The following is a 72,089-nucleotide window of genomic DNA, read 5'->3' as shown; positions in this document are numbered from 1 at the left end:
GTTAGAACGATCGGCCAATTGAATTATAACGCCATCTTGTTTTAACTCGCTAAGGTTCATTGATGCATAAATGGAATAAGGCATGACATTTATGGATGCACCTAAATCAAGCATGGCATGTTCAAAACGATTATGTCCAATCAAACAAGGAATCGTGAAACTACCGGGGTCTTTGCACTTGGTAGGTAGTTTACGTTGCAAAACAGCGGACACATTCTCGCTTACCTTCACTACCTCTTTGTTTGCCCTTCTTCTCTTTGTATTGCATAGGTCCTTGAGGAATTTAGCATACTTTGGAACCTGTTTGATTGCATCGAGAAGCGGTATGTTCACTTGCACCTTCCGGAACGTTTCAAGAATGTCCTTCTCGCTTTCTTCCTTTTTTTCTTGCATGAACCTGCGAGGAAAAGGTACATTGGGCAGATTAGGACGTGAAGTACATGAACTTGAACTTAAATTACCTGATTTGGCCGAGTTAGGGTGATTGGAGGCCTGCGGCATTGGGTTTTTCACTCTTTCTGTGGGTGAGCTAGACAATTCCTTAGGTTGTGTCGTCTCTTCATCTACTTCCTGGGCAGATTTGGAATTGTTTGGCTCGGTCCCAACTTCTTTTCCACTCCTTAGGGTGATGGCCTTGGCGGATTCGAATCCTCCCTTTGGATTGACTGTGGTTGAGCTTGGAAGCTTTCCTTTATCTCTAATCTGTCCAAGGAACTCAGAAATCTGCCCCATTTGTTTCTTCATATCCATCATCTCCTTCTCGTTATTTTCTATCCGGTTGTTTTGATTTTGCAACCCTTGCGAAATAGAGGTTAGTAATTGCATAGCTTGATTACTTTCCAAGGACGTACCTGAATGAGATGATGTCGAAGGTTGTTGGGATTGTTGGGGTGCATACGGCTTGGAATAAAAACCAGGGGGGTTTGGCCTAAATCCTCCTTGTTGGGCAGCTTGTTGTGGTTCCCTCCATTTGAAGTTTGGATGGTCCCTCCATCCGGCATTGTAAGTGTTCGAGTATGGGTTGTTGTGATTTTGTCCTTGGAAACCAATTGCATTGGCAGATTCCCACCCACCATTCTCGATTAGTTGAGGGCACTTGTCGGATGGATGCCCTTGAATTGAGCACACGCCACAAACTTGGTGTTCTTGTGCTTTTGGACCAATCACAACCTGAGAAACAAGAGAAGTAAGATTAGCAAGTTGTGATTGAATTTCAGAAATAGCACTCACCTCATTTACACTTTGTTGCCGTGGGGCTTCCCTTTGGCCCACTCCTTCATATTGTTGAGCGTTGAGCGCTCGGTTGGCTATGAGAATCTTTGCATCCCTTGGTGTTTTGTCCACCAATGCTCCTCCCGCTGATGCATCAAGCATTTGACGTTCGATAGGAAGGAGGCCCTCATAGAAATATTGAAGGAGAAGTTCCTCCTTCATTTGATGTTGAGGACATGAAGCTACAAGGCCCTTGAAGCGCTCATGATAAGCCGGGAATGTCTCACCATAATTCTGTTGAATACCACTAATTTTCTTCCGTAAGAGAATCACTCTTGAAGTAGGGAAGAATTTCTCCAAGAAAGCACGCTTCATACTCTCCCACGAAGTCACCGTTCCTGGGGCTAGTTCGTAGAGCCAATCCTTGGCCTTGTCCATAAGTGAAAATGGAAAGGCCTTCATCTTCAATATACTCCCATCCACAGTGACGGGGGTCATGCTCGAACAAACCACCTCGAACTCCTTCAAGTGTTTGTTGGGGTCTTCCATAGACAAGCCATGGAACTTCGGAATATGGTGTAACAAACTGGATTTGAGTTCAAACACCTCAGTCGTCCCCTCGGCAGCCGTGGGGTATTGGATACAAAGAGGCAATGCATTATCCAAACCCGAGGCCGAAAGCTCCTTGATGGTTCTATTATCTGCTGCCATGGCTTGTTCTTCTTCAAAAATTTGATCAGTGGGCTTTTCTTCTACACCTACTTCGTCCTCTTCAAGCCCAGGTTGTGGTGGAGGTTGTGGTGGCTCTTGTTGACTCCTCGTTCTCCTCAAAGTGCGTTCAAAATCACCGTCAAAGTCGGAGATGTTCTCTATAATAGGCCGAGAGCTACGAGTCATACACAGTACCTGAAAAACAAGAAAACAAACAAACTAAGAATCTGAAATAAGAATGCACGAAAAACAAAAAAATAAAAATAAAAATAAAGAAAAGGGACTAGCAAAGTTGCTAATCCCCGGCAACGGCGCCAAAATTTGATGCGAGAATTATACGCGCACAAATTAAACCCTCTTTTTGACAATTGTAGTATGGATGTAAGTAGGGATCGTTCTGGACCGGGGATTAGGAGGGCTTGCTAAAACCTTCTAAATTGACTTAAGAACGTAAAAACAATATAAAACACTCAACTAGACTCAAAGAATGCAAAACTAAAATTTAAAACATTAAGACAAACCAAAAGACTCAAAACTAATTTTGGACGAATTTAAGATTATGGCTTGATTCAGAATACTTTAAAACACAAACTAAACAGATTCGAAGCACTAAAGAACAAGAAAGTAAAAGGGGGGGAAAGTTTTGAAAATTGAAATAACAAAACAAGTTAATAAACTGAGCGGAATGTAAATATGAAATTGTGATGGAATGAATGGAATGAAGGCTAGCTAAGGGGTTCTTCTCCACACATGTTATACTTGCATACAAGATTGATTCTCAGTTGGTCTTTCGATAAATTATGAAACTCAACACTCCGGATTAATTAGGTCCGCTTAAATTAACCGTCAAGTTTTCCTTAAGTTAATGAATTGGATGGGTTTGCGCAACGCAATTCACAACATTCTCCAAAAGTCCTTTACGTGAACAGCACAATAAAGATACAATCAAAGATCATTAAGCATTATGAAAACTATAAGTGTTGACGAGGCATTCGTTACTATGATGAGCATGAAACTCGTGCCAAGAATATGTTTAACACGATTGTTTATAAGCAACCTCCACTACTTGTGAATATAAGTTCATAACGATTAGGTGAAATTCACTTATATTCTAGCGTCATATTTATGCATGAAAATTAAGCGCGCATTCTTAATAAACATTCATAAATAAGCTATCAATCAAACGGTTAAACAAATTGAATCCACAACTTATGAAATTCCAACGAAAGTTAATCAATTCATATTGCAAATATAAACATAGTTTCGAATCACCCCCTACCTAAAGGGGGTTTAGTTCCTCATAACTTTGAAATCAAAGAAACACCTAAACATTCCAACAACTCAAGACTTGAATTGTATGAACGTTTAAGCACTCTTCTCTTCCATACATACAAAACAAAGAGAATTAAAATGAAACTTTGAAATCAAAGAAACACCTAAACATTCCAACAACTCAAGCTTGAATTGTATGAACGTTTAAGCACTCTTCTCTTCCTCGTTGTAGCACAAGGTTTAAGGATAGGTTGTGTGATGGTATGAAGTGTTTTGGAGGGATGGGAAGTGGTTGGATAGTGGCTGCAATGGAGGAGAAAAACTGCACAGAAAATGGGAGGTTATGCACGGCAAGGGATGTGTGTTTGTGTTGTGTGTTGTATTGTGAATGGAATGGAAAATGAATGAATGAATGCAAGGGTATTTATAGGAGTAATGGAGGGAACATGACAGCTAGGAAGTGGGTGGAAATGTGGCTGAATGTTTGGTGAATGATTATGAATGAATGCATGTGACTTGGCTAGGTTGGAAAGCTGGAAATCTGAAAATGCAAATGGGAATCTGAAATGCAAAGGTGGCCACGGTTTTGAGTGTATTTTGTGTTGGAAATGCATGTGAATGCATGTGAATGTTGTTTGTGTGAAGTGTATGTGAAATAAAGGGTGAATGGTGGCTGAAATAATGATGGAAAACAGCTAGGAAAAGTATGGAATGCATGTGAATTGTAAAGGGAAAAGCTGGAATTGGCTAGGAAGTCACGGCATGGGATGTTTTGGTGCATTGTGGCTGATTTGTTTGTTGGTTAAAGATGCATGTGGATGAATTATATAATGGGAAAGTATGTGATTGACAACTAGGATGGATGGTGGCTGCAATGATGAAGTGTGATGGTTGAAAATGGCAAGGGAAATGCATGTGTTTGGACGGCAAGGATGGTGTTTTGTGCATGTGGCTGCAATGGTGTGTAATGATGGAGGAATAAGTGCATGTGGTTGAATTGGTGGTGAATGTGCATGACAAAGAATGGATTTGGCTGCAATGGTGTGTAATTAGGCTAGGGTTTAAGTGCATGAAATGGACCCAAATTGCTCCCCCTTGCATGGCAAGGAATGGTGTTTGTGTTAAGCCCATGGCAATGTGATTGTAATTGGGTTAGGGCCATTGTTTTGTGTCCTCAAGTGCATACAAGGCCTTTCAATTTCATCTAACACTTGGGCTCCAAGAATAAGCTATCCATCCTTAGCCCAATAGTGCTCCAAAAAGGCCCCAAAACATTCCACAATGCATCCTTTCGTCAAACACGTCTTATAATCCTGAAAACACACAAAAGAAGCATAAAGAACTAAAATAACTAAAGAAACATAACGTAAATGTACGAGAACAAGCTAAGTAAGTCGCCTAAATATGCTCCTATCACTATGATTAATTAATATGTTAATTAATCAAATGAATAAGTTCGTTTTAACTTTTGAGTAATTATTCGACCTCAAGGCCTATTGGGATTAGAACTGTCAAGCCCATTAACTTAAGTTGTATGACAACTTAATGACTAAAGACTCAAAAGTCCCAAATAGCCCAAAGCCTTTAGAAGGCCAGCCGTATTGTAAATAAATGGGTTTTGGTTCTTTTTGTCACTTAAGTGAAGTGACTATATAAAAGGCTTTATAGCCAAAAGTTCATTAGGGTTTTCTAGAGGGAAAATGTGAGAACACAAAGCTCTCTTAGGAGGCTGGCCACCCTAGAGGAAAATAGCTAGCAACCCTTTTTCCTCTAGGTCACTCATTTATTCCTCAATGCTCTCCTTGGTGTGGAGACTTAGAGGTTCCCTATTTTGGGAACTTGGAGAATCCATTCCTTCATCTATCCAAGAAGTCATGGAGCCAAGAAACAAAGTTCCTCCATCCACATGCATGGAGTCAAGGAGCAAGGAGACTAAGGAAATAAGGCCCTCACATGGGTAAATATCCTTTGCTAAGCATAGAGGTGCTTCAAAGGTATAAAAGTTTCTCAACTCTTTTCTTTAAGATTTGGGTTGAGTTTTGGTTCACCACAATTACTAGGCCTTGAATTTCATGGGTAAAGTTTTGTTTTTTTTAGTACATACAAGCATGATTCCGCCTTTTAATTATTAATTGTATGCATAGATGTTGCTCAAATGAACTAGTTTTCACAAATATTTCCTTCAAGTGCTATCAAAGCTTAGGTCTACTAGTTGGTGAATCCTTTCGGGTTTTGTAGTACATAGGCTTTGATTTGGATATTGTAATTGTTACAAGCTTTATTCTTACTTCTTTGAATGTAAATTTTGCTTGAAAATTTGCCAACTCAAATGTTGTAGATATAGTTCATATGAGCATGAATTTTGGAGCTAAAATTTGGTGCCATGTGTTATGGGGAAATTCGGCCAAATCTGAAGGGTGGATTTTTGGGTTCATGTTTGTCTTGTTAAAAGTGTTTTAAAGTGACTTTTGGAACCCAATAAGTACTCTAGGATGTTAACCCTTTTTTTGAGGAGTGAAAATTTGAGTTTTATTGAGTGAAAACATTCATGGAGCTCTTATGGGTTTTCATGGATGTTCTTCAATGTTCTTGCTTTGTTCTTGTTGTTCTTACCAAGAACAAAAAGTTTGTTGTTTTTGATTCAAAAAGGGTGTTTGGTTGTTTATTTTATTTTATTTTTTTTGTTAGTGATAGAGGGTATGATTTTTCAAACAATACCATACTCTTTTTACTATTCACACCATACCAATCACTTACAACCTTCAATCACCTTTCAAACATACAAATCAACTCACACACACCATCACTACTCACCATGACCGGCCACACTTATAATGGGGGTACTTTTGGAGCTTTTATGCAATTACATAAAGTTTTGATACTTTTGTGTATTTGCACTTTGACCAGAAAGTTTACGTTTTTACGTAAAGGCTTAAAATCACTAAATGACAAATTGTTTTGCTCCTTTAATGAAGGTTTTGCAATTGTTGGCATTTTTGGGTTCTAATTGTAATTACATGAAGTAGTGGACTTTTGTATTTTTACAAAGTGACCTCAAAAGTTTGTGTTTTGCAATATAGCCCAAAAGTTGAGGTTATTGTATTTTTGCCCAAATTAGTTGAGAACAAATTAGTTTTGTATCTTTAAATGAGAATTGGATTTTCATTTCATTTAGCTCCATCTAAATCAATTCTATGGATACAAAAACCAAATGACAATGTTGCATTCAAATTTAATTAGTTAAAGCGTTAATTAATTAAAGAAATGGTGATTATGAACCTAAGCCTACGATAATTGAGCTATGTGAACGACCGTCTCTCAAATTGTTTGAACCATGGGAATGTATGGATTAGATTTTGGTTGTAATTTGATATAATCAAATGTTGTAAAAGAGCATAAGCTCTTCTTTACTTTAAAGTAATTTGGTTTGGCTAAATGTTGTAATAGAGCATAAGCTCTTCTTTACTTTGAAGTACTCCTTTCTTGTTTTATTTGATATGCATGAAATTGGAGTAGTAGGGTCTAATGCCCAATAAGAAAACACGCCTTAATGTGATTAAACGCGTAACTAAAATCAATCACCATCCCTAGACCGAGATTTAACTCTAGGCTCGTGTTGGATCGAATCAAAGGTTCATAATCATCCTAAGGCCCTAAGGCAACTATATAGTCCATCAATGAATGCAAAGCTTATGTTAGTAGTACCATATACTCTTACTTTAAAAACCGTTTCACAAGAATAGTGAGAGTATCATATACTACTAAATCAATCACATGGGCCAATAGTTGTAATAGGACCAAATTGTTTTAATAAGATTAAAATGCATGCTTATATGTGATGAGACCTAAAAACCCTCAACCAAAACCGTTATTAAGTTGACAAGCGTGAGAGTGCTTTGAACACTCTTTCATGGCCTTCCATAGTGGTAGGCTCCAATCGTTTGTGACTCATACACCGACTTCACCCTATCATGGGGGAGTACAAAGTATGTGCTTACACTCAGGAGGAGTTCTATATGCATACATGATGTTGTGAAGGTAGGCAACGAGAATGATCAACATCATATCATTGTGAGGTTATTCTTGAACCCCTACCCAAACTTGCATGGTGGGAATGACTTAACTAAGTGCGATGGAGCCAATATCATATCATTGTGAGGCATCATTCTCTAAAGGACAAATTAGATGGGTACTTACATGAGATGTAAATGAGTAAGCATACTCTCTCATTATTGTGAGGTGGACTTGGTAATAGTGAGCCTCTCATACCCTACTAAGAGTTTCCTCCAAAACTCTCGAATTCCGATGAAGGATATGGAATTTGCCAAAAATAGTGTGTGGTGCTATTTGATTTATAGACCCAGATGAAATAGCTTAAAATCAATCAATTTATATTCATTATGTATTTATTTACCGTTATATTTGCAAATGCTATCCAAAAACTTGACAAAGAAAAGCCGAAGGCTTTAGTTTCCGGACTTGGTACCACAATCCCATAAATTGTCTTGAATGGATTGTATACGTACCTAAGTAGTCTCATCCTCACAATCTTCCTAATGATATGTATCAATGGAAGAACATGTTAGATAAGTCTATCATAAAGAGGACAACACAAACAACTAGTGCTTATTCCTTTGTTGTATGAACAAAGGAACTTGAGAAGATTAGCACAATGACATGGACATTTTTAGTGTCATAATTCTTCCATTACAAATTGTTGTATGAAGAAATAAGAGTTGCTTTGAACAACCCTTAGTTAACGCAAACACTAGTGCTTGTTTCTTTGTTATATGAACAAGGAACTTGAGAAGTAAGTACAAGGGCATGGACACTTTATTTGCCATGATTCTTCGCTTAAAAATTGTTGTATGAAGAAATGAGAGTTGCCTTGAACAATTCTTGAAAGTTTGTAATCATGTTTAGAACATAATGGTTGATTGACAAAAATAGTCCATCAACATGGATTTATGATGATTTTGAATCATTAAGTGTTGAAGTGTTAAACCACTTCAGGAGATGGAAACTAGGTAAGGACTTCACCTTTGTGTTCCTATCCACATGGTTCACTAAATATATTGTAAACTATATAGTGAACAACAACCGCACGCTCTCCAAATTGTTTGATGTGTATAACATAATTGAAATAAGTTTCAAGCGAGATAGTGGGAGTTTAGGGACCATGACTGTTGTAGTCAAAGGAAAAGTCAAATGAAGAAGGCGAAATAATTCCAAGGGAACAAACTTTCTTTATGAAAGGATGGACATTGGAAGCGGTATTTGCAAGAAATGTCTTGCAAGTGTAAAGAACACACCTTTCGAAGGTGTTTAAATTGTTCTTGAATAGTTCAAAACAGTTGGTTCTTCTACTTAAATGCTGGATTCCATATTAGTAACTATGTTTTACAATCATTGTAAAAATGTGGCTAATAAGAATGAGAAGATTAATGAGAGAAGAGAAAGTACTTCACATTCGGAACGTAAATAAAATATAGATCTTTGAGAAAGTAGATAATACTTACTTCCTCATATGAACTACCAAAGAAATTGGAAAAACAAAGATTGTCTTTACATTCCAATTTGAATAAGGAACTTAATTCCTTCACTATAAGAGATGGATGAATGAATGTTTTGTTTGACAAAACATTGTTCTTTATTAATGAATGATTAGATTATTGTAATCTGATTGATTGTCTCTATAGTAGAGATGATGTGGTAGTGTTAACTGTTTAGAATATGCCAAACGCTATCCAAAACTTGACAAAGAAAAGCTGAAGGCTTTAGTTTCTGGACTTGGTACCACAATCCCATAGATTATCTTGATGGATTGTATATGTACCTAAGTAGTCTCATTCTCACAATCTTCCTATTGATAATGTATCATTGGAAGAACATGTTAGATAAGTCTATCATAAAGAGGACAACACTTTTAGTGTTATAATTCTTCACTTACAAATTGTTGTATGAAGAAATAAGAGTTGCTTTGAACAACCCTTAGTTAACGCAAACACTAGTGCTTGTTTCTTTGTTAAATGAACAAGGAACTTGAGAAGTAAGCACAAGGGCATGGGTATTTTATGAGCCATGATTCTTCACTTACAAATTGTTGTATGAAGAAATGAGAGTTGATGGAAACTAGGCAAGGACTTCACTTTTGTGTCCCTATCCAAATGGTTCACTAAATTTATTGTAAATTATATAGTGAACATTAACCGCACACTGTCCAAATCGTTTGATGTGTATAAACACAATTGAAATAAGTTTCAAGAGAGATAGTGGGAGTTTAAGGACCATGACTATTGTAGTCAAAGGAGATGTCAAATGAAGAAGGTGAAATAACTCCAAGGGAACAAACTTTCTTTATGAAAGGATGGACATTGGAAGGGGCATTTGCAAGAAATGTATGGCAAGTGTGGCTAATAAGTAACTATGTTTTACAATAGTTGAAAAAGTGTGGCTAATAAGAAGTAGAAGATTAATGAGAGAAGAGAAAGTACTTCACATTCGAAACGTGAATAAAATATAGATCTCTGCGAATGCAGATAATACTTACTTCCTCATATGAACTACCAAAGAAATTGGAAAACCAAAGATTGTCTTTACATTCCAATTTGAATAAGGAACTTAATTCCATCATTATAAGAGATGTTTTGTTTGACAAAACATTATTCTTTATTAATGAATGATTGGATTATTGTAATCTAATTGATTGTCTCTATAGTAGAGATGATGTGGTAGTGTTAACTGTTTAGAATATAACGATGCTTAAAACCCAAAAGGTTGCAAGATAGTGACTCATCCCACTGAGTTGTGGAACCTCTAAAACATAAAGTACTAGTTGGTCATAAATGGATGCTTTGGATCGTTAGATCAGGATCCAATGCCTTCTTGTTAAAACTGTATAGAGGCAAAATGTTCGAATCTTTATTCTTTTGGAAAGAATAAAGAATCACAAAGTTGTTGAGGTTAATTCACTTAGATGTTAGTGGCACTTGTCTACAACATAATACTACTCAGGTTGTATGACATTCACCGAAGATTGCTCTCGGTTAGACTATCGTTTATTTTGAATAGACACAAGTCCGAATACTTTGCAAAAGGTTTCAAAGAATTCAAGAATGTAAGTTGATGAGCAAGACGTCTAAAGTATTTATCTCCTTAGATTTGATCCAAGGAAAAATAACATTTTATAAGAGTTTCCTTGAAAGATATCAAGGAAAGTAGCATCATAAGATAATGGATTTCTCCATTGGGAGAAAAACGAACTTGAATAAGATTTAGTTCGTTGGATGTTATCAATTACCCATATATAGGATATATACTTCTAAAACAATATGATTGTCAATTAGAAGATCTTCCAAAAATTTCATGACTCCATAGGATGTAGTTGGAAAGAAAGACAAGTAGTAAGCATGTTAAGATTTGAGGTTGTGTGCTAATAAGTAATATTTGTTTGAGAACAATGTTGTGTGACATCCTTATATTAACCTTTGGATATCACTTCTACTAACCAACTAACAAATGTTGTTTGTTGGGTAGCTCATTGTAATTCTACACTAGGATTTGCCTAACATAGATCAAAAGAATGAGAGATAGAACTAAAAGAATGGGTTCTTTGAGAGACAAGATAATAATCAACAAATATAACAACCAAGTTCCTACACCACAAGCTCCAAGGTAGTCGAGAAGGATTTATAAACCGTCTAAGTTGAATGGTTTAAACTTTATGACTTTGTCATAGAGTTACACCTCTTAATTCGAAAGAAATAAGAATGAGAATCCTTATGACTACATTGAGTGTACATATAACATATACTCAAGGAAATGGTATAGTACCAGTTGACCTGAAATAATGAAACCTACATAGCTAAATGGTAGCTTAAGGTGACTACAATCAACAACTTAGAAGAAACCATCTTTGATGTAGTCTTGGTTTCAATTAATTCGAAGATTGCTAGCTACAACTAAACGGTGATTCAATGTTTGGACATAATATGGGTTTCTGAAACCATTATCAAGATAGTCTTGATAATATATGTCTAAAACTAGGAATCACAAGACGTGTAAGTTGTAGAGATCCATCCATAATGAATCTTAGCAAGCTAGTGGGAGCCATAAGTGTCTTATGAGAGAAAGATCAAATCGTTTGATTTCTCATAAGGATGTAAATGAATCATTTGTTTACTAGGTTTACAAAAGATTAGTGGGAGTTAATCATATTCCTAAATTTGAACATATATATGATATATTAATTTTGGAAATGAAAGTAATTCTTCTTCGTTAAAGTTATGACTTAAAACATTCTATAACAATAGAATGTATATGGGAGACATAGTCTATATACATGGGATGGAAATCTATAATGATAGATTTCAAGATATAATTGGATTATCTCAATCCCTATTGATAGACGATAGATATATGAAGTTTCTCGAATGATAAACTTCAAATGAAAGGACTTCTAAAAGGGAATGTAACCTTTTGACTCCCAAAGAAGCATAAAGCGTAAATAGAATCCTTTATGCATACGCAAAAAGGTGATTTACGTATTTCAGATTGTATGAAAAATATTGATATGAGTTGTGCCAAAATTGGTACAAGACGATATCAGTGCAAGCCCAGGATCAGAACCATGGCAACTGTCAAGTGAGTCCTTAAGTATTTAAGAAATACTAAAGGATAGATTCATCAAGAATGAGGAAGAATTAAAGTAACGCAATGGAAGCGTAAATGTATTAGATTAGGAATCTAATATCGGATCCATCATTGGATGTCTCTTCATTTTGAATGAAGAGATAATTGGACATCTCGTTATTATGACTAAAGAGATATTTGAGTGGAAATATTAAAAGTAATGACTTTAGTGTGTTCCATCGTGCATGCAAAATATATCGCCATATAGAAGCTTACAACAATGTTGTTTGGATGGGAAAGTTCATTTATGAACTCTCTATTCGGTTTTAACCAGAAAATGTCTTTAGTGTGCTGACACTACGACACTTATGGGGCGATAGCCCAAGCTAAAGAATCAAGGTATCATCAAGATCCGAACTCAAATGAGAGAATGAACCACATGATTGAGAATCATGTATAATGGTGATGTCGTTATTCTCAAGGTTGCTTGTATGGATAACATATAGATATCCATTGCCTATGTCATATCCCGGCTTGGGCCCCCACTACATCCTGGGCACGACTCCATCGTAGCACGATATTGTCCGCTTTGGGCCCCAACCATGCCCTCACAGTTTTGTTTATGAGAACTCACACGAGAGCTTCCAATCATGTATAATGGTGATGTTGTTATTCTCAAGGTTGCTTGTATGGATAACATATAGATATCCATTGTCTATGTCACATCCCAGCTCGGGCCCCCACCACCTCCTAGGTACGACTCCACCGTAGCACGATATTGTCCGCTTTGGGCCCCAACCATGCCCTCACAGTTTTGTTTCTGAGAACTCACACGAGAATTTCCCAGTGGGTCACCCATCCTAGGAATGCTCTTGCCCGAACTCGCTTAACTTCGGAGTTTCGATGGAACTCGAAGCCAATGAGCTCCCAAAAGGCCTCGTGCTAGGTAGAGATGGGAATATACATATAAGGCTTAGAGGATCCACTCCCCTAGGCGATGTGGGATGTTACAATCCACCCTCCTTAGAGGCTTGACATCCTCGTTGGCACACTTCCAGCCAGGGATTGGCTCTGATACCAAATTGTCACATCTCGGTCCAGGCCCCCACCACATCTCGGGCTCGACTTCACTGTAGCATGATATTGTCTGCTTTGGGCCCTGACCACGCCCTCACGATTTTGTTTTTGGGAACTCACATGAGAACTTCCCTGCGGGTCATCCATTCTAGGAATGCTCTCGCCCGAACTCACTTAACTTCGGAGTTCCGATGGAACCCGAAGCCAGTGAGCTCCCAAAAGGCCTCGTGCTAGGTAGAGATGGGAACATACATATAAGGCTTAGAGGATCCATTCCCCTGGGCGATGTGAAATGTTACAGTCTAGGCCTACTACTCAACCATTTTTTAAATGAATTCAAAAGAGGTATCATCACTGATGACCAAGCTGATTGGCTCTAGTGCAAGTGGGAGATTGTTGGAAATGTGCCCTAAAAGCAAATCATATGATGATACTTTACGGACATTTCACATGTTAAGCTAATCTAGTTTAATATAAAAGGCAAATATTATTGTTTAGGGCCGTCTAATATAAATGTTATATGCTTAAACGATAAGTTCAAGAAATATGTAATTGGGAGGATGTGATCTAAAGAAGTTAGATACATGAGACCATTCTCTTATGTATACATATCCTAAACGTTCCTGATCATAAGATTTCCAATTGGGCATTGACAGTCCGTTAAGATTAGTACGTGTTATGTCTTCTCTAAAAAAGAGTGATTGGTCTCGAGTCATTGATGTGACGAGCACCAAGACAAACATGTATGTGCTTAATAGAGAATGAGTCCATTAAACGCGATCAATAAGGAGTTCTCATACTCATGTCACATAAGAACTCATGGTTAAGATAATGCAAATTAGTCCTTTGACATGAGGAATCATAGTTGTCTTGTGGTTAGGTCCTTCATCTTTGAATATGTCAAAATCACTCCGTCAAAAGGTGTCCATAGCATAGTTGGGTTTAAGCCACTTAGCCATAGAAGCAAGTGAATGTGCAACAAAGGATCTCTGACCTTCAAACTGTTTGAGGAAGAATACTATATGATATAACTAAGAATCTTTGGCCAAAGTATGAATAAGATTTAGGAAGTCTTTCCTAATGACATTCAAGGTAATCACATAAGTAAGAGAATCACATTGGATAGTAGACATGAATAAGCTATCAAACCAAACAATGTGGTCAAGAGTATTGTATTAGAGAAAAACCATATTGCATTTTAATCCTAAATTGAATAGGTTCTCCAACTCTTCTATTAGTTTGGGTAACCATGACATACTGCTATGTGTCACTCATGGTTTGTGGAAGCCCTAATTAGTAAGGGGAAAATTGAAAGTATGTTTCAATTCACAATCGATTTGAAGAGTTCTAATTCCACACTGTCTTGCTAAAAGGAACCTAATGGATCGTACACTATGTAAGGTAAAGATTGAAGAAACAATGGAGATGAGTAAAGATAATTAAATGGTTTAATTCTTTATGGTTAGGATTAATTAATATGTTAATTAATCAAACAAATAAGTTCGTTTTAGACCTCGGGTTAGTTTTGGGTCTCAAGGCCCAATGGGCTTCAAATGTCAAGCCCATTGACTTAAGTTGTATGACAACTTAATGAATAAAAATTCAAGAGGGCCCAAAGACCATAGAAGGCCAGCCATATTGATGAAATAGGTTTTTGGTTCTTTTTGTCACTTAAGTGAAGTGACTATATAAAGAACTTTATAGCCAAAATTCATTTAGGGTTCTTTTAGAGGAAATTGGATAGAACAAGTCTCTCTCTTTCTCTCTAGGAGGCCGGCCCCTTGGAGGAGATTAGCTAGCAATCTTCCCTCCTCCAAGGTTACTCATCTCTTCTTCTAGTCTCTCCTTGGTGTGGAGACTTAGAGGTTCTCTATTTCGGGAACTTGGAGAATCCATTCAATCACCCTCTTCTAAGAAATCCATGGAGCTAAGAAGCAAGGAATGAAGGCCCTCTCTCTTGGGTGATTATCCTTTTGCTAAGCAAAGAGGTGCTTCAAAGGTTTAAAAGTTGCTTAACTCACTTTGTTCTTGAGTGGAGTATTGGTTCACCACACTCACTAGGCCTTTAATTTCATGCGTAAAGTTTTGTTTTTGAGTGCATACAAGCATGATTCCGCCTTTAATTGTTAATTGCATGTTGTAGATGTTGGTCAAATGAACTTGTTTTTAACAAATATTTCCTTCATTACAATCCTTCGTTAAAAAGGAAAAATCCTTTGATTTCATTATGAATCAATCGTAACTTGGGGACTTGGGTGTTTGTTTGATTTTGCGACCGCACCTAGGTTAAGCCCTAGATTGCCTACGTACCCTTTTGACGGATCAAGTCACTTGTAGTTCATTTGATTTCGTTTGAGATTTTTAGTGAATGAATGACCCACTAAAAACAAGGATTTTGTGTTTGGTTTATTTGGGTGAATTTGGTTGAATGAACCAAGAATTCAATTTGTATGTGGTGAATTTGGTTGAGGTGAACTGGGGATTCAGTTTGATATTTTGGATTTGCAGTACTGTCTACAATGTGATACTAGATTGCTTACATATCCTTGATGGAATCAAATTGACTTAGTTCGTTATGTATTTGTTTGGATTTGATGCCTTGTGCAGTTTCAGCTCATGCAGGCAAGGATTTTGTGCCACTTGGAGTGGTTTTGTATAATTTGAAATTTGAAACGGCTTTATGCCATTTGGTTGTCAAATAAAATTAATGGGCAATTTTATGTGAACCCACTAATTTATTATTGACACTTGAATTTGGTTTTGAGCTAGCTTTGAGTGTAATTCAAGATCATTTTAGTGTTGCATATTGCATTATAAAGCTGACCCCACGAAGCTTGCTACAAACAGGTTTCTCTCTCAATAATTTGTCTTAGGGAGTCAAATTGCACATTGTTTCTATAATTGAGACTTCATTGCCAACGATAAGCCTTTCAGGTGCACATTAGTTGAAACCTTGACTTTGGCTTTATTCTTTCTTTTGGTCTTCAAATAGCGCGTAGACTTGAAAAAAAAAGAAGAATAGATACCACTTCACAATTTAGCTTAGAAGTTGGCAGCAGAAATTGACTTGCTTGACTCTTGTTTGTGACTTGGGGAAGAAATAGTGCAGCAGGTGGCATAATTTAGGCATAAACGACTTTTTCTTTTTGTTCTCCACGTGAGAAACATTCCTAATAAATTTAGACACCTTTGTGTCTACATAGAGACATGTTGTGCCGAGAAAATTCTTGACAAGTAGATTTCGATCTTCTCCGTAAAGGTCAATTTTCGACACCTCTGTGTCTACGTGGAGACATGCTGTGCCGAGAAAATGCTGAATAAATTTTGACCTTCCCTGTAAAGATCACTTTTCTGCACCTCCATGTCTCTATGTAGACATGTTGTGTCGAGAAGAAGCTTGATGAGTAGATTCGAGCCGCTGAAGATGAACATCTTGGATGAGTTTACTTTCCGGCACCTCCGTGTCTGCGTGCAGACATGTTGTGCTGAGAAAGTTCTTGATGACAGGACTTCAACCATCCTTGCAAAGATCATCACTTGCTTCATTTTCAAGGCTTTGTGCGAGAGTTTTGATAGCAAAGAGGCTTGGTCGCAGAAGGCATTATCTGACAATTAGAGTTGGTATTTCCAATGTGAATTAGGACTTGGAAGCAATGAACGTCGATCTCCTATACACACAAAGAACAAAGAAAACAAATAGGTTTTATACCTTCTGTTTTGAGGAGTCAGCCTCCTTCAATTTGTTTCCTTGCTTGGAGTTGTTTGAGTGGATATTTAATGCTGGGCGTAGCGAGAATGGAGGCCCAAGAATATAAAAAACAAAAGGAGAATTGGGCTGGGACAAGTCGATAGCCTAGGAGGCATTAAAAATTATTTTTGCCAAGGAATAAGCAACAAGCCTACGTGAGAAATGACACTCAGAAAGATAGCTCATCCCCTACAAAAAGTACTTTTCAAGGGCATGGATAGGTAAATAAGTGGTGATTCACTATACTCAAGAGGCCATCCCCAAAAGGCAAGGCTTAAATAGTAGGGCTAAAAAGTCTGTAAAAGTAGCAAGGGACACCAAAGACAAGAACATTCAACCAATCAATCAAAAGACATCCAACTTTGCTCTCAAATAAGCCAGAAACCAAAAAGCTTCATTTTGTCCAGACTCTGCTATTTTATTCATAGATTCACCATAGAGAAAGCCATCTTTTGTCAAGTTTTATAAGCTCTGCTACCTTTTCCCAGTATTGTAGTATCGAATCCCTTTAGTAAATCTGTTTTACATTTCATTCTCCAAACATTACAACCCTTGTAAAACACATAAAGAGAAATAATTGTAAGAAGATGAACCTTACCTGACAAGGTTATAATCTTGCCCAAGTCTCTTTTGTTTGTGCTTACATAAAGTAGATATGTTGTTTAATGTATCTTTCATTGTGTTTTAAATCCTTTTTCAACTTCTTGTTGTTCAAAGTTTCATATATGAATAATCTAGTTAAACTAACTAACCTTACTTCTTTAGTATTAACTGTAATCAAAGAAATGGTTCGAAGGGCCCTGAACTCCCTTTATCTGGACATACAATATTATGAGTAAAAGTCCTTGTTTACAAGGCAAGAAAAATAACCTTATACAGACTTAAACCATTTGTAGCAATCCAATAAGATAAAAAAGTCTAAGTAACTTGTGGCGCAGGTAATCAGCTCATTTAATAAAGCACAATCTGTTATACAAAGATAACAGTGGCATGCTCAAATCCATACTAGTTTTGATTATGAGCCTTAAGGCCTAACAAATGCCCCACAAAGGCACCATTCAAACTAATAGCAAACTCATATTATAGCACACCAAGCAGCAAATCTTACCCGATAAGCAAGACCTCGGGGAGTTATGTGAGGCACAAATCTAGCCCGACCATAGTTTTGGCACACCCGATGGGACCTATTTTGTGATATTGTATGCCATGACAAAGGATGGATCGAACGTTCAGGTGGAAGGCGCAATTCGGACAACCTCTTTGTCTAACAGAAGCAGGCATGGCAGAAAACTTTCCTTCACTAAACGGCCCCAGAATCTTAGAAAGTTCGACCTCTTTTGAGAAGTTGGGTGGAAAGGTTACTAGTGAAGATTTGCAAGCCACCATGGTGCAAGTATTGAGGAGTATGGAGATGATCTCTTTGGAAACTAGATGAGAAGTTAGCAAGCTGTGTTCCTTAACAGGAACGCTACAAAGGTTGTTGTAGTTAGAATACTCCATACCAAAAGATGGTTATACCAGTAAAAAAATCATGCAGGCAAGCCCAGAAAAGGAACCAACAATTCCTTTGTTTCCTTTATTTGAAGAAATGAAGAACAAAGGGAAAAGGAAGGAAGAGTCTCAAACCAGTTGGTGAGAAGAAGAAGAGTTTTAAGAGATAGGCTTACCCGATCCGCTGCCACCACTACCAAATGTTAGAAGGCAGGTTGGGCAGGAAGGGATAAAGATTGGTGCATCTAACTCGATGGGAGAAACAAGCAGAAATGGCTTATCCATAGCTAGGGCAAAGCCTCTTCTTTACACGCCACCACCATTGGCTAATAAGGAGGATGATAACCTAGATGAAGACAACCAGTCCCACAAAGGGAACCTTTCTCGGGCATCAATCATAGCCCGAAGTGGGGGACTTCTTATCCCCTACACAATAATATGGCTAAGCAACAACTCATGAATGAATTGGCAAAATTAAGGAAGATGATGGTACATAATGCTCAACCGCAAGCTTGCTCGATGCTTAAGATAACATATCAGAAGCTTTGTCCTAAGTACATTGACGAGCATAATCCTTTCTTTCTCAATTTCAAAGTGCCTCAGTTCCCAACTTTTAGTGGGGAAGACTGTAATGTGTCTTCCAGAGATCACATTTTCAAGTTTTCAAATCACTGTGTAGTGTTCGAGAATAACCCCAACTACAAACTAAGATTGCTTGGAAACTCATTGGTCGACTTGACTTCCCAATGGTACTCTGTGTTACCCCCCTAATTCCATTACCAACTGGGGGCAGATGGAGATGGCTTTTCATGAGCAGTTATATAGGGTGGAACCTGAAATAACCATTAATGATCTGGTGGAAGTGAAGCAATATGAACATGAATCTATGAAGGATTTTATGATGAGGTTTAGGAAGACCAGTATAAGATGTTAATTCCCAAATATACAGTTTAATGAGCTTCTTGAGTTGGTAATTGTGGCCACTAAGTATGAGAAGTTGTTGGCGGAAGAACAACAAGTGAAACATTCATCTAAAGTGCCTCCATTTTATAAAAGTAAAGCGCTAATACACTAGTTGGAGTTTGAAGGCCTATAGGTAGGAGAAAATGATAACAGCATAAGAGAAATGATAGAGTTATGTGCTACAGAGATGACCACTCCTTTCAAACCTTTGATGGTGAAGGGATTAGTTCAACCCATCAAAGACCAGAAGATCATGATGAATGATGGTGGCTTTGTACCTATAAAGCCTGAAAAGTATCAATCATATTCCTTTGACTTAACTAAGGCCGTAGATATCTATGAAGAACTGGTGAAGGCTCGGTTAATCTTGCTTGATAGCACCAAAAAGATGCCCAAACCTGAAGAACTGAGAGGGAAGAAGTATTGCAAGGTCCACTATACCTTCAACCACATTCATAATTGTATGCAATTCAGAGATTGGATCTAAAACCTTATAGTCAAAGGGAAATTGTTAATGGAGAAACCCCAGGCCAACATGATGATTGACACAAATCCATTCCCTAAGGCCCCAATCAACATGATAAATCTTAATTGGGTTGAGAGGGGGAAAAGAAAAGTTACCTTGGATGAAAAAGGAAAAAGAAGGAAAGTAGGTATGCCAACAGAAAGCGCCAGAAGATTGCCTAACATGCCTCAAGCAGTTATGGTCAAAAGAGTAGTTTTGTGTAGCAAATGTCAGTGTGAGTGTGAGCTCAAGGTACCAACATCAGGTGCCATCATTGATCGAGTGTTGTTAAGAAGAAATGAGATAGAAGAACAGAATGCCATCAAGAGTATTCTTCAGGCTGTTGAAACAAATAAGGAAATTACTAAGAATGTGTTCCAGATGTTGGGAAGAGATTCAAAGCCTAAGGGTCTATCTTAAGTATTTGGAAATTTTGAAGCCTCTTAAGAAGTAGAAGATAAGGATGTAAGGTTACCACGCTAGGTGGATGTTAAGACTCCTCAGCCAACCAACTACAACGATATGAAACAAGGAAGACGTGAAAGAACCATGAGCCCGATACTACTAGTTACAAAGGTGAATTCAGCCCGACTGGGTCGAAAATGGTATGTAGTTGGCAGAGATGGAAGACCTGTCTGAGAAATTGGGGCATCCATGATAAAAAAGGTTTAGAGGCAACATAAAGCTCATATGAACTCATTGAAAATTCCTGTTATTTCAGAGGCTTCTGAAAAATGTTAAGTTTAAGAAGTTTACCCAAGAAAGAGAGAGACGACTTAGTTAGAGAAGCAAGAAAGAAGTAGATAGGGTTAATAGTAAGGCTGAAGGCAGAGAGGATCATGTTCCCCAAAACCCTAATCCAGGGAAGTACAAAATATTAAGAAGAGCCTAAGAGAGTATGGTGATGGTACCTACGCCAGGTTGGAATCCAGAGCTTATGTGTTTTGGAACCATTTCTCCTGAAATAGGGATGCCTCCACTACCACAGGAGGATATTCCTTTTAGGACTCTAACGCAGCTGCATGATTTCAACGCAATAAGAGAAGAGGAGGTGCACAAATTGATGTTAACCAAAGATACCCAAGCATGGATGGATTAGTTTATGTGCTAGATTGGGGAGTAGAAGGAAGGAACACCTAGACCTAGCAACTTTCAAGTGAACATGACCTATGCATTGTCAGCCATGTTCTGTGCATAACTAAATCAATCAAGCTAAATATGCTCTTTAGGACCTTCTTGTTAAGCATAATTAACATGAATTTTTTTTTGGGGATACTTTGGATATGGTCCATGTACATTGATTGAGACCCTATTAATTTTTAGATTTTGATCAAAGTCCTTTGACTTTGTACACATCAACACATTAGCATTAATCAATTTCCATGTTAACTATTTTATATTTTAAATTAAACATATATTAAATATTGTAATATAGACATCCTTTAAAGCAATTTTTTTGTCCGAACATTTAAAGCAATTAAATAAAATAAATTACCATATTTATGGGATATAAAATCCCATAAGATTTGAAATTTAACGTTTATGGGATTACACAACAAACTCCACCCTTAGAAAGCCTTAAACCAATTAAAAATTGGTGATTAAAATGTGGAAAATAAGTTATAAAAAAGAATTGTTTTTTATTGAATGTCATGATAAAAGATAAATGTTCTCATAAGAATGTATGAATGTACAATTATAATAAAGGAAAACTAATGAAAATGATTTGAAAACTTTGAGTTTTAACTATAAGGACAAAATAAAGGGTAAAGTGAATAGTATCAAGATTGACTTTTTAGTGTACAAATGTAGTTTTTCGTTAAAGTGAACAGTACCGAGAGATTTTCGTTAAAGTTCCCTTATAATAATTCACAAGAATGTACCCATACACAATTTCAACATTGAAACCCATATGTGACAACAACAACAAAAAAAGAAAAAAAAAAGAAAAAAAAAAAAAAAGGAGCAATGTACTCATATAAATTCTTAAAGTAAAAAATGATTATAGTATAGAAAATGGAAGCAAACCATAAGATCAAATTACTTAAGGGGGTAAATATTGTATAAATCTTATAGAAAAAGTACCCACGTACAATTATAGTAATTCACAAGAATGTACCCATATACCATTTCAACATTAAAGCCCATATGTGACCAAAAAAAAAAAAAAAGCGATGTACTCATATGAATTCTTAATGTAAAAAATTATTAATGGATAGAAAAATGGAAGCAAACCATTAGACCAAATTACTTAAGGGTACATAGACTATATAAATCTTAGGCATATTTGTCGATTTGCCTCCTGGACCTGTATAGAGGTACCAATTTCCCCCTTGACGCTAGATTTTAAAAAATTTCATCCATCCAAATTTTTGTCCATTTTGATCACACGGTATACCTGTCTAAGTGATTATTCGATCAGTTAGGGATATGAATTATGCCCTTACATGTTAAACTATGAAGTCTTATTCTGAATTCCTAGAGTTGTAGTTTATGTCGATGACATGCATCTCACTAAGACTCTAAAAGAGCTTAAGAAAATTGCCTTGCACCTGAAGATGGAATTTGAGATGAAGGATCTTGGGAAAACTCGTTTATACCTTAACTTGAAGTTGAAGCATTGTTCTGACAGTATTTTGGTCTACTAGTCGAACTACACCCTGAAGGTGTTACCTTTTGAGTATACCTATGATCTTCCAACGCTATATGCAAATGAGACCCTTGAAGAGGTTATGGAATCCAAAGTTTCATATTTGAGTTCAACTTTGCGCTTTGTTGTACTTAGCTCATTGCGTTAGATATGAGATCTCATTTGCTATTAATCTATTGTTAAAGTTGCAGCACTGCGCCTACAAGCAACCACTGAATTGGTATTAAAGATGTTTTCCACTACCCTGAAAAGTACTACGGATTTGGGCTAATCCCAAATCATCTCGAGCAAATCCAACCTCCTTGATCCTCAGAATGATGCTGGCCTTGTTTTTATGCTGACGCTGGTTACTTATCAAATCAGAACAAGGCAAATCCTTGAATGGTATGTCTTTACCATTATGGATATTGCAATATCTTGCAGGTCCATGATATAACCTTAGTTATGAAATCTTCGAATCATTCCAAGACTCACCTTACTTCACTATGCCATACGTGAAATATGATTGAGAGCTCTTGTTGAGCATATTCGAAGTACTTGTTGTTTTCATCCATCGTTGAGTCCCGACGACCATCCATGAAGACTATGCCGCATGTATCAACCCAACCAAGACATGAAACATCAACAAAGTCAACACCAAGACATATTCGTCTACATCACTTCAACAAAGCACAAGGAGATTGAAGCCATGCAAGCTGATCCTAGACAACCTTGTCGACCTCTACATAACGTCACTGCCGAAGTCAACCTTCCAAAAGCTTGTCCGTGGAATTGGTATGCCTAACTATTCATATGCAATGCTTGTAGTTTTTATTTGGAAATTCTGTCAAACTCAAGGGGAGTATCCAAAAGTATACTCACTTAATCTTAATGTACTTTTTTTCCTTACAATTAGGAGTATTTTTCACACTGGGTTTTTGCTACCTAACTAGGTTTTGACAAGGCACCCATTCTGGGCTAGTCATATCCCTGTGAGATCTTCTATTTAGATATAGAAGACGTATAGTTTTAACTTAATGCAACTTCTCACTTTTCTCCTTAGTCTCCCACCTTGGGTTTTACCATAGCGAGGCTTTGTGAGTTTTACCATTTATGCATTCTTCCATTCATATGAGACTCTCATTCGCTCATCATCAACTGTACTTACTTCATCGCTGAAGACCTGATGCACCATTTGTTTGAGTATTTACACATTCTAGGGGAGTATTGCAGTCCTATTAGATTAGGAATGTGATTGTGTCAATCCTAGTGTATATAGGGATATCTTGGAATATTCTCCAGGGTTAGATATTATCCTGTTAGAGTTGTAATAGTATTAGGATAAGAATTTAACCTTCCCTACTACTATAAATAAAGGCACAATGGTGTGAGATAACACACACCTCACAATTACACATCTCTCTCCTCTCTCTATGTGCCTCACCCTCTCTCTAGCTTCCATAATTGTTCAATAAATTATGCCTACAACATTAAGCTCTAATATCTCTATTTTATTGTTGCTTTACGATTTTAGGACAACGTACTTGTACTTTCTCGATGAAAGAAAGAAAGGAGGAAGTAGGATTCTCTCCCCTCTTTTTTTCCCTCCCCTTCCTTCCCCTCCTATTTGAACGGTCACGGTTAAGCTACGTCAACATCTTGTATTAATTTTTTATAATAAGAGAAAAACAAAATAAGAGAATGTGAGAGGAGAGGATGGAAGAGGATGGAAAGAGGAGGGGAGAGAATCCTAATCCAGAATGAAGACCTTCAACATGGAACACGGAGATGTGATTAGAGTTCCTGCAGGAGCCACTTTTTACTTAATTAACAATAACAGTGATGAACCACTTCACATCGCAAAGCTCATCCACTCTGTTAGCAGTCCTCGATGATTTGAGGTAACTAGAATCATCACTTCATTTCATCACTATTAGCTTTGTGATTTTTTACTTTTAATACGCAAACCCAATTAAATTTTCACACAGAAACTTGAATTTTGTTTTAGTTTTAATATTTGGGGCTGGTAATCTATATCTTTGCTTTAACTTTATGCATGAATTCTTCCCTTCTGGTTCTGAAAATCCAGAGTTTGAGCGTTTTTCAACAGTGACATTCTTGAATCTAGTTTCAATGTAAGCTACAATTCTTAACTTTTGTTCTTTTCCTTTTACTTGATTTAATTTGTTCGCATAAATTTGATTAAGCTCTAATCTACAACTACTAATTCTTTGTTAAGACCCCAAGAAAAGAGCTAAAGCATGGGTTTAGACAACAAAAGGTTATTAATCTTTCACAACACAATTTTTTATTTCTTTCAAATATAATTTTTCATACAATTTTCAATCCCGCAATAACGAGCAGACACAAATTCCTCCCTACAAACTATACCAACACAACTTTTCAAGCTAAAAATTATATGCAAATGACTTCCGAAAATAAAAACATTATATACAATTATTATGTACAAATTACACAGGCAGCCGAGACATCGATTCTATTGAACTCTCCGCCTTGACATGGAGACAATCCAACGGCATTTTAACAGACATTAACGGCGTCTTCCCAAACACCACATTTCCGTCACCTCCTCTAGGAAAAAACGACGGCGACATCACCCACGGGTCGACCCAACCGGTTTGATTATCCACGCTGCTTTTCCCTTCACCGCGGCCACACCTATAGCCCTTCCTCGAACTCCCGAGGCCGCGGCGCAAAAGGACGTCATAGCTAGTCGAACGCCTCAGCTTACTGTTCCCACTTGAAACCAGCTGCTTCCTCACCCCCTCCGGCAGTCTCAGCGTGTACCTCTCCGTGTTCAATCCGGGTCGGATCAGTGAGTGACCCGTCGAGTGCGATCTCGGAAACTTTCCACATATTCCAGATCTCGTTTGTGGTTTACCATTCTCAACCGCTTGTGGGCCCCCGCTTTGATTTTCATCCACATTGAGCACAACGGCGTCGTTTCGTACCACGCCGACTTCAATCGGACTCCTGGAACTCGAATCTTCGACATTTAAATCGGTGTTTCGCGCGGTAGCGCGCGGATTCGAATCGGCGCACGTGAGGTTGGAGCGGCAAACCGGACACGTCACGTGAGCGGCTAACCAGGGGTCGATGCAATCTGGATGGAAGACGTGATCGCATTTGGGAAGCAAACGCAGCGTTTCGAAGTCGTCGAACTCGCTCAAGCACACGGCGCACTCCAGAGCTCCCTTGCCGATCTTGAGATCCTTGACGGCGGAGTAGACGAGGATCGGGAAAGCTTCGATCACCGCCGGGTCCAGTCCTCGCCGGCTGAAACCTACGGAGGCGGCGTGAGCTCGAGTTCCGGCAGCGCGGGCTATAGTTCCGGAGGCTTCCATGCGTGCGGACTCGACGCAGCGGCGAAAGTAGACGGAGAGGAAGCCCACGGAGAAGAAGGCAAAGACGAGGAAGACACTGACGAGCGCCATTGAAGAGTTCAAACTGGCGACGTAGCCATAGCCGTTGTTCTGAAACTCGGGGCTCTGGGCATTGGCCGGCATGGGATAGGCGAGCAAGAAGAGGAAGTGGAGATTGAAGCTCGTCGTTTTCGTATCTGGCATTTCGGCAAGCAGTTGGTGGGCACAGCAGCTTCTGTGAGTAGCGGTTACTGAAGTTTGTTCATATTATTATTACTTAAGCGGGAGGAAGGAAGGAAGGAAGTAGTATGATCTGACGGTGGAGGAGAGCGAAAGCGATGGGATGCGAGGAAGGGATAAGAAGAAGAAGAAGATTATCTGAAAATTTGGGTAAAAACAATTGAAAAAAATGGAAAACCGATGGGCGCAGATGGATGACATAATGAAAGACAAAAACCGGAACTGAATGAAAGACAAAAACCTCTCCGTCACTGTCCTCCTCATGGCTTTCATCATCCAGTTTTGTATTGGTTTATGTTATCTGGTTTTCGGCTTTACTACAAAGTACAAGAATCCGGCCCACAGCGTTAGTATTTTATATTATTCCCCGGTATTCAAATTCTTACGGTTTGGAATATACAATTTGTTTTTGTTTTTTTATATTTAAATAAAATATTTAACATAAAAAGTACTCAAAATATCCTATATTTTCAAGTACCATACGATGTCTCCTTCAATTTTATTTCCACTTGGTGTGCACAAGTATCCACAGGCCACTAATCACTAATCACTAATCACTAATCACTGATCAGTCCAATTTGGTCCTTTCAGTTTTTCTATATGGCAAGTTTCTATCTTAGAAAGTTTCGAATTAATTCTAGAGCTAACTTCATTGTCAATAGGTTAACCTAAGTGACTTACCTTTAATTTTCTTTTAGGGCATCTCTAATACCAGCCGCAAGTTTCTTTCGAATGAAAACTTTATATTTCTTAATTGGCCGGAGAATTTTTCCAATCATTGGAGATTTTATAAGATAACTCTCTAATGGAAGGGCTCTATAATACTCATCTATCTTGGTTTGAAAATAAAAATTGACATCTTTAAGAGGTGGGTCCAGCTAGTTGAAGAAAAAAAAGGTAAATGAAATCTCTCTCATCTCTTCTGTTATTAGTATATCTCTGTTGACACTAAAAAAAGGAGATTAGTGAATATTGTGTTATCATCTAAGAGATAGGTGCAGTTTGGGATTCTGTCTACGGATTGGTGGTTAGGCATGTGAAGAGAAGTACCCTATAAATAAAAGAGGTTTTGCAACGTAGAGATGACCTTCAACTTAACATACAAATCAGCGCTTTATGCGAAATCTTCTCATACCTTGAGAAATACTAATTGCTCCACTAACACGTCAGCACATATTCAATTTGGTTGAACATCATTGGGTTGACAGCCGACATAAATTCAGTTTGGTTAAACATCACTACAGTTGTAAAATCAGCTTTTGGTTAAACAACACTTACTCATTTTTCAGCTGGTTATCTACCCCAAGTCTCAACCGGTAAAGAGTCTCTAATTCTTTTGCCAAAAGAAGCCACTTCATCAACTCTCCCAACAAAGTGAGGTGTTCTTAATCGGTTATTCATAAGTATCAGAGTTTGACATTTAGACGACCAGACAACTTTCACTATAAAACGCTCATTTCTTTTGAGTATCTTTGTCCCTACATCTTGATATCGATTAAGCGCACCTATATTTTCACCAATATAGTTGAAGTGACCGGACCTGGTATAGAAGATTAAACTTCGATCAAAAGGCATAACCTTGTCTTCAGGTTTTAGAACCCAATGCCAAGAGTGTTCCTCCTCAGCCGAAGACTCTTGGTGTAGAAGTCAATAACACATTTCATCATCACACCACCACATCTATCTTATTCGGTCAATTGAGCTCAGTAGCGAGTTGGTAAGCGGATCAACAATCATCTACATAAGGACGTAGTTAGATACTTTGGGCTATACCGTGTAATTCTTAAGCTCAACCATAAGTGATATATATATATATATATATATATGCATATATAATCTCTATATCAAAGATCTTGGAAAATAGGTTTTAAATCGTAACTATTCTTCCGCTATGAGGAATCGGCATGTAAATGTAGTTTTGGTTTGAAACCAACCAATGCATGTCGATTTCGGTGAGAAAATTTTAAATTCCAATTATATTTTATCTCATTCAACTCCGGTGTATGTGACACTATAGGGCGTGGAGGGTTTCCTTGTGAAAGCTGATAACCAGAAAACCTTTCGGGAAAGAGGCTTTAAAACTAAATATGCAAGTCCTTCGAAATCAAAAGCTCATGTCTATGTTCATGCGCCAAATGGCCATCTGTTTATGTTTACGATATTGTGATTGATCTGCAGTACGAGATTCTACAATCAAATTGATTACATGAAAAATATATTATTGACCTTAAAAGAATGGACCCTGACTAAATAAAGAAAAATTACATCTGGAAAATGGACATTATTTCCTCATCTGCGACGTGATGTGGTGTGTTACCACATCTAAATATATGGAATTAATCAAAGATAATACTAACAACAACAACAACAATACAAACAGACATAAAAACAAGACTTGGAGGAGTTGGAATGAAAACTGAGCAGCAGTTATAGTTTTATGCGACAGCAGGCATGTCCTTGAGCCATGCATCCAGGGGCTTACCAATTGCGAAGACAATAAAGCCAATTTCGCGCAGTTTATCTACATCGATAACATGCCTACCGTCGAAAATGAATGCCGGTTTCTTCATATTCTCATATATCTTGTTGTAATCGAGAGTCTTAAACTCATCCCATTCAGTGAGAATGCAAATACCATGGGCACCCTTTGTTGCCTCATAGGCATCCGAGACCACACACACTTGCTCCAGAGTGCTACTACTGCTCATCGGTTGCAGGTGCATCGGGTGATCCCAGTCGAACTTTCTCATAGTCAAGTCCCTGCGGATCTGGTCCTCGGTTACCTGCGGATCATATATGCTCAGTTCGGCCTTGTCAACCAACAACCCCTTGCACACATCAATTGCTGGGGTCTCCCTTGTATCACCAGTATCTTTCTTGAAGGCAAACCCTAGTATTGCTATCTTCTTTGTCGACACAGTGTTGAACATGGATGCAACTACACGGTTCACAAAACGGCTCTTTTGGTACTCATTGATCTTCACAACCTGTTTCCAGTACTCTGCCACCTCCGGAAGGCCATTGCATTCACAGATGTAAACAAGATTCAGGATGTCCTTCTGGAAGCAGGATCCCCCAAAACCGACACTAGCGTTAAGAAACTTCCGGCCTATCCTAGTGTCCTTACCAACAGCGTGTGAAACCTGTGTAACATTGGCCCCAGTAGCCTCACAAAGCGCAGACATGGAATTAACAGACGATATTCTCTGTGCCAAGAACGCATTGGCAGCAAGCTTGGAGAGCTCTGCGGACCAAAGATTGGTGGTTAGGATACGGTCTTCAGGAACCCACTGAGCATAAACATCCTTCAATGCTTTGATGGCCTTCTGGCCTTCAGCGGTTTCCCTGCCACCAATGAGGACCCGGTCCGGTTTAAAAAGATCTTCGATCGCAGTTCCCTCGGCAAGGAATTCAGGGTTTGAGAGGATCTGGAATTTGATTCCCTTGCCGTTGTGGGTCAAAATTTTTTCTATTGCCTCAGCTGTTTTGACAGGGACGGTCGATTTTTCAACAACAACTTTGCTAGAGTCGGACACATCTGCAATCATACGAGCAGCACTCTCCCAATATGTCAAATCTGCAGCTTTGCCTGCTCCAAGACCCGTAGTTTTGGTCGGGGTGTTGACGGAGACAAACACTATATCGGCTTCCTTGACGTGCTTCTTCACATCAGTGCTGAAGAAGAGGTTCTTGCCGCGGCACTGCTTCACGACATCATCGAGGCCGGGTTCATAAATGGGAAGTTGGTCACTGTTCCAAGCTGCAATCCGTTTATCCCAGATATCAACGACAACAACTTCAACAGATGGGCACTTAAGTGCAATCACTGCCATTGTAGGTCCCCCAACATATCCCGCACCAATGCAACATATCTTCACCATTTTCGTTTCACTCTATAACCAATGCAAGTCTGCAATATTGCAACATTAGTTGTTACTTTATTCCAACAGTATGCCATGGAATGCGTATTTTGTATCATGTACCACAGTAACAGGTGAAATGGCCAAGATTCACGTATGTTGCACTTGCATTACTTAACTTTCTGCTTGATCAAGCGTAGTTACTACTGATAGACATACATTGTGTGGCTGAGATACTGCCACTTGTATTCAGATTAGAGAGTTAGTTAGTCAATTAGGTTGTTAGGAATATTGAGAAGTGTATAAATACTGTTGTATGAGAGTGCTTAGCACTTATAAGAAAATCAATATACTGAAAGTTTCTGTTTTCTACTACTCTCTCTAGAATTTCTCGAATCTCTTCTTTCTCTCACTACATTTTCTGTAGATTAACAACTACGAGAATATTTAATGAAAATGAAAATGAAGCATGGTAACAACCGTTTAACCAAACCTAGTTCGCATATTTAGACAATTTGGACTCGCCCTAATCTCAGGCATGGCAGATCAAGAATTTTAAGCCCCAATAACTTGGTGATACTTCTTGGTTCCGAAAAACACCTGGTTAATAAAGTAGAACAAACAAAAAGAGATGTGGGAAAATGCAGGTAGATGATCTATGAGGTGGATCCGAAAAACACCTATCATAGTGATAAATGGTCTATCAAGGAAGCAACTGCGCTAGAACCGACAAATTGTGAATAGGAAAATCAAATTTGAACCTAATTGCAGAAAACAAAAACAATGAACCAACGGAAGGCAAGCCGAAGTGATCATAGATTTAAAGAGAAATAGCGTTACCAGAGGAGCTTTAAGCTTGAAACTCGATCGTGTGTGTGGCATATAATAACACTAACTAGTACACACCTGCCTGCGATGCTGCTGCGGTTGCTGATTGCTGCAACGAGATGAGACGACCCTATTCTTTCTGATTGCTGCAACGAGATGAGACGACCCTATTCTTTCTGTTATTGTTTTTTCTTTTTCTTTCTTTCTTGTGTTGTAAGTTGTTGATCAAATAAAAGAGTTGATGATAAATGATAATAATAGAGGAGGGCCTTTTTTTTCTGTATCCAATAAAAAATACCGGGCCTTTACTTGCTCTGAACCTCTCACTCTCAAACAAAAGGAAACAGGAGTGGGAGTCGGAGGTGAGAACGTGTTTTTTGGAGAGGCCGTAGTTGTAAATCGCAACGGTTGATGCATGCCGGTTCCGTGCTTTTTGATCCTATTCTCTCGTCGCTCGGCCCTTCCCGGTCCCAAATAGGAGAAATTTTTTATTGTGACTTGAACATGAGTGATACACCACGTGTTTTTATGTAAGTGGTGAGAAATTTTACTTTTTAAGTTATTAACTTTTAAAAACACATATCCTACTATTTATATAGTAACGCGTAATGTACCACTCCGTATGATGGTTACACTGAAAAATCTCTTCCCAAATAGAGAAACAAAAAGTGACCCCTATACCTATATTGCTAGGCTTATATTTATTTATTTTGATAAACGATAGTGTTAGTAGGTTAAATTATTAATTATTAAGGAAAGAGGGGAATCGGTGAGGATTAAACTTATATCAGAGTGTATAAGCATGATTGCTTTCCTCCACTGCAATAAAACGCCATTTATTAGCAACAGATAAAAATCATCAAGCACAGAAATATACTATAAAAAGGAAGAACCTAAGTCTAGATATTTACTCTAATTACATGTGAAAAATCAAAATTCCGCTTGTCCAATTTGTGGATCTCACATGATACATGTGGCACTTGACTTGTCAAACAAAACGGGCTACCAAAAATGACATGTGTCAATATCTGAGATCTCCATCAATTAATTTATGTCACATTCTATAATGGGATAAATCAACCCTAATTGGTCAAAATTCCCCAACTATAGATTGATTTCTCAAATTAAGGATTTTATTTAGGACTCGTTTGTGAAGTGCTTTTAAATAACTGAAAGCGCTTTCAAAGTGAACGTTTTTTGGGTTCCAAAAGAACTTGAAGTGTTTCCTGCAAGAAGCATAAGCTATGTCTTCTTGCAAGTGGCATTTCAAGTGCCTTTTGAGGATTAACTTACATTTTTACTAAGGATTGGTTTCAAAAACATTTTATCTAAAAGAATTTATAGTTATTTAAAAGCACTTCCAAAACGAGCCCTTAATTATGAGCTAAATTAAATCAATCAGCTCGAATTAATTCAAAATATATCAAGTAACCTCAGATAAGATTAAAGGTTATTTAGTGTAGAAGCTGAGGATAAAGGCATGACTAAACACTACTACGTTTAACTATTTGCGCGACGAACAAAAGTTGGTCACGCAAAGTGTATTTTCGTTGCACAATCGTCTGTGTGACAGAAATTTCATCGCACATAATCCATTGCACAAAGATGGTGAAGAAAGGCTTTGCGCGATAAACAATAGCATTGGTCGCAAGAACGCGGCACGACGGTTTTGCCTTCGTTGCACAAAATTTTTAGGAACGAATCCGTTCGTCGCACAAATACCAGGATACAAACGTGGGACGACTAATATTCGTCTCTCGAAACTTTGCGCGACGACAGTTTATTCTTGCACGACGAAACCTTGTTAGTCTCTAGAATTTTGCGAGATGAAGGTATTCATCACGCAAAAAGAAAAATATGTATTTTTTTTAAATTTAATTTTTTGTTCAGTTTTTTCAATTTTGTAATAAAATAATAAAATTAAATTGCAATTAAAAATGTAATGAAGAGAAAAATAATTTATTTAAATAAATGTAAAATGTATGTACAAGGAAAATGTTTAAAAAATAAAGGAGTATAAAACTAAGAAAATAATGTGGCGTAATATATGAGGTCGTCATTTGGAGGTGACCGGAAGGTCTCAAGATTGGAGACGGGCTCAAAGGTCGAAGGGGCAAAGTTCTGGGCATGCTTGGGTTGGAAGGGCTCGGATGTCGATGGGGTATGAACATCCGGGAGACGAATGCTAGACTGACTGAGGGCTTGTACAATCAATGGCATCTGGCTCTTATACGAGGCGAGCTCAATCCTAAAGTCAGCCACCTCTGCTGTCAAAACTGTCACCTCACTCTTTGACTGGGATGATGAAGAGGCTCTAGGTTCCTACCACCGAGCATTCCCCATCCCCCTATAGTATGTCCTCGGCCTTCGCTCGAGAGTCTGATCCAAGGTCTCTGTAAGGATCTGAAACCCCATATCCTATGGGGGGGGATCCACAAACTCGAGTGGAGTCTCGGGAAGAAACTGGGAGGCGGACTCCTGAAAAACCAACTGCCTCTTCTCCATCATCGTCGCCTGTGTAATATAACATGAAATATTAATAATAACATTCAAATAATAACCATGATACTTGAATGAGTAAGATAGTAATTACAATTGAAGAATACTTACATGAAGGGACTCAGCTAACTCATCCCCAAGTCGAACATAAATGTCACTAAAGACATCGATCTCTGGAAATTTTGATCCCCCCTGAATAGAACAAGAGAAGAAAAATGTTAGTACGAAAAAAAATTAATATTATTGACATAGGAAAAATTGAACATGAAAAACTTTATTACTACTTGTCGCCGCACCTCCATCCTATATGAGAAGGGCCTCGAATCGGAATGGTGGAGAGCAGATTTCTTCCCCTGATTGCTCTTGTTGGCTTTCACCTTCTTCTATTATACAAAAAATAAACGTATTAGTTCTAATTTAAATGAAATATTAAAAAATCAATATCTTGGAAATGTTCCCTAAAACCAATCATATGATAATACTTTACGAACATTTCACATGTTAAACTAATCTAGTTTAATATAAACGGCAAAGATTATTGTTTGAAGCCGTCTCATATAAATGTTATATGCTTAAATGATAAGTCCAAGGAATATGCAATTGGGAGAATGTGATCTAAAGAAGTTAGATTCAAGAGACCATTCTCTTTCGTATACATATCCTAAACGTTCATGATTATAGGATTGCCAATTGGGCATTGACAGTCCATTAAGATCAGTACGTGCCATGTCTTCTCTTAAGGAGAATGACTGGTCTTGAGTCATTGGTGTGATTAACACCAAGACAAGCATGCAGGTGCTCAATAGAGAATGAGTCCACTAAACACGATCAACGAAGAGTTCTCATACTCATGTCACATGAGAACTCATAGTTAGGATAATGCAAAGTAGTCATTTGACCTGAGGCATCATAGTTGTCTTGTGGTTAGGTCCTTGATCTTTTACTATGTCAAAGCCACTCCCTCGGAGGGCGTCGACGACATAGTCGGGGTTAAGCCATTTAGCCATGGAGGCAAGTGAATGCGCAACAACGGATTTCTAACCTTCAAACCGTTTAAAGGAGAATACTCTATGATACGATTAAGAATCTTTGGCCAGAGTATGAATGAGATTTAGGAAATCGTTCCAAATCACATTTAAGGTAATCATATAAGTTAGAAGAATCACATTAGACATGAATAAACTATCAAACCAAACAGTGTGGTCAAGACCATTGTATTAAAGAAAGACCGTATTGCATTGTAATCATAAACTGAATAAGTTATCCACCTTTTCTGATTAGCTTGGGTAGCCATGACATACTGCTAGGTGTCACTCATGGTTTGTGGAAGCCTTAAATATGTATAATCACTAAAGGGAGAATTGAAAGTATGTTTCAATTCACAATCGATTTGAAGAGTTCTAATCGCCCACTTCCTCGCTAAAAGGAACCTAATGGATCATACACCGTGTAAGGTAGAGATTGAAGAAACAACGGAGATAAGTAATGATAATTAAATGGTTTCATTATTTATGGCTATGATTAATTAATATGTTAATTAATCAAATGAATAGGTTCGTTATAGACCTCGGGTTAGTTTTGGGCAAGGCCCAATGGGATTTGAATGTCAAGCCCATTAACTCAAGTTGTATGACAACTTGAATACGTAAAGAGCTTGAAAGGCCAATAAACCCTTAAGCCCGGCCACATTAGAGAATGAAGGGTTTTGGTTCTTTGTCACTTAAGTGAAGGGACTATATAAAGAACTTTATAGCCAAAATTCATTTAGGGTTTCGTTTGGACACAAAAAGCTCTCTTTTTTCTCTAAGAGGCCGGCCACCCTAGAGGAACATAGCTAGAAATCTTCCTTCCTCTAGGTCACTCATCCCTTCATCAATGCTCTCCTTGGTGTGGAGACTTAGAGGTTCTCTATTTTGGGAACTTGGAGAATCCATTCTACCATCATCATCCAAGAAATCCATGGAGCTAAGAAGTAAGGAATGACGGCCCTATCTCTTGGGTGATTAGCCTTTGTTTATGCAAAGAGGAATCAAGAAAGGTATAATATTTCTCAACTCAGTTTATTCTTGAGTTAAGTCTTGGTTCACCACACTCACTAGGTCTTGAATTTCATGGGTAAAGTTTTGTTTTTGAGTGCATACAAGCATGATTCCTCCTTTTAATTGTTAATTGCATGTATAGATATTGCTCAAATAAACTAGTTTTCACAAATATTTCCTTCACAATAAAAATTAGTAAGAAATGTATAATACTTTTAAACTTAATATAAAAAAACGTAGACGTAGCCGGGCTCCTGAAATTGATTGCAGAGCCACACTCAACGTATGCCAACATATTGTCGTTAATGTCGTCAAAATTGTAGTTCATCTGCAATGTAACAAATTAATTACATACATTAATAATATAAATATATAAAATTTAAAGGAAAAACAATTAAAAGGCAGGACACTTACCGACAACTGTGTGCGCACCTTCGTCCTCACCTTGCCTAGCATCGACTTCCAAGACTTCCATTACATAGGGCAATAGGTCTGAACGACGTGGCCAATGTCATGGGCCAATGCCCTATGCTACTCCACCGTTGGTGCAATCCGATGCCGGTCATCGTATCCGATCGTGATACGTCCGTTGGTCACCTGGGTGACCTTCGCTGTCTTCAACTGGCGACAAGGTTCCTGGGCATTTTTCTTTTCTAAAAAAAATAAAAAACAGTCAAACAAACACAACAAATTAAACCGAAATTTTACCAGCACTTCCCCTAAAGTTATAACAATTCCCAAACTCTAGACAATGTAATGAATAATATATGACATCAAACAACAATCACAACAGTTGAATACTTCAGTAGTGGATGCCAATTTAAACATTACATAGTGTATATCTAGTTTGTAATCGATCTAGAATCAAAAGCCAACTAAAAATTTTAATCGCATGAGGAACATTTAACTTCCACATTCTATTTAGCAACTCAGTTTTTAAGTTATTTGTTGTTACATTATTTTGAATTCAAGTAGCATGTTTGACAGTAAATCGATCATTGGCATTCATGCTCCAACAAACAGAATCATTTATATCTAACACTGATAATAGAATACGGCAAATTTTATTAGCAATATAAATATTGACAAAATTTAGCATAAGAGATTTCTTCGAGCAGTTTTTGAAAATAAAATGACAGACTTTCAGGTTGCAAAGCTTAATTGATCTTCCTGTATAAGATGGAACAGTCTATATGGAGAAATCACCAAGGCACTATAGAAAAATTCAGTTCTCAGCGTTTATCACATGTTTACCTTGTTGGGACCCCGAGGCATCAGTAGTGGATCCTGATGTGTCGGACGTGTGGAGGCTTTGATGACCATGCCTGGCGCTAACAGGTTGCGCCACTGAAGAGGCTGATGATGCCAACACCTGGGAGACCTCAGGACCAATCGGATCAATCAGATCGATTGGATTAATCGGCTTGTAGTTCATTTTTGTTGGAGCAGTGGCGGCTGAAGTAGAAGGCAAGGGAATCGAACGGGTTGCATTCGAAATCGCCTTACGACTTCTAATTAGATGTGACATCTACACAATGAGAAGATAATAAATTGCTCTCTGGACTGTTGGTTGTACAATCAACCAGTCATAATCCTTCTAAAACTTCTATAGTATTTATTAGAATAATCATATAAGCTTCTCCCATTTATATTAGAAACTTTAAAAAATAATACATAAAAAGAATAACACTGAATCAAGGACATAAGAAAAATTCTAGTTCTATTGAAAATTTGTGCAATAAAGTTTTGTGTTAAAGATGAAAAACAATGTATCGATTATGAAAGAAAGCAAGCACATAGGATTTAAGCCACAAAAGCCTACTTACTAGATGCATCCAAGTAAATCAACCATTTATACCTTGATGAGGTTTTCAAGGGAAATGCTTTCACAAGACTTTGAAACCTAGCATTATAGTTGTTTGAATTAAAATCAAGTAATTACAACAGTAAAAATAAGCAGACTAAACCAACAACTCCTTAAATTAAAAGTAGCATAGTAGTTTGAATCTTAGCATAAGAAAGATGGAATGTCAAATGGCCAACTAAAATACCTATATTAACTAGAAAATTGCCAACTCAAAGGATCATATTAACTAGAAAATCTCCAACAAAAAGTAGCAAGGACTTCCCTTTATTCTCATTGTAAAGAAGTATGCTTCATGTATGACAATAAGTTGGATAAAGTTGATATAAATGTGATGGATGCTCTAATTACAATTCTAGTTCTAAAGCCTCAAGATGAAATTCGTATATAATTGGGAGAGTTCCACTTAAGTAGACATACCTAATAAACAAAAGTGAGAAAGAAGAAAGCTCACTTTATACTTTTTATCTTTTTCTTGTTAGGGCAAAATGTGAATAACGCCGTTGGGTGTGACCATATAACAATGCACAAATATAACAAATGATGAGGAATAAAGCAGCACGAAACTTTATTAAAGAAAGCAACACAAATATGAACATCTATTTCATCCTTGTATTCAATCAGTTAGTAGTATTCTTTGTACAAATGTTCAATCAATTAAATTGAAAATATAACAATGCACGGATATGACAGCTTGTAAAACATGTATTTCATCCTTCTTGATAGGATAGCAAACCTTATTAAAGAAAGCAATTGCAATAAGAATTAGTTTGGAATCAAATCAACATAATACAAACATAACATCCTTATCTTTACCCCAATATACCTAAACACTAAATAGCCCTCTATAATTATAGTGCATAGTGTAGTGGGACTCGGCACATGTTTGTACAATTCATACACAAATGAACAGGATGACTTAATCACTAGTGAAAAAATCATAACCATAGAAGACCTTGACCATGCTTAATAGTAGTAGCATCTACTATATTGATTTCACAATTAGTGACAAGCTCAAACTTTAACTCTTCCAATCAACATTTACATTCCTAACAGCCAACATCAAGAATTTTAACACAACTTATGCTTATTTACAATTTCAATATCCTTTAGTAAGTTAGATAGGGCTTGAACTATAAAAGATCATTGAACTGTACAACAAATATCACCCAATGTCCACCTCAAAATAGGCAAGTTGAACTGTAGCTCAAATATAACAATGTTATCGATGTTATCTTCACCCAATCTCCACTCTACTTGACAGACACAAAAATGATTCTATCCCAAAATACTATTGAGAAGAAAAATTTAAAAGAAAACTGAAATAAACCCATTGAATGCACATAATTCAAGATGAACCAAGGGGAAAATAAAAGTGCAGTTAAATAGATTCAGCTGTTTTGCAAAAAACAACTCAACAACAAATTGCAGTCAAAGAAAAATTAGTACCCTTATCAGACCAACTACTAATGTTGACATGACCAGATTGCAATTAAATATGTTTGTTGAATTGAACTCAAACAACTCAAAGGAATCCCTTCTCAGACCAACTGCTAATGTTGACATTTTTAACATGACTAGAAAAGCAATTACGTATTTCATCTTGTTGCTTTCTGGTTAATATTCACATGATAAGAGCTTCTGTCACCCTTCTATACAATCAGATTCCAGAGATGTTCCCTAATTTTCCCTTGACTCCATGTTCATATATAGGTGGTTTCCTAGGCCCTACTAAAGCATGTCGTTGATAACTAATTAAATTGTTGCAGGTATTCATCCATAAACTTGTCACACCCTCTTTAGATAGTGACAGAGCATAGCTCTTCAACAAGCACAACCCATTAATTTAAATTTCCAAACAATAAAGTGTAGCTCTTCAACAAACAGATGTTATAAATGGCACTGACTTTGTAATACTACCCTCTCCCTCCTACCATGAATTTGCAGTCAACAAATTATGTGTATAAACATCAATTATAAAAATCAAAGCATTTATCAAAGCAAATTTGGTATATTCAAAGCATTAGATTTCGAGCAACCAGAAATCAATTAATTATAAAAATTGAAGGACATTAGAACCCTAATTCCTAAATTTACTAGAGTTAAGTAAATTGAAAATTACCTCAAAAAGAGAGGTTTGTCGTCAGAGGAAGATAGAGGGTAGTCGGAGGAGGAAGAGAGAGTGCGAGAGATATGAGGGAGATGGCTATAGGAGGGAGAGAGTTTATAGAGAGGAAAATGTTTGCAATTTCAGTTTAATCCCGAGGTTCTTGCGTGACGAACAGAAGATATTCATCATGCAAAAAATTCAAATTTTCACGAAATTATTTTCATGCCCGCCAAAAAGTCAAAATTTTCAGCTCCTTATATGACCGAAGGGAAATTAATTCACTGCACAATGAGCTCCGGGGAATTTTTTTTTTAATTTATATTTATTCAAGTAAAAAAAAATTATTTTTAACATAAGATAATTAAATTACAAAAAAATTCATTTAATATGTTTTACATAGCAAGTCACAAATAAATTGCATTACTCATCATCCGAACTATAATAAGTTTTGCTATCGTCGCTATCATCACTTTCAGTCTCCCAATCCTCCACCTCGATAGGTACTTCATCGTCGTCATTTGGACCCACTGCATAATCGTATCGTGGAATATTACCGAGGTCAAGTGTAATTGACAAAATCGGTATTTCGATTAAAGCCACTCCTTGTATCTGAAACGGTTCTTACATAAGATTTGTATCTCGAAGTATTTCTACATCATTTTCCTTAAAGATTCTAAACATTGGTCAGTGACGTTGTCGTCAGTAGGGTTTTGTTTTGGCATTGCATACACATTCCTCTGATCCATCTTCTGAACAACTTTCCAACCTATTTCAGCTTTAGGGTCATCTAGATACACAATATGTTTTTCCATGTTTGCCAAAATGTAAGGGTCGTCATCTTACCAAGTTCTGTTAGTGTTCACAGATAGTAAACCATGGTCAATTTTAACATTTCCTTGCCTATTTGGGTTTGTATCAAACCATCGACACTTAAACATGATCACTTGGTATCGGTCTTTGTAAAGTAATTGCACGACAGTTGTTAGTTTGCCAAAGAAATCAATGTCGGTACTTTCGCCTCCACCTGGGACATGGACATCGTTGTTTTGCGTACACAACTTTTCATCTCGTGAAGTCCCCAGAAACTTGAAGCCGTTAACATGGCAACCCGAGAACAATTCAGCATAAATCAGGCTAAATGCCAAGTTATATAGCTCTTCACTGTAAGTGGGGGAATTTGATGCTTTCAATTTATTCATCTAATATTATACAAAACATGCACCTGTTAGTTTGAGAAAAATAAATACTACAATATATATCACAAATACAAAACACTTATAACTTACATATTCAAGAAACCATTGTGGAAACAATTCTCGATATTTCTTCGCATACAAATGTGATGGATGTTCTTGCTTCATCATCTCTTCATGCTCATTTAGGTATGTCATTATCTCGTCACAACTGTTTAGTACGAACCAACGTGCTACCTTCATGTCATTTTTAGAAAATGACTTGCCTCGTACAAGATCTCCAAAGGGTCATGTGCATTGGGCAAAAACATAAAGTTTCTCCTTTCTCACACCCCCGTCACTATTGCACTGAGGATGATTAAAAGTCATCTCCACATCTTTTAAATACATTCCACAAAAAGTAAGAGACTCATATTGAACCCAAGCCTCTATAATTGATCCTTCGGGCTTCGCCCTGTTATGTACACTTTTTTTCAGCTCCCCGAGAAGTTTTCCAAAATAAAATGATACGATGCAAATTAGTAAGTGTGGGTTAATGATGCATAAAAAAATGATGAGGATTATTTACCTTTCTATTGGATACATCCAGCGATAGTTAACAGGACTAGTAAGCAATGCTTTTTTGGGCAAGTGAACCATTACGTGGATCATACTTGTGAAGAAAGCTGGAGGGAATATCATCTCAAACTTGCATAGGACTTGGACAATGTCATGGCGCAATTGATTAACGTTCGTCTTTTGCAATGTTCTTGCCATCAATTGGGAAACAAATCTAGACAATAACATGATTGGCTTCACAACATCTTCTGGCAATAGGTGTTGAATACCCACATGAAGTAGGCGTTGCATAAACACATAGCAGTTATGGCTCTTTAGTCCAGTAAATTTACCCCCACCAACATTCACGCAACAAGTGATATTAGAAGCATACCCATAAAAACTCTTTTTTGTTATTCAGTTTCATGGAAAAAAACATAAGATCCTTTCTAACTTTATCGTTATCCCTATTCATCCATAAACCCTTCCGTATGCCCATTATTTCCAAATCAAGACGAGCTTTGATCGTGTCTTTTGTCTTGCCCTCGATATCTAGAATCGTCCCACCAATGTGTCAAATACATTTTTCTCAACATGCATAACATCAAGGTTGTGTCTTAATTTTAGTTTCAACCAATATGGAAGCTCAAAAAACATTGGCTTGTGCATCTAGTTCATATGTGTAGAAGGTTTGGTCCTACTCACTGTTTTCCCGAACAAAGCAAAATTCAAACGGTTATGTTGTTCCAAAATCTGATCACCGATCCGTTCTCTAGGTCTGAGGCGATGGTCTATTTTCCCGTCGAACTCTTTATCCTTTTCCCACCACTCGTGGTCCCATGGAAACCATCTTCGATGACCAAGGTAACAAACTTTTCTGGCGTGCCAACCAGATGTTACATCATCTTTGCATACAGGGCATGCCATATAACCCTTAGTATTCCACCTAGAAACCATTGCACATGCGGGAAAATCGTTCACAGTCCACATAACTACTACCCTCAAAGTGAACATCTTCCCAGTGTACTTATCGTATATGCACACACTGTTTGTCCATAAATCCTTTAGCTCATCAACCAACAACCTTTAGTAAACATCGATTGACCTACTAGAATCCTCAATTATCAAAATAGTCATCATCATGCATTCTTTTTTCATGCATTTCCAAGGTGGCAAATTATATGGGAACATGAAAATTGGCCAAGTGCTATGGTGTTGGTTTAGAACCCCGAACGGATTAAATCCGTTAATGGCAAGTCCCAATCTAACATTTTGAGGATCAGTAGTAAACTCGGGGAACGTTCGATCGAACTCTTTCCATGCCTCTCCATATGCAGGATGCCTCATCACATCGTTGTCTACCTGTTTTTCCTTTTGACATCTCATGTCGGTGGCAGTATGCGTTGACATATACAATCGTTGCAACCTAGGTTTTAGGGGCAAATAACGCAAGACTTTTTGTGGGATCTTAGTCATTTTATTCTGAGATGTCATTTTGAACCTCAACTCATTGCATACAGGGCATTTATCCAATGCTTTATTCTTTTTGTAGAATAAAATACAATTGTTTTTGCATACGTGAATTTTTTCATAACCCAATCCAAGACCGTTCAACACCTTTTGCGCATGTCTATGGTCTTTCGGCAAACAATTGTCCCTTGGAAGCATTCTCTTGAAAACCTCAAGAAAAAATAATCGAAACATTGGTTCGACATACGATACTTTATTTTTCTGTGCATTAGTTCCACGATGGCCATGAGAACCAAAAGCTCTCGCACCCGTGTATAACTCTTGGTTGGTATTTTTTAATTGTTTTTCATAATATTGTTCAAACACTGCACTGTCCATTGGTGTAGGCACGTCATCTTCCCCTTCCTAATTAGTGTTTGTTGATGCAAATGGAAAAGTATCATTTATAATATCCATGACTTGTTCATTAGGATCCACAATAGGTTCAACATTGTCCACTCTTGTGGCATTTGAAGACAAAGCATTCTCTAATTGTTCCCCATGATGGTTCCAAGTGTTATAGGTCTCAACCATTCCATTCCTTACTACATGAAATCAAACATTTTCTAAAGTCTTTCTTAATGTGTTGTTACACCTCCTACAAGGACACCGGATTCTAGTTGCACCCGGGTTGTGTGTACGTGCAAAGTCAATAAAATCCTCGATTCCATCCAAGTATTCGTCCATGCATCTATTCAGGTTCTGTATCCACATCCTGTTCATAATTCTTGTAACCATAATAACAGTACAACAATCACAACAACTTCATACAAATGATAATGTCACCTTATGCCTCCGGTAAGAGCCCTATCCCATTCCGGAATGCATAGTTATGTCACATAATTTAAGACTACATCAGATTAGATTTTGACGTGGATGAATTTTAGCAGCATCTCAATACAATTCTTTAGATGGACGACATAAATAAGAAATACCTATGAGCCACCAGAAGAGCGTACAGAAATGACACTGAAATCTCCACAACCGAAACCAAATCCTTCAACCATAAACTACGCGTGATAATTGTGCATTACCAAACTGTCCAAATAATGGGACAATTCAAGAATCAATTGGACCGTAGTCATGCTTTCGTATCCATGCGCAAAATCCAACTAATCCTCGAACGGGAAACTAAGTTTTACTAAAAATAAAATAAAATAAAATAAAATAAACAAGTACGAAGTTAATTACAGTTAACTCCATACACCACAACACATATTTGTTCGTCACGTACAAATTTAACAACATAATATAAATATAATTTCACAACACAATATAACCATAATAACATAATTTTATTAATTTTATTTAAAAAAAAAACTAAAAAAAATACCTTCTCAATCATTCTCCACCAATCGCTAATCACACATAATATGCCTATAAACAACGAAATTCATGGCATTAGTATGAATTTACATTAATACTTTTACCCTAATAAAAAAAAATAACGCTTACCAGACACATCGAGACAACTCGATCAACCTAGAGAAGAAGATGGAGGGAGTATTAGATGATGACATTGAGAGAACATGAAAATGACAGATGTCGAATTGAAGAAAAACGAAAGGGATGAGTGCAGAGACTAAATCTGCAATTTGCCTCTGCATTGCTGAATCCAGATTATAAATTTCACTTTTGGACGAATGATTTTGCGCAACGAACACTGTCTTCGTTGCGCAAATACCCTTTTCGCGACTAAAAACGTGTTTGTTGTCAAATACCCTTTAAGCAACAAACAATGTATCGTCACGCAAGGTTACAATTTTTTTCATTTACTTTATAAGTTATTATTTTAAACAAATTACGCGAAGAAATTCGTTACGCAAAATGCATATTTTTTATTTTATTTTTTTATGTTTTTCCGTTTTATTTTTATGTAATGTAAATTTTTATTTTAATGTAAATAAAAAACACAAACCTAATTAAACATTAAATTAATTAACAAAACTAATTTATTATCCCAAATACAAATTATAATTAATGTAAATATTAATACTCATCCACATAACATAAATTTATTAATTAAAATAAATATAAAGTTCACAAAATCTTATTTAAAAAAAAAATTACAATTCAACTTCAATCCTCCTTCGCCTGCAACACATCAAACTTCCACTGTTGGAAATTTTGCTTGAAAAGCTCATCTATATACTTCCGCTGCTTCTCATCGGTTTCATCAACATCCCAATGAACCGACATTAATGCCAATAACAATAAACTAGTAATTTAAAAAATATTACGTTTTAATAAAAATAATTATTCATTATTTACTAACTTACCGATAACTCCCCTAACATGGACTTCTTTAACTCCTCAGGGACCTTTTTCCAAGACTCAAACTCTGTAGAACATTCCCTCCTCACCAAACTCCTAATGTCATACCTAAATTCAACGTACGCATCAGCCTTTCTCTTGTCTTCAAAGTATGGCACTTGCTTTCGTCGATACCTCTCTGATCGCACTACAAGTTTCTTTTTTCCAGAACCATCTCTAGAATCGGCCATTCTTTTGAAACAATTTTGTTTTTGAAAACTAGGGGTTTTGAAACTGTGTTTATATAGCACTAGGGTCCCTTTGCACGACATTCGTGGCACAAATACCTATGTTCGTCGTGCAAAACGCGTCATAACTGCGCAATAATTAATACCTTAATGCATTCATTTATTTTAAAAAGCAAACAGGAATTAAAGCCTAATTAAGTCTAAATACATAATTAAAAAAAAAAAAAAACCTTCAATTTAAATATTGTTCTCAAAAACATAAATTTAAAACTACTATTTTGATGGTCCTCCATTATGTTCGACTTCATAATGCTACCTATTGTAACCTCCCTCCAACGCATCCTCCATCAACTTCAACAATTGTTCGTTCGTCTCATCATCAAGAGTATACTTACACAGTGACACATATATGCAAATAATTAATTCCAACATATAAAAAAAAAAGTTCACAAAATTAATTATTGATCCATCAACATTATACTTATTAATAATATATCCATCATCGCCTTCTTCACATTCTCGGGCATATATTTCCAAAATTGCCACTCAGCAGTAGGACAATTATTTTGCATGTGCGAACTTAAATGTTGCCTCAAATCATTCGAGTTGACAGTGGGCACGCTTTGATCCTTGTCTTTATCCTCCATCCTCGCACAAACATAATTCTGAAGAATAAGGAGAGCAAAAGCGCATATTTATAGAAAGGTTAGGGCCTTTGCGCGACAAAGGCTTTGTCACGCAAACATTTGTAATAAATGCAATATTGATTCCTTTGAGTCACTTGTAGTGAAAGGTCTGAGTGAAAACTGACAACAACTTGTGCGATGAAACCTTTGTCGCACCAAGGTCACCTTTTCGTCGCGCAAGGTTTTCATGCCAAAAAAAATTACCCTGCGTTTTCTTGATGACTTTGCGCGACAATTGTTGTTTGTCGCGTGAAGTATTCTTGCGCGACGAAGATTTTCGTCGCTCAAAATTAAAATTTTTTTTTTTCTTTTCCTGCCTTTTTTGCGCGACGACACTATTTTTCCATCGCGCAAGTACCTCTTGTGTGACGATATATTATTTTTCGTCACGCAAGTTGTTTTTCCTACTAGTAAAAGGACGATGTGAATTGTTGTGGTTAAGGAGATTGCTTACCAAACTTGGGACTTAGACTGCGAATCCTCTAGGCAAAAAATTAGTTTTAACGGGATCTGTAATGAATCTAAATTATGGTAAGATGTTGTCAATATTACTCATAATCCAGTTCAATAGGATCAACCAAACATGTTGAAGTAAACGAACATTTCATTACGGAGAAATTGGAATTTCATATTGTTAAGTTTCCATTCGTGAAATCTGAGAACTAATTGGTAGATATTCTAACAAAAGCGGTTGTTAATAAGGCATTTAATGACATAGTTAAGATTGATATGTGACTTGTTGTATATAAATCCTACAACTCGCTATACAAGAAATGGTAACTACGGAGAAGATTCCATAGTTAAGGATTCTAGTCTAACACACACACGCCATGCTAAATCGCCATTGTTTATGCTACGAGGGAATGCCTAACAACGTATATAAGGCAAACAAATATATCATTTGACTAATTCAACAAGATAGCTGAAATTTGAGTTCCCTTAAAATTCATTTTGCGTTCTGTGGAATCGGGGAGAATAACGGACGGTTAAGGTGGCACGAGGTTAGTCGTGGGTTGGGATTCGATATGGGCGTCGGGTTCGGAGGTGGTCATCGGGGGTTGCTATTTGCGAGGTAGACAAGGCGTTCTGTTCCACGTTTGGTGTGCCTAAAACGGGTGGAACGAGCTGTTCCACAGGATGAGTTTTGGGTGAATTTTCGTTCCACCTCACGCCCCTGGAACAACTCGTTCCACATCCGTGGAACACAAAATTATAACATCTCCGTCTTCTTCTTCTTTCTCCTTGTTTCCATCCGAGGGCATCTTTGCTCCCGCTCCGTTCCGTTCCGTCCTGTCCCGTCCCGTCCCATTCCGTTTCGTCCCGTCCCGTCTACATACCAAACAATACCTTAAGGAACAAGAAGGGTCAGCTGACTTCCCGAACTTCAGTGATCTCCGTGGATGGCTTGGGTGCTACCCTTTTGACGGTTGGAGTTGCCATTCATACATGCCCTCCAACTAATTGATAAAATGCCTCAAAGAGGAGTTGCCGTTTTATTATTTTAAAAAATATATATATCAACTTGGGCATTATATTCTTGCTATGCCTTCAAGTAGTGAATTTTCTTAATTAAAAATAACCGGTAGTCTTGCAAAAAAAAAAATGGTGGAGACAGGTGTGGAACATAGTATATAATAATGTGTATTTGCTAATTACATTGACTTTGATTTTACCGGTTGCTACTACTTTAGCGGCGAGAGGTTTTCCCGCCATGAATATTGTGAAAAGTCAATTGCATAACTAGGGGTGGGCATAAAAACCGCCAAACCGCAAAACCGCATCGAACCGTAAGAAAAAAAACCGAAAAAAACCGTGTTGACCGGAAAAGTCAACTTTGAGTGAAAAACCGAACCGAACCGTTCAAACCGGTTCCGGTTCCGGTTTCGAATGATCAAGAACCGATCGAACCGAACCGAACCGTTTTATTAATAATAAATAAATAAATTATAAAATGAGTGATAAATTTGATACGAAATATAAGTGCGTTTACATTACACGCACATGCTTATGTGCATGTTCTGTCATTATTTCTTTCTTAGCTAGTATGCTGTAATTCTAGACAACTTTTATTGTTGCCTTTGTTTACCTATTTCTTATACATATTCTTCTTCAGCTTTGTTCAATGGACACACGAAGTCCTATCTTCTCCGACAGATAATGTCATCAATCATTTCCGGTTACTTGGAGCTATAGAAGCACTGGCTGCTATTTTCAAGGTCTGCTTTTACTTCTTTGTTGTTCATACGAGATTCTGAGTCAGGAGTCAGAATTTGATTCTGGGTTGCACCAAATTATTGTGCTTCTTGAGTCCAGTTGTCAGGTTTAGAAACTATCTAGGAGATAACCTGGGTGATGAATTTCATTCAAGCTCACAATCTAAAACTATGCTTGATATAATGATAAAGTAGTAACTAGTAAGGATATTATATATTAAAAACTGTTCGACCTACTTGGTTTTAAGATTAAATATGTTCATTCATTTCCACTTTGAGGCGTAAAATATCCTTTTAACTTCTTATACACATACTTCAATTTTCATGTTTTTTAATATAAAAACAAAACTGTATATTGTTAAGTTATGGAGATTGTTTTAAACTTCTATGGATGCTACAAATCTATGTAGAAATCTACTTTTCTAGAAAGGTTGTCATTTATTTTGCTTAGTTTATGATATTTCAGTATCTTATATACTATCTTCAATAGACAGGTTGGTGGGCGGAAACTCTTGCTTGATGTGGTTACTATTGTTTGGGTTGACACCTTATTGTTGATCAAGTCTAAGAATGCCGCTAGGAGCCCATTACAGCGCAAGCATCTGATGAAATTAGCACAGAGGATTTGGTGTTCAAATAATTTATTATTAGGAACCGTAAACCGGCGAGAACCGAATCGGAACCGGTGTAGACCGAACCGTAAGGTTCTAGTAATAAATTTAAGTGGAACCGCACCGAATCGAACCGTTAATATATTTCGGTTCCGGTTCCAGTTTAGGGGTGGAACCGCACCAAACCGCACCGTGCCCACCCCTATGCATAACCGACTGGGAGATCAATGGTTGAGTGATAGTATGGTGGTTTATACCGAGAGCAATGTTTTTTCTTCCATTGATAATGAAGCTAAATGCAGCGTTTCAAAATATGAAAACGTATTGTGGACAATTGTAACATTTTTTTTTAATAAACAATATTATCTACACTAAATAGGAGGGAGTGGAATTAGCGTTACAATTGGCTAATAATAATATGGTTCAAATTCGTCTTTGGTAAAAATCGAACCTTAATTTGAATAATGAAACTATGGTTTAATTTTAAGATTATTATATGTCTAAGAAATATTGGTGAACTTTTACATATATTCTTTAATACTTTTTTTTTTTTTCATATAGTTTATGATCTTAAATTATAAACATTGAATTTATTTATCTTTTTCATATGGCATCATCTTATTGACTTTGCGAGTCCCAGGCACATATGCCAGCACCATGCTAACATAAAATTTAGCGGAATCGAGCGGAACGGAAGGAGAAAAATATAGCCAATAATACGACTTTACAATACATGAAAAAACCATGTGTGATAACAACACCTTAATAAAAAGTCGCATCAGCATAATTTTTTTTTTTTTTTTTTTTTCAATCGTCAGTATAATTTCTAGATAAGTTTTTATGTTTCATAAACACTTCAAGTCAATTACTTTCTGTTGCTTTCTTTATACTTTAGCTTTGTGATCTTATAGTTTCAGTTTGGTTCCAGCCAGCAGTTAATTCACCACTTGCATCAGGGTATTAGTTGTTTTCAAGTATCCTTGGCTGCTAAAGCATGGTAAGAACCAGTAGATTTGAAGCATTATTTTCAAACAAGCTTATAATCGCAGCAGCAAGAAAACTCCGGATTTCTTTTTTCTCTTTTTTTATTTATTTTCTAAATATCATCCAACTCGGCCCATCATATGTCCAATCAAGCGCTCGTCTGTTAAGACCACAGATGAAAAGCAGGCAGATTTTGCTAAAATCTGCTCTACAAGTCACTGCTGCTAAATATTAGTTGTCGGTGGATTCACTATACGTTTTGATAAGACAGATTGTATGCTTCCTCTAAATCCCTAATTAGTCATTCTATATATTCTTAGTGGACACTGATCTGTTTCGGGTCGCAAGTCATGTTATCACTTTTACTTTTAATCAATTCTTCTGTCTGGCCGTATCCAAAATAGTAGCTTCATGCAGATTCAATATGAACATGATCCTAATTCCTTTTTAACCTCTGTTTAAATGTTTTTATTTTTTATTTTGATACAATTATATATCTACACTAAATATGAAGGATTTGAACTAAATGTCATTCATAAAAAAATATTAATAATTTAATATTAAATTTGTTATTTATAAAAATCGAATTTAAAACCTTCAACTTACAAAATATCATTACACCCTCGTGCTTTGTTGCTGTCTATATTTAGAGGCTTTTTTTGTCATTTTTTTTTTCTGAAAAAAAAGAAACTGAGCTTTTCAGTGTTGCATAAAACAGAACACAAAGAGCTTGTAGGAGCAAGAGAGGTCTTTGTAAACAAATTTTAAGAATGAAGAAAAAAAGTGCCTGACCATTTTATCAATTATTATTTTTTAAATTACTTTCAAAGAAAAGAGATAACTAAGTGATTTCTTCTTCATCATTGTATGAAAACCTTATTGCTCCCTCCATCTTCATCTCGAATAACCGCCCTAACACTACTATTCAAACCTTCTCCATCAAATTTTAAGAATAAAGAAAAAAAAGTGCCTGACCATTTTATCAATTATTATTTTTTAAATTACTTTCAAAGAAAAGAGACAACTAAGTGGTTTCTTCTTCATCAATGTATGAAAACGTTATTGCTCCCTCCATCTTCATTTCGAATAACAGCCCTAACACTACTATTCAAACCTTCTCCATCACGGTAGATTTTATTTTTTTCTTCTTTCGAAAAATTCTTTGGTGTGCGTCCACAGACTATAAAACAAGTGATCGTGGCATGGTTTGTATGGACCCAGACAGAGGTGACACTTTCTTTTGTCTCGGACCCATTTCTTTGTCCATTTGTCATGTACCCTAAAACACAAGTGGTATTTTAGGAGCATGATGGTGCCAAACACACAGCCAATATTTGTATAGAGATATAGCAAACAAGAAAGAAAATTGCGAGAGCAGAATACCCCTCCCCTCCCCTATACTGTTTATCATTTGGTTCTAGTTATAGTCTTGTTATTGATTTTTCCCAATCACATAAAATTTCATTAGAAGCCTCATTTCGAATTAAATATTTTGATACTGATATAAGCTAAAATGGTAGTGTCAAAATTGGTACTTGGCCTCCACATATTATTAACGTATAATCACCATACAAACATCATGACTAGAACCTTTTATTTCTTTACCATCATTTAAAGATAATCTTTGCAAAAAAAAAAAATAATAATAAATAAAACAAAACAGAAAAAACAAAAAACATTCCATTTGAATATCATTTATTCATCCATGTATGTCAAACAATCCACGATTTTGGTAACAAGTAGCATCATCATGATGAACTGTCTATTTGTTTGATGCATATGGATGACTAAATGATCTCCAAAATTAAATGATTTTTAGTAGAAATGATCTTTAGATGATGATAATGTAAATGAACGATTCTAATTATGATGTTTGTATGGTGAATACACATTGAGAAAAAATGGAAACAAATATTATTCTTGTTGTGGCTTATTTTATCTAAAGAGGGAGAAATAGAGAGAGTGGGAAAATTATTGAATGCTTAGGGATTGTGTGATTCTCCCTAAACCAATGCCTTTTTGTATAGTAAACCTAGAGGAGAGGATTAACTTATCCTCCAAGTAAGAACAATCCTCTAGGGAAAGAATCGCTAGAATAATAGATAATCTAGAATCCAAATCTTTCTAGGATTTACACAATCAAATATTAAATAATATTCATAATATTCATAACGTGCTCCCATTGAGTGTGTAAATACTCAAGTAGATGCAACACTAGGTTCGGCAAAGTTGAGGAAGTTAACTCAACGGGACTAATTTGGAACACGCTATAGTCTCGAATAAAGGAACTTGTATATGGAAATAAGTCTCACACAACCCAGATATGGTAACACCCAATATGGGACAAAAATTCATAGTCTAAGGGAAAACGATGAGTTGGATGGAAAGCCAAATTAAATGCCTATTGATCATACACAAGGGTATGACCAGTCCAAAAACCTAGTTAGGTAACGAAAACCCAAAGGGAAAAATACTCCTAATTGTAGGGAAAATAGTACATTAAGGCTCAGTAATGACTTGGTGAAAAGGTCGGCCAAGTTGTCCTAGGAATAGATTTTCTTAACATCAATGTTCTGATGTTTGTTGCTGATAAGGGAAAAAAAAAAAGCTTTGGTGCATTATGCTTAGTGTCGTCTCCTTTGATGTATCCTTTCTTGAGTTACTTGATACATGTTATGTTATCTTCATAAACCATTGTAGGGACGTCAATGATGAAAGGAAGTCCGCAGGTGCTTAGAATATGTTCCATAACTATTCTCAACCAAAAGTACACCTGAGTGGCTTCATGTAGGGAAAGTATCTTAGCATGGTTGGAAAAAGTTGCAACTAAGGTCTGTTTGCTTGACCTCCAAGATATTGCAGTGTCTTCAACAGTAAAGACGTAACTCATTTGAGAATGTGCCTTGTACATGTTAAACAAATACCCTGCACCAGCATAACCAACAAAGCGAGAATCAATTAGAGAACTGAGGGGATGGCGGCTCCACTCGAGGATTCGTAGGGATATAACAAACCCAAATCCGTTTTACCTTTGAGGTAGCGAAAAATATCTTTAACAACTATCCAGTGTCTGTGTGTAGGTTCATTATTGTATCTCGCTAAAAGATCACAACGAAAAAGATGTTCGGTCTAGTGCACTGAGCTAAGTACAATAATACACTAACTGCACTAAGAAACTTCGAGTTCCAAGACCACTTCCTCATCGTCCTTAGGATAGAAAGGATCTCATTGCATTTAACATTTAGAAGACCATAGAAGTACACAAACGGTTCTCTTTATCTTTATTAAAATGACGCAATACCTTATAGATGTAGTTCGACTGATGGATAAGTATACGATTCAAACAATCCTCGATCTCTAGGCCGAGTTAGTATCAATTTTTCCCTAGATCCTTCATCTTAAATTTCAACTTCAGGTGCGCGGTGGTTTTCTCCAGTTCTTTTTGGAGTCTAGATAAGGTTCATGTCATCAACATAAATTGCAACAATAAATCCGGAATGTCACTCCTCAATGAACACGCAAGGGGATAGTTCATTGTTCATATATTCCTAACTAGTCAAATGTTCACCCAAACGGTTATATCAGATGCACCCAGATTACTTCGATCCATGGAGTGAATGACTCAATCCAATCGAGAGGCTGCTCTGTGGTTTAGAACTATTTGATCCAGTCAATAGAAGTCCTTTTAGAACTTTTATGTAGATTTCCGTATCCAAATCCCTATAAAGATGCGCAGTTACCACATCCATGAACTACATATAGAGTTTTTTTTTTTTTTTTTTTGAAAATACCAAACTAATAAGGTAGCGAAACATTATCACATCCATGACAGGCGGATAAGTTTTGTCATAGTCAATTCCATGGCGCTAAGAAACCCTTGAGCAACAAGGTGAGTCTTTTATCACACAATTTTGTTCTTCTCATTATGCTTTCTTACGAAAACCCACTTGTAACCAACGGCTTCACATGTGGCGGTGTAGGGACAACAAGCCCAACACCTTGCATTTTGTAGGTGAATTAAGTTTGATTTCTTGTTTCTAGTTTGACCAATCTATTCAACGTCGACATTCATCAACAAAACGGGCTTCAATGTTACCACTTTGCATGATTTCAATAGCTACTGCATATGCGAATGCATCACCGATTATCATCTCATTCCTTACCCAAATATCATCCAAGCTAGTAAAATGGACCAAAATTTCTCGCTTTTCGAGAGGTGGATTCGTTTCTTCAAAGACGTTTCCATAATCTACAATATCTCTATACATCAGAAAGGATGAGTAGGCGATGGTCGGATTCACACTGGTTTCACTAGTATGTGTCGTGGATTTCCTCTTTCGAGGTTGTGAATCCTTTGAACCAATTGGTTTACCACGTTTTTGGGTGGGAGCAGATGATTTGCTAGCCTAAGATGTTGGGCACATCAGCGAGGTGGGGCAATCTGCTCAACACATTCGTGGCATCCCATCCTCCTGGGATGCGGGTTCGATGTTCATATAGTACGTCGATCTTTACAGGCATATTTGCAGCTCGTTTATGTGATCTCGTCACTTTCACTAGATTGGTAAATGCATCCAGCATGCTTTGAGCAATGCTCTAGAGCTTTAAGATTTTTCGCACTCTAGTTTTAGATTGTACGGTGTGGGGATCCAAATGAGACATAATGGGAATTTGTCACGATAATTCGCGTCGTTCTTCTGGAACTCTGAAGTTCTTATCTCCTCCTAATAACGAGAAGATTGTCTCATAAAAGAGACAATCTACGAAACGAGCGGTAAAGATATCGCTTCTCAAGGTTCTTAATAACAAATGATTGAAGGAGAATCATATCCGACATGGATTCCCATCCTTCTCTGAGGACCCATTTTCATACATAAGGGCTTCATATTCAACACATAGACTGCATAACCAAAAATGCGCAAATGCGAGATGTTGGGCTTGTATCCAGTTACCAATCAATCGTAAAATAAAGTTGGGCTATGATGGGCCTCAGGTGGACCAACATCATTGCATGAAGTATTGCATGGCCCTAGGCATAAATTGGGAGTTTCTCATATGATCAAAGTCCAACAATCAATTGAAGGCTCTTAATAAACACTTTTGCTAAGCCGTCTCAGGTATGAACAAGGGGTACAAAATGTTCAATTTTAACCCCAACCGACATGCAATAGGCCCCCTGAATCCTAAATGGTATCCATTTGAAGAAAGGTTGGAGAATCTATTAGGATCTTGTTTTGGAATGGTCACGTAATGAACTTACCTAATGGTCAGGTTTGACATAAGAAATCTTGGGGGATGTCGCCTAAGAGGGGAAGCCCATGTGTAACTTTGAGGATACGACACATCACACCACGTCCAGGATGTTCCAATTGATAAGGCCAGCCACCTAATGGCTCTCTATAGAACTAATGGTTGTAGTGTACAATCCATTCAAGAGATGTTCTATCTTCTCTAGAATACGTTTCTGGCCATATTCATATGAAGTAATGCAAAGAAACTTAACTCTATTTTCTCAGAGGTTTCACCATGATATTCGTTAGCTCGAATGTCTTTAGAGCTCAACAAAGTTTTTCCGAAACGTGGAGAATAATGAGGCTCTTTAATGGTTAAGATAGTACAATTGGACATTATTCGGGAAGTACTGTACCCCTAAATCAGGTTAGAAGAGCCTGAAAAAGTTGTCAGAAGTCATATTTTAGGTATGAAGTTAGTAAAATATATGCGGTCATGTAGGATTGTATGCGTGGTTGCACTTTTTGCCAGAATACTAACTTCCTCACTAGTTGTACCTAGAAATAAATTAATTGAATTAGTGACAAGTATAATGAAATTGAAAATTTTGTGCATTCAATTAATCATTCGAGAAAATAATCCATAAAACTTTATATCCAAAAATTAAAATAAACACTAACAAATTATCCAAACATAAAGGAAATTGTTCAAAATTTAAACAAAAAAAACTAAGGGAGTTCGTCCAAGCATGGGAAATTCGGCCAACTTTAGGCCCATGCCTAAGATTCTATTCTTCCATCGTAGCAGATGCCTCCTGAAAGTTAGAAACCTTCACCTTCGTAGCTTTGGATTTCACCACTTAAGCAAAGTTTGGTTCAAACTTTTGATGACGAGAATGATACTGAGCTACAACCTTGGCAGGAGCTTGGCATACATGTAGCCAATGGTCCTTCAAAACATAGCGATAACACATATTTGCATCCATAGTGTCAAGTGCTTTACCTTCGCTCTTGAAGTTCAAGGCATTGGGAGTGAGGTAGTAGCGCTTCTAGGCTCTGTTTCCAGAACATTGTCCAACAAATTGAAAATTAAATGTTATTGAATCAAATGTATAATATTACATAATAAAATTAAGAGTTACATACAGATAACTATTCAACTTTTGATTGGGATCAATTTAAAATCACTTACAAATTAAGTGGTTATCGGTACTTAACCCTAAAATAAACCTGTATATGTTGCAAGTTCACTTTGGTTGATGTCGGCCGATTGAATGATTAAAGGGAGGACAAGGTCTATAAATTAAGGATCACACGTATTGCCTTAACAAAACCCTAAAAAGAATTTGGGCATTGTGTCATTTTGTGGAAACATACACATGGAAAGAGAAAGGCAAAGGACATGAGTGGAGAAACCAGGCTAGAAAGTTGAACAACCCCATTTATTTTGCTCCCATGGAGTACCACCCTTTTGCTTCAAAGTCCCTCTCATGTGATTTAATACAAGCCAGGGAATAAAATCTAGTGCTCTCGCTTGGCGTGTGGGTGTTTTTTAGAAGTACCCCCAATATTAGAGAAAAGGGTCACAACGATTCTTTTATAAATTAGTAGTTGAACAGTTGTAACCTGGAGTTGTATACACCGCAATATTCAATTCTCCAATGATTGCATCATTGAGGGGGCAATGCTTATTATTGTAATTATATATAATGTGGTAGTACGGAATTGTATTTGAATTTCTTTGAACCAGAAAATAAAAGTTCCTGAAGACATAAGGGGCAGTCCAATTATATGGAGATAATTTTCCACACTATATATGGTTTGCTTTCATGCTGCTCCACCAAAGATAAAAAAGAGCACAGTTTTTTTGCTTGGCACCCAAAGAAACACATGTTCATTGGAAAATATTTAAATTTTTTAAACGTAAAATTCAATTTTTGGGCCAAATATCGCGCCTTTATGTTTTAAGGCATCATGATATGTTTTTATGAAGAAAAACAAAAACAAAAAAAAATACACTATGTTATATTAACATGAGATTTGTCACATCTCGGCCCTGGTCCCTACCACATCCTGGGCTCGACTCCACCGTAGCATGATATTGTCTGCTTTAGGCCCCGACCACGCCTTCACGGTTTTGTTTATAGGAATTCACACGAGAATTTCCTAGTGGGTCACCTATCCTAGGATTGCTCTCGCGTGAACTTGCTTAACTTCGGAGTTCCTACAGAACCCGAAGCCAGTGAGCTCCCAAAAGGCCTTGTGGTAGGTAGAGATGAGAATATACATATAAGGCTTAAAGGATCCACTCCCCTGGGCGATGTGGGATATTACAATCCACCTCCCTTAGGAGCCCGACGTCCTCGTCGGCACACTTCCGGCCAGGGATTGGCTCTAATACCAAATTGTTACATCCCGACCCGGGCTCGACTTCATCGTAGCACGATATTGTCCTCTTTGGGCCCCAACCATGCCTTCACGGTTTTGTTTCTGGGAACTCACACGAGAACTTCCCAGTGGGTCACCCATCATGAGATTGCTCTCGCGTGCTACTCGCTTAACTTCAAAGTTCCGATGGAACCCGAAGCCAATGAGCTCCCAAAAGGCTTCGTGCTAGGTAGAAATGAGAATATAAATATAAGGCTTACAGGATCCACTCCCCTGAGCAATGTGGGATATTATAAGATAACTTAGCATTTTGCACACATGTGTCCTATTTTTTCACTTACCTTGTCTCTACATATTTAACAGATCAAAACATAAAGTGGGTGCAAAACATTAAATATTGACGGACATAGTGGCACTTTTGCATTAGTGGTCCTCATGGTGAAAGGTAATCGGAAGATAGTTCATATGGTAAAAACAAATTAGGATTCAAATCCTCGTGGTGAAAACCGTTAACAAATTTAACACCAACTTAGATTAATGGTTCCCGTCGTGATAGGATAACTTAACTTTAGACTGAGTTGATAGGTGAAATAATTGTTTTATGCATAATGCTTGTTTTCCTTTTATGGGGGACTTACTTGTCTCCAAGGTTTTACAAGACCCTAGGAGCTAGTCGGGCAGTACGCTAGGGTCTAACGCTTAGGCGGACTAGGCAGATTTAAATAAATTTATTATATATTATATAAATATCGTCTGCTTATAAGTAAAAAATATAAATTTCATTGGGATACATAAATTACAAAATAAAATAACAAATAGATTATAAAGTATCAAAACATAACAAAATATGGGAAACAAAGCATATAATGGGTCTTTATTCAAGTATTTACAAGTGTCTTATAATTTATTAAAAAATAAAATGTAAAATAAAAGTTATCTATCTTCTATCTAAGCAAGATTCACTACCTAAGCGGGTTTGGACAGTCTAGGTGGGCGCCTAGGCGGCCTAGGCGGCCTAGGCTGGCGCTTATGCAGGTTTAGGAACCTTTTCTTCATTTCTAAATGCCTATAGATTATTCGGCGTGGTGACCAGCTGCCTAGCGCCACCTATTTCTAAAACTGTGCTTGTCTCCCATTTACGAGTAACGAACCTTAATCGTCCAAACATCATAATCAAATCGTTCATTTTCTTTATCATCATTAAAGATTATGTCTGCAAAAAATTATTCAACTTGGTGATCTTTTAGCCATTCATATGCATAAAATAAATAAAAGGTTTATCATGATAATGCTGCTTGTTACCAAAACTATTGATTGGTTTAACATGTATGAATGACTAAACGATCTTCAAATTGAATAATTTTTTGTAGATATAGTCTTTAAATGATGATAAAGAGAATGAACAGTCCCAATAATGATGTTCGGATGATAAAGGTTCGTTAATCATAAGTGAAGAGCCATAAGCATTATCCTACTTTTATTATAAAGTAATAAAGTCTTTTAATTTATTTTTATTCTTTTTCCTGAAATAGTAAATGTGCTTCTCTTGAGCATTAGTTATCAATGATGATTTAAGAGTTTTTTTTTTTTTTTTTTTTTTTTTTTTTTTTTTTTTTTAAGGTAGGATAAAATTTCATTAAACAAATCAAACAAGAAATCTTAGGAATATAATATCATTAGAATGTTGCAAAAAAAAAAAAACAATACAAAATCTAGGCACATAACCACATCCAACCAAACAGAAAGATAACACTCATGAGGACAAAAGTCTTACATCATCTTCTAATGAAATTGTAAAAGATGAAGTTCCTTTTGCAAATAAACCCTACTATGAGACATCACGAAGTGTCTTCACATTCTTTTTTTAGGTAAACAGACAACAAACCATTAAAAAACCAAAAAAGAAAAATACAACACAACACAAAATAAACTAATTAGAAGTATGATTCCTCCGCAACGAGAGACTCATACGATCATATCTAACCAACAGGAAATATAAACTCACAAGGTTTGAATCCTATAAGCTGGACACAACACCATCAAGACACACAACATAAACATTGTATCATATCACAGGAAAACTTAGCAACGACTAGCAACAAGAAAACATGGTTATCCCTCAAACCAGTGCAATAACATTACGAGGGAAAAACTGCAACACCTTTTGATAATCTTGCAATCATAAAACAAAAGTAAATAAATAAAAAATAAATAAAAAACCCTGCTATGAGTCAGTTGGTCTAAAAAATTACACAATCTACGTGGCGCTAGTCGAAGTAACTAAAAGCTAACTACGTTCTTCAGTGGCTTGAATGCTGATGTAAGTTTCCTAATTCGTCACCGAGCTCGGTCAGACGAATGTCTTGAATGTGGAGTACGTAGTGAAATGTTCTACTAACTCCTGAACTGGAAAAATTCGGTCGAGGAAGGAACACTCTCGGTCTTGCGTTCTATAACCTGAAGATAAGGTTATGCAAATCACCGTGAAGTTCGAGGTCTTCTACACCAGGTTCGGTAGCCTCAACTATATGAAAGAGATGCTAGTAGTTTTGGGTTCTATAACCTGAAGATAAGGTTATGACTCAACCAAGCCACAATCCAATCCTAACCTTTTAAGCAATCCCAATTAACCTCGAACTTGACCAAAACTACTAGCATCTCTCTACTGGGATGAGTATTTCACCGTCAGGCTGAGACTCGCAACCTTCTTTTTAGGCTAATTCCTTGTCAACTAAGATCCATGATTTCAGACCCAAACAGAGTCACTTCCAACAAACGTCGCTTCCTATTTATAGTTCTATCTAAACATATAAACCGCAAAACCAACACTTCAGGTTGGAACAAAAGTCATCGCTTCAAGATTCGAGGTTGAGCAGTAAATCATAACCGCTACAAAAATGCTCTTCTCCTTAGAAGGAATGATTAATCACTAGCACAAAGGCTCTCTTCAATAAAACGAGAGAGCGATCACTACCAGGAACATGAAAAGAAAGAGAACGAAGAGATCAAGAAGTATTGCTACTAATCCCAAGGCCAAATACTGAATTCACAACAATAGGTTTTTTCTTTGATTTTTCTCTAGCTTGACAATGCTTCTTTGTTTTAAGTGGTTTTTGAATATTCAATCTGTAAGAGCCTTTTGCTTATATATAAGTATACAGATGGGTTGATATAATAACAAGAAAACAATACATCGTAAAACAGATTTCAAAGATCTTGCTCAATAGGTCATCATATTATGTGGCATGGGGCTTGGTCAATATGAATTTGTTTAAATAAATTACTCTGTTCAATTACGTGCCAATGTCACTTTCTCATGCATCATCATGGAAATATAGTCACAATTGGATGCTCTGACTTTTTATTATTAATTGTTTTTGCTCAGATATTAAATATGTTTTTTTTAATTACAGAATGAATAAAAACATTTAGTTTCTTATGAGCAAACCCCACATGTGACCGATGAACTGAGAGGACTGCTTTTGGAGAGCATTAAAGACTTTAAAGTCCTTTTCCTGCTTTTGTTAAACGGCTAAGCGAGAACACACGTACTCGGCATAATAAAATAGACGAGGGAACAGACAAGACAACTTTTCGCTATATAAACGCCCTAGAGCCCTTTACACCATCTTCACCCACCCAAAAGAATAAGTCCTTTGGTTCTGGTTTACATCCAATTCCCACATAAATTTCCCCATGGCCTACCCTAGAGTTGGTGCCACCACCATAACCACCGGCGTCATCACGGTTGACTGCCAAAAACAAGTCCGGTCATGGCGGCTTCTTCGCTCTCTCATCGAAGTTCTAATCCCAACTTGCAATTGCACCTTCGTAGAAGATGATCTTCATCAAGAAAATCTAGACACCAAACAACAAAGCCACGTCAACAGATACTACTGTCCCCAGCCAAGCTTTGCTTGTTCCAACAACATCATAATCGGCACCATATTCGGATACCGAAGAGGGAAAGTCAGTTTCTGTATCCAAACAACCTCCCAGTCCAACCCAATTCTCCTTCTCGAGCTAGCCTTGCCCACAACCGTTCTAGCCAAAGAAATGCAAGGTGGGTTTCTTAGAATAGCGCTCGAGGCAGCTACTGATCCAAATAGTTCTTCTAACTCTCTTTTGGCCACGCCTGTATGGACCATGTATTGCAATAGTAAAAAAGTTGGGTATGCAATCAAGCGCAAGCCTTCAAAGCATGACATGGAAGCACTGAGGCTGATAGGATCAGTTGTGGTGGGTGCTGGGATTATTAATGGGAATAAAGAGCTGAATAATTATAGGGAGGGTGATGAGATTATGTACCTGAGAGCCAATTTTCAGCGAGTTTGTGGTTCAGCTAATTCTGAGTCCTTTCATTTGATTGATCCAGAGGAGAGTATCGGCCAGGAGCTCAGTATTTTCCTTTATCGGTCAAGGTGACCTGGGATTTTGTTTTGTATAATATGTTGTATGTATTTTGGTTTTGTAATTAGCAGCTAGCAACCCATTATTTTTACGGGATCCTCCTTTTTTTTTTGAGCTGTGCTTTGTGTAGCAGTGCTTTCTTTTGGGGGTATCATTTTCAAGGGTTCCCTTGTTAATTTACATGTATTTGATTGGAGAATAAGCACTATGGGGGTGTGATCACATATATCCATGCCTTAGTTACACCAAATAATCATATACTGGTGGCAGAGGTTTAAGAAATTGGAAGATAATGAGTATGGCGTTCTTGTTAAATATTTTTCGTACCTTTGATATGAGGAACCTTATTGTATAACAACTATAACATATTGAAGTCCCCCCTCTTTCTTTTTTTAAAATGGGATGAGAAACCAACTCTTGATTGTTATTTTTTCATCAAAGACCAACTCTTGGTGTTAATTTAGTATAATTGTCCTTGAAAAAATATTTGTTTGAACTCATAACAACAACGCATAAAATTATTAGTTCACATGTAACATGTTATAAAACATATGAATTTGGGTTAATAAGATTATAGTACCAAACGATAATTTCTCTTATTATTGGAGTTAGTTTAATTTGAAAATTATACATGTCATGAATATGCATGCGTATTTGTTAGTCCAAAGTTCAAACTCCAAAATGATTAGTTTTGGGGTTTTAGTTTATTCGATCGATCACTAAAATATACTGTGGTGAAAAACATATTGCCTTCCCATGGCTATTTTGTACCCCTTGCCGAGAGAGATGGCGTTCCTTTTTATAAAAAAGTTGGTGTGGTTGTATAAATTTCAGAATGGGTAAGCAGTTGCATGACTAGCTGTTGCTGATTCCTTGTGTCGTTGCATTAAAACCTAGACACCAGGGTAGGGTTCCATCATATTGTACTGCTGTCTGCTGAAGTGGGAGGTGGATTTATAAGTAATTGTCGATCCACACTTTATTTTTGGACGTAATTGTATACATTTTCAACCATCCACAATATAGTGCATGATCACTAGTTTCTCCGTCTTGCGCATGTAACAGACTTTTCTAATCGGATTTAACTTCACTACTGAATTTTGCAGTAGCCAAGTCCAATTCTTTCTAATCACGCTCGATTTGATCATCTTTAGTTTGCTTCTCATATATTTAGGTAGAAAAATACGTATATACATAAGACGGGGATCTGTTACACCATTTTTTTTTACACAGCTTTTGATACAATTTTTTATAGAGCTCATTCTGTAATGTACTTTAACGATCTAAACAGTCTATCTTTTAGAACATCATTCATAAATTATCCTTGTAAAAAAAATTAAACAAATCCAAAACCATAAGATATTCATTCGTAGTAAAGAAAAACGAATGAATACAATACTGCAAGAAACTCTTACCCTTAACTCAGTAGTCATGCAGTTTCAGATTAGGGTGCTCTTTGAGAGAAGACCTAAAAAATAAATGATTCGAATTCTTAAAATACATTACGGAATAGGCCTCACAAAAACATATGAAAAATAGCGGTGCCACGGATTTACCGATATGTGTATGTATCAAAAATGTTAAAAGGATAATAAACAGTAAGGCAAAATTTATAATAAATAAAATAATAATAAAAAATAAAAAAAGAAACAGCGTCGAAAAGGTGTCTTAATACTTGAAGCATTTTCGAAGCTAATTACAGCTTAATAAGTTATGAAGCATACTTCCAACAATCTCCTACTTGCACTCAAAACAAATTAGCTACATAACTAAGTCCTATCTTTTCAAGTGAAGATTCATCTCACCTTGTATCATTGGTTTGGTAATTAATTGGTGACATTTTTTCAAGTATCAGGTATTTAAGTGGTACTCTAAATATCATAATACAAGTAGAGGAAATAATATATCTTTCGTGTTCCTCCACTTATTTTATGACTCATGAAGTACCTGCTTGAATATCGGACACTTTAAAAAATTTCTTTGGTAAGTGAGTCTGATTTATTTTATTATAGATGTTATGATCAATTTTGCACATTGTCATAAGAGGTTTAGATGCTCAAACTCGTTTATCTGTAATGAACACACAACTGTGAGTAAGCCAAGGACAGCGGGGGGAGGGGTGTGAAGGCTCTCCGACTATCAAATTAGCAAGCAATATTGACATCAAGCAGTGGTCGAGAGAATAAGTGTGCAAAGATTATGTTACCAGAGATAAATCCTAGAAGGGTATATTTATACCAGTTAAGATAGGACCTTTTAAGATAGTAGAATCCTTATTAAACCAGAAGAATCCCATAAAATATCTAGGAAGTAGGTTGCATCCTCTTAGAATTGTTATTACTTGCAGCGCACGTCAATCCTTAGATTGTAAGGACACCAAGATTACAGAAAACCCCCTGATTCTTTGCTGGATTAGATTTCTGTATCTTGCAGAACAAACATGGTCAATCTCAGCGAAGTCATTGGACTTCGCCCATTGATTCTAAAACAGGATGATGGTGGCATCGCTGCTCCGTTTAATCAGCTCCGCAGCGGAGACTGTTGAGTCCATGACCGGACTTCTGACTATGTATGTAAACCGACTTGTTCCCCTTGAGGATGGATAGTTACCTAGAGATCATAACTTGGAGAGTGAGTCAAAATACGTAACATTTTCCTTCTTTAGACACGTGGCATCTTGGCTTCGAACCTTGCGAACTTCTTGAACATTGAGACGTTCCACATTTGAGCGCTCTACCTGGTGAATCATGCCATAATGTAACAATGATGAGGATTGTCTTAGTTGTGTGCTCGTAAATAATGAAGTTTTGTCCATTCTTTTCTCCTGTAAAATTCAATTGTCGGATTTGCTGATCTCAAGACGCGACGATCCACATTCAAGGTTGGTTGATTCCGATATATCTTCATTAAATATCCTCGGATCTCTTGATTTATCTTCTCAAAAATTCACAAATCTTTCTTGTTCCAAAAGTGTTGAACTCTTTACCACTTTTGGACTCTTTACCACATCATTTGTTCAAAATTTTCTAGCCCTTATCACTATCTTGCTTGATTTCTTCAATCCTTCTACAATTTGACTCCAATGCATGACCTGTCCTGGATGTTTCTTCCTAGGCCAATGCCTAGACAGAGGTTGCGCTCCAGAGTCATACGAGCAGGATCCTCAAGGTAGAAGCGGCTTACAAGGCTGAGTTGGCCCATCGGATTTAGTAGAAAAGTCAGTTGCAGGAAAGGAACGCAAATCTGGAGAAACTTCTAATGTGGTTTGTCAGAGTGGTTGCATTGTGAAGAAAAGAGGGCCAGTGACTGAGCAGCGCATGTGGCTCGTCTTGAGGCTGAATCTACACAGTCGTTGAGGGCCAAAGACGACGCGGGGTGTACACTTGCAGCAGATCGATCGACAGAGCAACCCTCCAATCAAAACTGGATGAGACCCATTGAGAAGCAAGCTTGAAAGATGAGATGCATATTGAAGCCATCCAGCAGAGCTGGCAAAGGTCCGCGCATTGTTTAAGGAAGTGTCAGCTCGGAAGTACTCTGAGGGGTACGATCAGGGCTATATCGAATGTTTAGCTAGCTAGGGTCACCATGACGGATGGGATGCTCATCGAAAGCTGGCGGAGGTGTAGAGGGCAAAGTTGCCAATTACTCCTTATCTAACAACAGAGGCTGCGGAGCTGGAAGCCTTCAAACACTACAAGAAAACATGGCTTAAATGGCAACAGACATTCATCACATTTGATTATATGTGACAAAAATCTAGCGTCACTCACGTCACCTATATATGACGAATTTTACATTTGCCACATATTTTTAGTATTAATGACGCCATATTCGTCATTTATTAACTTTACGTGTGAAGGAATAGACGTCACAAAACACACAAGTCAATGACCTATAAGTTCGTCACATAACAAATGTATATGTGAGGAATTTATCATCATCTAATCTGATCTTAGAATGCTATGATTGAGGATAAGTGAGACAGAAAGCGTCCCATATTCCTTTGACACATGGCGCAATTTGTGTCACATATGTCAAAATCATATACCTATTAGGAACAATTCATGACGAACCAATTACCACATATTCCCTGCTTCATCATTTGGTTAATCACTTTCATTGATCAATAATTTAGATAACATCCAGTACATATACCAAGTGTATATTCCAAAAGCTAACATAAACATCATAACACATCTAGACATATTGAGATGCTAACAAGATTCTAAGACATTGAGTTGATAACAAAATAGGTGTACCACGTGGATGTTTGAAACCAACAACAAAATACATAATATAAGTCATCATCCATATCATGGTTTTTAGTTCAGCACAAGTATCGTTATCATTTGAAATATCACCATCACTACTTCAGGTGCTTCTTGAATACTGATGTGGTCATATTTTCATATATTTTTAACATATATTCCCTTTGGATTTTGTATATTTGAATGGGTTAAATGCACTAAATTATATTGTTTTAATCTATAGGCATTCAATACCAGAGTTATGCGAAAAAGAAGTGGAAGACGAGCTTTTCGGGTGTCTAGAGTAATTCTAATGGAGCAGTAGACTAATTAACCGCACAACGACATGCATTATAGTAAGATGATGAGACAACAACTATTTTAGAGATCAAAGACATGAAAATGCTACTCAATGGATTGTAAAAGAGAACTTAATTTCTAGCTTTATTTTTTTCATTTATTTTTCATTTCTTTAATAAAACTTAAAGTCCATTAGTTAGGATTTTAGTGGGATTTAATTGGAATTTAGTAGTCTTTATAGTAAGATGATGAGACAACAACTATTTTAGAGATCAAAGACATGAAAATGCTACTCAATGGATTATAAAAGAGAACTTAATTTCTAGCTTTATTATTTCTGTTTATTTTTTATTTTCTTTAATAAAGCTTAAAGTCCATTAGTTAGGATTTTAGTGGGATTTAATTGGAATTTAGTAGTCTTTTGGTTAGCTTAAGCCTTGCCGTGGGTTATATAGGTTTCCTTATGTTTGATCTAGGGGGAGGGGGATTGAAGCCACGAAAATAGAAACAAAACTATATTGGCAAAGGAGGCTGCGGCACAACATGGAGGAAGAGATTTAGGGTTCTTTCTTTGATAGGCTACGATGTAGCCTGATCATGAATACTTAATTATCTTGTGGCATTATTATTACCAAGTTTTTTTTTTATATTGAGTATCTTTTGTTATTCGTAATGCGCTTGATTTTTATTTAGATGATTGATCACCATCTTTTTTATTTTTTTTATTTTTTTGGTCAAAGATCACCATCTAGGTTTTAACTAAGTTGATTTAATGCAAGTTCAAGTAGATGTCATACTTAACTTGGGTTCAGCTTCTTGCAATTGATACCATAAACACCTATTTGTAGATGCCATGGAAGGAGGGTTTAAGTGATTTTCCAATGATTTCCATAGAGGTTAATGAGTTTTTACTTGTTTAAATTCATCTAGATCCCATAAAGGGTTAACATGTAAGAATATTTTTGATGCAACATGATGCCATGGTCATTGAATAATTTAGGGAAAATCGATAATCAGTATTGGGGAATTGATTGTGTTGGAAAATTTAATGTTATTATTATTATTATATTAAATCTACTAATTGAATGGAAATTAGAAGTGATGCATTTTGGTGGATGTGTCTATCCTAATGAAGAGTTGCAACATTTGAGTATTCATGAATGATCACTTGTTTTCCATAAAAGTATCTCAAATTCTGTAAATAGGGTAGCCCTATAATCAATTGACAGCCTTTTTATTAGTTACATAATTATACATAGAGTGCACTAAATTTTAGAGAGTCTCATTGAGTCCATATGAGTGATAATCAACACAATCGTGGTTCATTTGAGTCTTGTGATTTAGAGCGCTACTATTACAAAGGCGTGGTTGTTGTATCTTGGGAGACAAGCACCTATCAACCATAAACAATCTTGCGACAAGTTTATTAGTTTATTTGCTATATTTATGGTTGAATGAAAACATTAAGAAACAATATATTGGGGTGTGTGGATTTACTTCTCACACGCTCTTCTAATTTTTGCCATCGAATTGGATGAATTAAAGAAGATCAAATAACAAAAATTAATAAGGGGTGTGTGAGAAGTAAAAAAGGGTGTTCTGGATATCACACCCCTATATTTATATTTGATTAAAGGGGACACATTTGCGTCCTGGGATTTTTGGTTAAATTGATTCATTTTTCAAGTTGTTAAGATGTGCATGTCGCTTTGCACATATATTTCTCTCCTGGTTATTGACATGGCTTTGAGAGACATGATATGTTAGATAAAAATATCTGATACTTATTGTCAATTTTGTTTATGCTGGTTTCAAATTTATCCACTTCGTTTCTTGTGACTGTTGAAACTACAAAGTTTGTTTCCTGTTAGCTAGTAATTTACAAATGCACACAGTGATTAGGAATATAATAATCTACTTGCTTTCATAACTCTAGCTTTATAATATTTTTATGCGATTACTTTTCAAACTATCAGTTATTTGGTTACTCAATGCAGAAACTGCATGCCACTTCTGATAGTCGCACCGTTTTGTAGTGGGAACAGTTTTGGAATGGATGCTTCTTTTGAGTTCTTGCATTGCACGCGGATGTAATCGTATAGATTGCACGCGAATGAACTGGAAATGTAGATTTATCTCTTTTCAAAGCAAGACCACTTGATTAAGAACTTTGAATCTTGATCCGTTGGTATCTCTATGTCGATAAGTAAACAAATTGTTGAACCATTCAGTCACTGGTTATGTGCAAAGATGGTGTGGTCACTGTTTGGTTCTTTTCAGCCTGTAACCATATCAGTTACGATGATAGTGCCGTTTGGGATTTTGAGTGGCATAAGTTGGTTTCTTTATACGTGGAATACCACTACATGATATTTGTAGCATAATTGAAAATAAAAATGCATATAGAAGGCATTCTAGTCAAACGGTTCTACTTTTGTTCCCAATCACACAAATTTCTGAGATGCTGCAGATATAAAGTGTCCAAAACCCAATATCTATTTGTGACATGCATACCAGTTATGTTCTTGTTTTATATTTATATAAATTATTATTTTTGTACAAGTATATTGGGTCGTATATATGTTGGAGGAATTTGGGAGATTGATAATCCTCCAAATTATTTGAGAATGATACAATGTCTTACTGTAGACTGGCAACAACTATTGTGCTTCATTTGTTGGGCATTTAACTAGCGTCTGGTATTCAAATTATATTTAATACCACTTAGAAGAGGCAAGTTGATCACTATGACATATGTGCATTCACCTAAAAGGAAAAACAAAATCCTTTGAGAAAGAAATAATGTGATGGCCATCACCGAAGTGTCAAGTGAGTTTTGCATAACTCATGATTAGTCATAGCTAGTATCATGAAGTTGCTGAATGGCGACACAAAAGCATTGTTGAATGGCGTCAACAAATGTTTTTCTTAAAAACACATGTGGATTTTATAAAGCCTAAGTGAAGGTACATAAAGAGATTTTATCTTTACAAAGAATTCCTACTTAATATTGACACCGGATAATGGAGATCACAGAGAAACCACAAGTGAACACTCAATGATAAACAACTCGCAACTCTAAGAAATCCATCAAAGAGATAAGACTTCAATGATAGGAAGAAAAACATTCTTCACTAAATCAAGTTTAAAAGGTAACTTTTAACTTCTAAATGATTTATTTCCATACATGAGTAGAGGTCTTAAATAGTCTAGGCATGGGACAACCTTCAAACTTCCATGAATAAGTTACTAAGCATGAACTTAATGTAATACTAATCATGAATTAAATGAAAACATGAACCATCTTTGAATTAAATATGATGAATGCACTATGTAATAATTAGACAAGTCCATATTCAGTGTCAGACACTTCCGCTGCACAATAACTTGTCCCCGAGTTCTCTTCGTCTTCACAGTCATGATAAGGAGAAAAGTCTGCAACATTGAAAGTTGCTAATACTCCATAGTCTCCTGGAAGTACAATCTTGTAAGCATTATATCCTACACGTTTAAGCACCTTGAAAGGACCATCAGCTCGTGGTTTTAGTTTCCCATGCTTGCCTCGAGGGAACCTTTCTTTGCGAATATGAACCCACACCAAATCTCCTTCTTTGAATACAACCGACTTCCTATGCATGTTAGCTTGCCTTTGATACTTTCTCATTTTGCTTAATGATACGTTCCCGCAACTATTCATGCAATTTCTTTATGTGCTCTGCTTGTTCTTCAAGATCTCCCACTAGTACCAAAAAGACTTTGCGCGACGCATGTCCTTCGTTGTGCAAAGTCAAAAAATGGTTGCGCAAAAATTAGCCCAACGAACCTTCGTCGCACACCCAACGTCATGTCAAGGCAGTGAAAGCAGGGTTTACACGATGAAGAAGTGATCTACGTCGCACAAAGTGATTTTGTGCAATGTAGGTCAATTCTTCGTCGAGCAAACCCTTTCTTTTTTTTTTTGGCAAAAAGAATTTTACTTAATTTTTAATAAATATTGTAATTAAATTCTGAACAATAGTTAATAAACCAATAAAAAGTATTTAATTATAAAATATATGAAAATGTACATACAAGATGTCCGAACAAAAAAGAAAAAACTACTAGTCTTCTAGGTTTAATACATCATGCTATTGGGTATCGGCTAGGCAAAGTGGCTGGGAAGTTAAAGGTGGAGTAAGATCAGGTGCTGGCATCGGGATTTGAAGGTCAGACATCGCTAAGGCCCATACAATCATACACATCTTCTCGTCCTGGACCCTCATCTGCTTGCCTTGCAGCTTAACCGGAATATATCAGGGTACCAATCGAACTATATCTTGTGCATCATTGCCTACATTGTGAGGGACAGAAAAATCCACTAAACCAACCTATACAGTTCAACAACAATCAGCTTATGCCTTTTTTTTTTGTTTTTGCCTATGAACATAGAACAATAGCGGAACCGTGTAAATTGCCTCGTGTTGTCTATTGATTGTTCATTTCTGCTTGAAATTCTCAAACTATTTAACTCTATTACCAACCACAATTAGGTTTTCTTACACAACAAATTTCACTAATAAATTTCTTGAAAAGTTCATGCACATTAACCTAGTTAAATACGATGTTCAGAAAATAATCAGAGCAATAATATCAATACAAGATTATTTAAAAGACCAATGGTTCAAGAAATTAGAGGGACAATTGAAGAGGGACAGAGAGAAGGAGAGAAATTGAGTACCTGAGTAAAAATAAGTCCGTAGAGACTAGATTTCCCTATAGCTACCTTCTAATACCCTGAAATTCGATAACCCCAAATCAAATATTAGAAAAAATTTCATTATTATAAAGAGTTCAGGGACCTGGAGATGTGTTTGGTTGCTGAGAAAGTGATACCTCATTCAAAGAAATGAAAGTGTAAGACAGAAATTAGTGAGGATTCCAGATGCCCATATAAAGTATTCTAGAAGATGATACCCCATTCAAAGAAATGAAAGTGTAAGACAAATTTGTAAGATCTGTACGCCAAGATGATGCCAAATCCTTATAGTAAAAACAAATGTATGGGTGGCTGTGTTTGCATGCATATGTTTACAAAGAATGAGATAGAAACCTAGAATCTACAAATTCGCATCGTAATCAATTACTTTTGTATACTAAGACTTACTTCAGAGACTCAAAGCATAAGATGCATAGAACATCAAGGCCAAGGCAAGGCCTTATTGGCTAAAATAGGCCACCTGCATCCGTGCTCGCATCACGTTCCTAGTACTGAGATGACTGTGATTCCTTAATCATAGAACAATAAACCCCATTGCATATATATTCTGAACTCAATCATGTTTTCAATAATGATTCTTTTGAGTCACCATTTAGTTAAATTACACAAATCATTCATTTCTGTTTCTAAATGAAACCTTAAGTTCACAACAATTAGGAACATCTGACAACTTATTGGATCAAATTTGTATGGTAACTGACTATATGGTATATATTTAGCCAAAGAATTTAGCGAAGAACTCGCAAATCCTAAACCTTAAGAACAACGTACGTTTGCTGCAAACATCCCTCACAACAACTTACATATTTTGCAGCAATGGTAATTTCCAAACTACTGTGAGACATCTGTTAGTGAGTAAATTGTGATTTGATGTGGCAGTTGTATTTCTAGCTCATATTGCTAGGATGATTAGCTAAATTGTGTGTATGTTTTCTTATCTAAGTCTTATAGGTCTTAAATAAGCAAATGTACATGTGTCTTAATCTCATAGGGTGTAAGATGGATGGTTGGGATTGCTTGGATGTAATTTTGAATACTGCCAACAAAAATGTAAAGCAGTTAAGAGTAGTGAGATATTTCACTCTCATTTAGTAATGTATGAAATGTTTTGAAGAAATTCCAGAGTTATATTCTCTGCACTTACTCACTCTCTCTCTATTGCATCATCTTTTCCATTTTTGTACTGTTAATTCTTCCATTCTCTATTAGAATCTGTGAGTCACATCTCACAGAGCTCAATTTTTTCTTACACTAACATGTCCTCAGAGCCAGGTTAGGTCTAAGTCTCTGGGTGTCGATTCTGTGAGAGATAGCAAGCAAGTGTTTGCAGCACATCGTTGCAAAGAAATTGTAGAGATAGGTGTGATCTAAGTCTAACATGGCTGGATCTAGTGGAGGGGAGCTTCTAGCTCTGGTATTCAACGGAGAAAATTTCGATTTCTGGCAGATTTGAATGAA

General features: G+C 36.8%; 3 protein-coding genes across 3 annotated transcripts; 1 reads left to right on the top strand and 2 right to left on the bottom strand.

The window, feature by feature from the left end:
• Window positions 1-24,524: 24,524 nt before the first annotated feature.
• On the bottom strand, window positions 24,525-26,146 carry LOC103965284 (E3 ubiquitin-protein ligase ATL31-like). Its single transcript, XM_009378318.3, has one exon. The coding sequence runs from the start codon at window positions 25,824-25,826 to the stop codon at window positions 24,711-24,713; it is 1,116 nt and encodes a 371-aa protein (XP_009376593.2). The 5' UTR covers window positions 25,827-26,146; the 3' UTR covers window positions 24,525-24,710.
• A 1,991-nt stretch (window positions 26,147-28,137) lies between these two features.
• Window positions 28,138-29,831, bottom strand: LOC103965283 (UDP-glucose 6-dehydrogenase 1-like). The gene has a single exon (XM_009378317.3). The coding sequence runs from the start codon at window positions 29,741-29,743 to the stop codon at window positions 28,298-28,300; it is 1,446 nt and encodes a 481-aa protein (XP_009376592.2). The 5' UTR covers window positions 29,744-29,831; the 3' UTR covers window positions 28,138-28,297.
• Window positions 29,832-60,611: 30,780 nt separating this feature from the next.
• On the top strand, window positions 60,612-63,870 carry LOC125476224 (protein MIZU-KUSSEI 1-like). The gene is made up of 2 exons (XM_048582084.1): window positions 60,612-61,336; window positions 63,759-63,870. Exons 1-2 carry the CDS (start codon window positions 60,612-60,614, stop codon window positions 63,868-63,870), a joined length of 837 nt encoding a protein of 278 aa, XP_048438041.1.
• The last annotated feature ends 8,219 nt before the right edge of the window (window positions 63,871-72,089 follow it).

This window comes from the organism of the source record quoted next, unplaced genomic scaffold, assembly GCF_019419815.1.
Source record: "Pyrus x bretschneideri cultivar Hongxiangsu unplaced genomic scaffold, Pyrus_bretschneideri_v1 Contig18, whole genome shotgun sequence".
Classification (NCBI taxonomy): Eukaryota; Viridiplantae; Streptophyta; class Magnoliopsida; order Rosales; family Rosaceae; genus Pyrus; species Pyrus x bretschneideri.
The sequence above is the reverse complement of the archived record's forward strand: the minus strand, read 5'-3'. Positions and strand labels throughout refer to the sequence as shown.

Excerpts from the sequence above, each read along its gene's own strand:
- LOC103965284 (XM_009378318.3), bottom strand. The coding sequence starts at position 25,826 with ATGCCAGATACGAAAACGACGAGCTTCAATCTCCACTTCCTCTTCTTG.
- LOC103965283 (XM_009378317.3), bottom strand. The coding sequence starts at position 29,743 with ATGGTGAAGATATGTTGCATTGGTGCGGGATATGTTGGGGGACCTACA.
- LOC125476224 (XM_048582084.1), top strand. The coding sequence starts at position 60,612 with ATGGCCTACCCTAGAGTTGGTGCCACCACCATAACCACCGGCGTCATC. Across the intron at positions 61,337-63,758 it reads ATTTTCCTTTATCGGTCAAG|AACAAACATGGTCAATCTCA; the intron begins GTGACCTGGGAT and ends TGTATCTTGCAG.